The following is a 72,089-nucleotide window of genomic DNA, read 5'->3' on the forward strand; positions in this document are numbered from 1 at the left end:
CTATAGTATGACTTTTTTTCAACTTTTTTCGACATACTATAGTATGACTTTTTTTCAACTTTTTTCGACATACTATAGTATGACTTTTTTTCAACTTTTTTCGACATACTATAATATGACTTTTTTCGACATACTATACTATGACTTTTTTTCAACTTTTTTTTCGACATACTATACTATGACTTTTTTCGACATACTATAATATGACTTTTTTCGACATACTATACTATGACTTTTTTCAACTTTTTTCGACATACTATAGTATGACTTTTTTCAACTTTTTTTTCGACATACTATACTTTGACTTCTTTCAACATACTATAATCTGACTTTTTTTCAACATACTATGCTATGACTTTTTTTCAACATACTATACTATGACTTTTTTCGACATACTATAATATGACTTTTTTCGACATACTATACTATGACTTTTTTCGACATACTATAGTATGACTTTTTTCAACATACTATACTATGACTTTTTTTCGACATACTATACTATGACTTTTTTTCACATTTTACGACATACTATACTATGACTTTTTTTATACTATGACTAAAAAGACTTTTTTACATACTATAATATGATTTTTTCGACATACTATACTATGACTTTTTTTTCAACTTTTTTCGACATACTATAGTATGACTTTTTTTCAACTTTTTTCGACATACTATAATATGACTTTTTTTCAACATACTATATATGACTTTTTTCAACATACTATACTATGACTTTTTTTCAACATACTATAATATGACTTTTTTCAACATACTATACTACATGACTTCTTTTTCCCTTTTTTCGACATACTATACTATGAACTTTTTTCGACATACTATAATATGACTTTTTTCGACATACTATACTATGACTTTTTTTCAACATACATACTATACTATGACTTTTTTCAACATACTATACTATGACTTTTTTCAACATACTATATTATGACTTTTTTCAACATACTATACTATGACTTTTTTCCGACATACTATAATATGACTTTTTTCGACATACTATAGTATGACTTTTTTTTTTTTCGACATACTATAGTATGACTTTTTTCAACATACTATAATATGACTTTTTTCGACATACTATAGTATGACTTTTTTCAACTTTTTTCGACATACTATAATATGACTTTTTTCAACATACTATACTATGACTTTTTTCAACATACTATACTATGACTTTTTTCAACATACTATACTATGACTTTTTTCGACATACTATAATATGACTTTTTTCGACATACTATACTATGATTTTTTTCGACATACTATAATATGACTTTTTTCAACATACTATACTATGACTTTTTTCGACATACTATAGTATGACTTTTTTTCAACTTTTTTCGACATACTATAATATGACTTTTTTCAACATACTATACTATGACTTTTTTCGACATACTATAGTATGACTTTTTTTTTCAACTTTTTTTCGACATACTATAATATGACTTTTTTCAACATACTATACTATGACTTTTTTCGACATACTATAATATGACTTTTTTCAACATACTATACTATGACTTTTTTCAACATACTATATTATGACTTTTTTCAACATACTATACTATGACTTTTTTCGACATACTATAATATGACTTTTTTCGACATACTATACTATGATTTTTTCGACATACTATAGTATGACTTTTTTTCAACTTTTTCGACATACTATAGTATGACTTTTTTCAACATACTATACTATGACTTTTTTTCAACATTTTTCGACATACTATAGTATGACTTTTTTTAACATTTTCGAAATACTATAATATACTTTTTTCAACATACTATACTATGACTTTTTTCGACATACTATAGTATGACTTTTTTTCAACTTTTTTCGACATACTATAATATGACTTTTTTCAACATACTATACTATGACTTTTTTCAACATACTATACTATCATACTATAATATGACTTTTTTCAACATACTATACTATGACTTTTTTCGACATACTATAATATGACTTTTTTCAACATACTATACTATGACTTTTTTCAACTTTTTTCGACATACTATAATATGACTTTTTTCAACATACTATACTATGACTTTTTTCAACATACTATATTATGACTTTTTTCAACATACTATACTATGACTTTTTTCGACATACTATAGTATGACTTTTTTTCAACTTTTTTCGACATACTATAATATGACTTTTTTCAACATACTATACTATGACTTTTTTCGACATACTATAGTATGACTTTTTTCAACTTTTTTCGACATACTATAATATGACTTTTTTCAACATACTATACTATGACTTTTTTCGACATACTATACTATGACTTTTTTCGACATACTATAATATGACTTTTTTCGACATACTATACTATGACTTTTTTCGACATACTATAATATGACTTTTTTCGACATACTATAGTATGACTTTTTTTCAACTTTTTTCGACATACTATAGTATGACTTTTTTTCAACTTTTTTCGACATACTATAGTATGACTTTTTTTCAACTTTTTTCGACATACTATAATATGACTTTTTTCGACATACTATACTATGATTTTTTTCGACATACTATAATATGACTTTTTTCGACATACTATAGTATGACTTTTTTTCAACTTTTTTCGACATACTATAGTATGACTTTTTTTCAACTTTTTTCGACATACTATAATATGACTTTTTTTTCAACTTTTGACTTTCGACATACTATAATATGACTTTTTTCGACATACTATAATATGACTTTTTTCAACATACTATACTATGACTTTTTTCAACATACTATACTATGACTTTTTTCGACATACTATAATATGACTTTTTCGACATACTATACTATGACTTTTTTTCAACTTTTTTCGACATACTATAGTTTGACTTTTTTCGACATACTATAGTATGACTTTTTTTATAGTATGACGAAAAGTCATTTTTTCAACATACTATACTATGACTTTTTTTCACATTTTACGACATACTATACTATGACTTTTTTTATAGTATGACGAAAAAAGTCATAAATACAATACTATGATTCTTTATGATTTTCTCGACATACTATACTATGACTTTTTTTCAACTTTTTTCGACATACTATACTATGACTTTTTTTCCCTTTTTACGACATACTATAATATGACTTTTTTTCCCTTTTTACGACATACTATAATATGACTTTTTTCAACATACTATACTGTGACTTTTTTTATAATATGACCCTTTTTCGACATACTATACTATATGACTTTTTTCGACATACTATAGTATGACTTTTTTCAACATACTTTTTTCGTATACTTTTTTATGACTTTTTTCGACATACTATACTATGACTTTTTTTTCAACATACTATACTATGACTTTTTTCAACATACTATATTATGACTTTTTTCAACATACTATACTATGACTTTTTTCGACATACTATAATATGACTTTTTATGACTTTTTTCGACATACTATAGTATGACTTTTTTTCAACTTTTTTCGACATACTATAGTATGACTTTTTTTCAACTTTTTTCGACATACTATAATATGACTTTTTTCGACATACTATAGTATGACTTTTTTTCAACTTTTTACATACTATAATATGACTTTTTTCAACATACTATACTATGACTTTTTTCAACATACTATATTATGACTTTTTTCAACATACTATGCTATGACTTTTTTTCGACATACTATAATATGACTTTTTTCGACATACTATACTATGATTTTTTTCGACATACTATAATATGACTTTTTTCGACATACTATACTATGACTTTTTTCGACATACTATAGTATGACTTTTTTTCAACTTTTTTCGACATACTATAATATGACTTTTTTCAACATACTATACTATGACTTTTTTCGACATACTATAGTATGACTTTTTTCAACTTTTTTCGACATACTATAATATGACTTTTTTCAACATACTATACTATGACTTTTTTCGACATACTATAATATGACTTTTTTCAACATACTATAATATGACTTTTTTCAACATACTATAATATGACTTTTTTCAACATACTATACTATGACTTTTTTTTTCAACATACTATAATATGACTTTTTTCGACATACTATACTATGACTTTTTTCGACATACTATAATATGACTTTTTTTACATACTATACTATGACTTTTTTCGACATACTATAGTATGACTTTTTTTCAACTTTTTTCGACATACTATAATATGACTTTTTTCAACATACTATACTATGACTTTTTTCGACATACTATAGTATGACTTTTTTTCAACTTTTTTCGACATACTATAATATGACTTTTTTCGACATACTATACTATGACTTTTTTCGACATACTATAATATGACTTTTTTCGACATACTATACTATGACTTTTTTCAACATACTATACTATGACTTTTTTCAACACATACTATAATATGACTTTTTTCAACATACTATACTATGACTTTTTTCAACATACTATAGTATGACTTTTTTTTCGACATACTATACTATGACTTTTTTTCGACATACTATACTATGACTTTTTTTTCAACATACTATACTATGACTTTTTTCGACATACTATAATATGAATTTTTTCGACATACTATAGTATGACTTTTTTTCAACTTTTTTCGACATACTATAGTATGACTTTTTTCAACATACTATACTATAATATGACTTTTTTCAACATACTATAATATGACTTTTTTCGACATACTATAGTATGACTTTTTTTCAACTTTTTTCGACATACTATAATATGACTTTTTTCAACATACTATACTATGACTTTTTTCGACATACTATACTATGACTTTTTTTTAACTTTTTTCGACATACTATAATATGACTTTTTTCAACATACTATAGTATGACTTTTTTCGACATACTATAGTATGACTTTTTTTTCGACATACTATAATATGACTTTTTTCGACATACTATACTATGACTTTTTTACAACTTTTTTTTCGACATACTATAATATGACTTTTTTCAACATACTTTTGACTTTTTTCGACATACTATAATATGACTTTTTTTCGACATACTATAGTATGACTTTTTTCGACATACTATAGTATGACTTTTTTTCAACTTTTTTCGACATACTATAATATGACTTTTTTCAACTTTTTTCGACATACTATAATATGACTTTTTTTCGACATACTATAATATGACTTTTTTCAACATACTATACTATGACTTTTTTCAACATACTATAGTATGACTTTTTTTCAACTTTTTCGACATACTATAATATGACTTTTTTCACATACTATACTATGACTTTTTTTCAACATACTATACTATGACTTTTTTAACATACTATAATATGACTTTTTTCGACATACTATACTATGACTTTTTTCGACATACTATAATATGACTTTTTTCGACATACTATAGTATGACTTTTTTTCAACTTTTTTCGACATACTATAGTATGACTTTTTTTCAACTTTTTTCGACATACTATAGTATGACTTTTTTTCAACTTTTTTCGACATACTATAATATGACTTTTTTCAACATACTATACTATGACTTTTTTCGACATACTATAATATGACTTTTTTCACATACTATAGTATGACTTTTTTTTTTTTCGACATACTATAGTATGACTTTTTTCAACTTTTTTCAACATACTATACTATGACTTTTTTTACACTTTTTTCAACATACTATAATATGACTTTTTTCAACATACTATACTATGACTTTTTTCAACATACTATACTATGACTTTTTTCGACATACTATACTATGACTTTTTTCGACATACTATAATATGACTTTTTTCGACATACTATAGTATGACTTTTTTTCAACTTTTTTCGACATACTATAGTATGACTTTTTTCAACATACTATACTATGACTTTTTTCGACATACTATACTATGATTTTTTTCGACATACTATAATATGACTTTTTTCATAGTATGACTATAAAATGATTTTAAATACAATACTATGATTCTTTATGATTTTTTCGACATACTATACTATGACTTTTTTTCAACTTTTTTTTTTTCGACATACTATAGTATGACTTTTTTTCCCTTTTTTCGACATACTATAATATGACTTTTTTTCAACATACTATAATATGACTTTTTTCAACATACTATACTGTGACTTCTTTTTCCCTTTTTTCGACATACTATAATATGACTTTTTTCGACATACTATAGTATGACTTTTTTTCAACTTTTTTCGACATACTATAATATGACTTTTTTCGACATACTATACTATGACTTTTTTCAACATACTATATTATGACTTTTTTCAACATACTATACTATGACTTTTTTCGACATACTATAATATGACTTTTTTCTATACATACTTTTTTCGACATACTATAATATGACTTTTTTCGACATACTATAGTATGACTTTTTTTCAACTTTTTTTCGACATACTATAGTATGACTTTTTTTTTTTCGACAACTTTTTTCAACATACTATAATATGACTTTTTTCGACATACTATACTATGACTTTTTTCAACATACTATACTATGACTTTTTTCGACATACTATAGTATGACTTTTTTTTAACATACTATACTATGACTTTTTTTCAACATACATATACTATGACTTTTTTTACTATACTAACTTTTTTCGACATACTATACTATGACTTTTTTCAACATACTATAATATGACTTTTTTCAACATACTATACTATGACTTTTTTCGACATACTATACTATGACTTTTTTCAACATACTATACTATGACTTTTTTCGACATACTATACTATGACTTTTTTTTTTTTTTTCGACATACTATACTATGACTTTTTTTCAACTTTTTTTTCGACATACTATACTATGACTTTTTTCGACATACTATACTATGACTTTTTTTATAGTATGACGAAAAAAGTCATAAATACAATACTATGATTCTTTATGATTTTCTCGACATACTATACTATGACTTTTTTTCAACTTTTTTCGACATACTATACTATGACTTTTTTTCAACTTTTTTCGACATACTATACTGTGACTTTTTTTCCCCTTTTTACGACATACTATAATATGACTTTTTTCGACAAACTATAGTATGACCTTTTTGACGTACTATACTGTGACGGTTTTGGACATTTCTTGACATACTATGACTTTTTTAAATTTCATTTTTACCCATAAACCCGTTATTTATGAGTTCATTCCAGCTGTCTGTATTTGCATGGCATGGAGGTGCATTTGCAGTCTGTCTTCCTCCAGCATCGAACAGACTGTCCACTCTATGCCTCCACCTAGTGGAAGGATCGTGGTACTGCACTCATCCAATAGGTTATGGATTTCTTTGAATGGGAACATGTCTGATGTCTGAACAGGTCTGATATAGTAAAGACAGTTTTTTTTTCTTCAAAACAAAGCAAAACAGTTGGTGCTGGTACAATTCTAGACAGCAACTAAGCAGTCTGTCTCTGCACATCCATCATCACTGTTTGGTTTGGATCAGCCTCCTCACAGCACAGAATACAGCTCTTATTTCTATTTTTGCACATGTGCATTGAGCTAGATGCAAATAGCTGGAGTCAAATTCATGTATGTGTATGCGTACTTGGCCATACTTGATTGTGCCTTAACATGCCTCTACTAAAAACCCTCAATTTAGCTCTGCTTCACTCCAATCCAAAGGGATATCAACTCTTAATCTAAACAATTTTGTTAAGCAGAAATACAATCGTTCATTGATGCTGTTTCCAATATATATTCCCCCATCAGGAACATATATATGGTTGGCAAAAATCTCACAAGTTTTACTTTTACTATGATACCAAGATTATTCAAATAGACCTCTTAGTTGCACAGATGCACTTTATTCATTTTGTCATATTTAAGCAGGGGCCTGAGCCAGAGGTCTAGAGTTAAAGTAAATCTCACTTATCCATTCTTTAACACTCGTTTTAAGAGATGTACTGGGGATTTATTCTGAAATACATATTTTTCCCTCTACAAAGCTGCATTGTGTAATACTCAATGCCAACCTGCTCCAGTGTCCCGTTATCCCTTCATCTGAATCTAACAAAAAGGCTCTAACTTCATAATTTAGAATTACAAGATACTGCTACAGCTATAACATGTATTTGCTAAAGTGGGCTATTCAGAAAGTGAGAGTTTTTACCATATTTAACAATGGTTTGGCTACCGTGTTACCTAGCTATAATGTAATGGCTTTAATACATTTGGAAATTGTGCAGTTATGCAGAAAAGCAGCTTTCTTGCATTAAAATTACCCTCATTCAAGACCTGGATTTTCTGCTAGATGTTTGCTTGCCTTCCCTGCAGTAAGTAAGGGTCCACATTTGAATGCATAACTCCATTCCAATAAATACTGCATAGTAAATGAAAAACATAGCCCTGCAGTTAGGCTAAATACATTTTTTATTTTTAAAAACCATACACATTACTCGACAAGTTTCAAATGTAAATCCAATCACGATATCCATTTAAAATGCTCAAGATAAACAGACATGAAGTACTTTTTATTTCCAAATGTTAAAAGATAAAAAAATAATAATCCATAAAACAGATGGAAAAACATTCATTCCCATTACAGGAAGAAGCTACAGAACAAACTCCTCATATGGATTCCGCTTGTCTTTTTTTCAATTTCTCACTTTGTTTGCAATCCTAGCTGCTATTTTGTCATCTGTTAAACAAAGTGTTTCCTCAGAGGAACGTTGTGTTTTAACATCTCCACTTCTTTCCCCTGTCCACGGCCCTTCAGGTGAAGACGGCCAGAAGGCTGCAGGAAGAATGTGCAGCCTGCTGCCCAAGTCATCCTGTGTGGTTGACAAGCACCATCCCAAACATTGAATTAAGCGTGGTAATATACAAACTAAAGGAGGCCTGTTCTCTTTCACACCGTTTACACCCTGAGATGAATATTCCAGAACAACACACATTTTAGTGGCCAAAACCCTTCCCCATATAACGTGATTGGTGTCAAATCATCCAAAATTTGTTTAGTACGACGAAAGGTATCATCAGTATTGTCATAAAAATACAAAGGTACACTTTTTATTAGGATTTGTATCAAAATTATTTTTCCCCAAGGAACGCTATGAAATAAAGTACCCTGTGCAGATAGATACCAGTGTATGCCTAGTCTTTATTCTTGAAAAATGCACATGTCCAATTCTTTAGCGTTTCCAGTACATCAGGTGTCAAAAATATTTTACAAACAAATCAAATGCAGCAACATTTATCCATGGTGAAAGGAGTCTTATGGACAGGGTGGAGAAAAAAAAGAACTATTTTCCCCCCACTGTTTTTAATTTTTTTTAAATGTCAACAAACTAGAACTCGGAGAAGTAAAATGAAGTATTCCCTTAGGCATGATCTTAAAAGATTGAGTGAAATCTGAAAATAATTCACTCGCTTTTTTTTCCCGAAGACAATGTTTCACTAACTAAATACACAAAGTCTGAAGTTAAAAGGTTCTTTTTTTTATAGATTCCTTTTTAAATTAAATACTTTTTCTATGCCTGAGTAAACAAATGTCAATATTGTACAATGGTAGGGGGCTAACGTTTTGCTGAGAGAGAAAAAAAAAAAAAAAAAAAAAAAAAAAACAGAACTGAAATGCACCAATTTAAATAAAAAATAAAAAAATGACCAGGGTCCATATTTATCAAGCATCCAGAGAGAGAAACTTTTTCACAACTGGCCCAGAATGATCAGAATGAGGCTTATTTGGTCCTACGTTTAGCTGTAGGAGTAACAGTGTTTTATATGTGAGGAGTTACCTGCAGGTGGAAAACGATGGGACAAAGCACAGCCTAAATTGTTATTGTAGCCAAGGCACATTCACATTAAGTCTATATGAACTTATTACTGACAAATAAATAGGCGCATTGGCTGACTATAGCGTTACTTTGAGCTCAGATGGTCGTAATAAAAAAAAAAAAAAAAAAAGGTGACAAACTTAAAAGTCATTTTAGCTTTGGCAAAAACAAATCTTAAGCATTAACATGCATAAATTAGTGATACACCCACGAGTGTTCCCTGCATCAAATAATCTCGATCAGCCTCTTTTGAATGTGTCTAATAACTACTACAAGAAGACATTTTCATTTTACGGTACAGTGTTGTAAAACCACAAAAATCTACTTCTAATTCCTGCTGAAAGCGACTGTAGGAGGCTTCGTAAGGACCTCATGTCCGACTCCGAGGTAAGACTTTGTTTCAGCTTGATTCTAGGTGTCAGTCTGTGATGCTTGCTAAATACGGCCCAGATATATTATTCTTAACTCCCTTTAACGAGTGAACCTTTCAACATGTGGAAATCCTTGAACACAACATAATGAATGAAAAGAGAATCCAGAACTCCAGAAGGTTTTTTTGTGCACATGAAAACTATCGAAGAAATGGAAGAAGTAAATATTTATAGCAATGTTAGTGGACAGAGGCCCTACTTGTCTTTCCCGTCCCGTCTCCTGTGAAAACGCCTCGCCTGGTGGACCTCTTTTCTATACAAGCCTTAGTGTTTATCGGTTTGGCTAGAAGGTTCTACATTTATCTACAAATATATAACAAATAAAACTTGCAGGCAAAAATAGTTAAGTTTCAATAGAAACACCCTTTTCTCCTGAAAATACAGCAGTATCTGAAATAATCCTCTCATTCATTTTTTATTCTGTCCCAGTTTTCTGCATCATACATCAGGAAGCTCTTTTGCCTACAAACAGAAAAAAAGTATCTACAAACTTTGTAAACAGACCTGCTTTTTCCAAAAACATAAATAACTCAAAATATTAACAGCCAATGGAGCAGAAATAAGTTTTGAATGAGCAAGGGCCAAAGAGATAAATATACAACACCATTCAGATAAAAGAGAAGCTAAAGGTTCTTTCATAATTCTTACAGACGATCTTCAAGCCAGGAGGAGCACCTCCCCTTCTCAATTAAAATAATAATAATAATAATAATAGAATAACAAAAACAGGTCACTTTCAATCTGAGTTTATAATCACCCCTTGTTTACCAAGAAAAAAACAAAAAGTTACCAAGGAGGGAGGGGTGGAGACAGAGTCCTTGTGTTGCAGCGGGGTATTAATAAGAACCAAAAGTAAAAGAAGACCAAAGCATCCACACCAAGCCGTACATTCCTCTGAATGTTTGCTGTTCTTTAAGTCCAGCCCAAGCCAAGCTCACAAGACTCCGCTCCCCTTCTAGCCCTTCATCTCTCTTCTCCAAGTGTTCCTTCGTTTTCTTTGAGTTGAGCTCCTTGGTGGCGGGTAGAAAAGAGGTGATGATGGTGGTGGTGGTGGTGGTGGTGCAGGGTCCAGATCAAAGGGAGGTCTCCAGGCTGTGTAGGGGGCTCCCCGGGGCCGAGGGGGTTCCTGATTTGGGGCCCTCTGGGAGGAGGTGGTTACTGCTCTCCACAGCATTATTGTTCTGGTTTGGGGAGGGAGAGACGGGCGTGGTTGAAGCGACGGGCGTGGTGGGAGCGATGGTGGTGGTGGTGGGAGCGGCGGTGATGGTGGGCGAGGGCGGCGTGGGCGTGGAGTTGCGGGGGCTGGCGGAGTTGCGCTTGGTGGGGGCGTCGTCCTCCGCGTCGGTGTCATCTATGAGGGGAATATGGGGCTCAGAGTCCTCTATCCGAAATTCAGGGTGGGTCATGAAGTTGTGGATTGATGACCGCGACTCGGGCTTCTCCAGCCCCTCATAGAGGGAGATGGAGCTGCGGAATGCATTCACCACCCGGATCTGGGGAGGGAGGGAGGGAGAAGAGGACAGGGAGCAGAGTTTCAGTCACATTCAGTAGTGATACATGTGCGTTTTGAATTTGTAACACCTGGATAACAACAGCGATAACAACTGAGGGCGCAGGTTTTATTGGGTCAATAATAGGTGAGTTTAAGGGGCAAAAAATCAGTGACAGGGAGAACTCTCGTGCAGGTGTGCAGTTATGTCGAGTTGTAAAGCCACAAAATGTAACTACGATGTCTTACACGTTGTCTGGAACATGTTTACCTCAAAACCACCTGGAAGTTTATAGTAGCATAGCTGAAAAGTGTCAGTTAAATTCAATTCAGTTTAACTTCTGCCAGCGTGTCACTTCCTGTTTCTCTAATTCACCCTGTTCTGCCAGTACATTTACGAAATATATAGAAATCCAAATGTTGTCATGTCACCATATTTATCTGAACTACAAGTAAAAGCATGATCTAGTGGAGCCATAAAAAGACGGGTAGCCGTAGTGTGTGACAGACGGTCAGTTTAGGTCGCAGTGTTTCAGAGAAATGGAAAGCTCGAGTTGCATCCGGTGGAGACAAACCTTATACTTGAAACTATTCTCAACATTTATGTAGTAAATCAGTCAATGTCTCGGGAAGGGTACAAACCAGTGTCAAACCCAATGCAATGTATGTTTTGTTTTTTTGTGAGTACAGTAGTAGTATGTCACAAAACACACGGTAGAGGCCTGTGTCTGATTAATCAAAATGCAAAAAGGAAACCGTGACAAGAGGGATGATGTTCTTTAGACAAGAACACATCCAGAGAGACAAGAAAAAAAGGACAGAGGCTGGACACAAGAGTTTACTTTTGTTGGACATGCTCAGGAAAAAGTGAGGAGAGAGATAGACATGACAGGAAGAGACAGAAAGAAAGAACGAAAGAAAGAGAGAGAGAGAGAGGAGGGAAAGAGAAGAGCGAGAGAGAGACAGAAGGATGAAAGAAAGACAGAAAGAAAGAAAGAAAGAAAGAAAGAAAGGGATGGTCAGTTACGGCTAATGTTTGTGGAGTAAAAACAAAAAAGCTGCAGCAGCCAAGCATGTCTACAAGCTGGTATACATGTCAAAAACAGCACAAAGAGAAAAAACTCACAAACGAGACCAGAGACTTTGAACCCATGCAGAGCGTGGCGCTACCTTGTGTTCAATGGTAGTAAACCTTTGAGTATAGCCCATGACACATTTCACAGAATCTAAAGAAGAATATGTGGGGAGTCAGTGGTATTCAGTTTTTGTTTTTTAGTTTTTTTACAGGCAAAACATTGCCAGGTGGAAACATTCTGCCAACAAACAAGTATTCACAGAGACGATTTTTAAGAGAAACCTGAAAGGAAAAGTTGAGAGTTTAGAAGAGAAGGCCCACCCCCCCGTCAGGTCAAAGAGATCCCAAGGAGTCCCACCTGAAACAGAGACCTAAACGTTACTGCAGCATTGCATCATTTTCTTTTTTTTAAATGCCAGGGGAAAACAACATTGGATCTGCTGTAAATGTGTCTGGGAAAGTCCCACATGTTTACATTCAAGAGCACAGTCATTTATTCCATTAAGCTCTTTTTTCGTGACATCTGTTAGACATTTAAAATCCCCTGCTGGTCAGATGGTCTGCCTGGGAAGATCTGAAAGAGAAAAAGAGTCAACAGCCGCACAGTTCTTGTAAGGGCACAAGAGGCCTTTGGAAATATCAACGTCAAATGATCCGTGTCCGCCCTCGACGTAGAGATCTACTACTCTGAATGGATGACTGGCATGAAGGCTGTCAGACCTTTTAAAGACGATGCACAGCTTTGCATCGTTTTTAAAAAAAACAAAACACACCAACAACTGCAGCTGCTTAACTAGAGGGTTCTGCTAGAGCCTATCCATTGCCACCCCTTCTTTTCACACGCCCTCTTTTCCCCCAAACAAACTCTCAGAAACAGCCACAGAAAAAGTCATTATCCCACCGACTGATGAGACAGCCACTGACACTCTCACAGAGGTCCATGTCGTGGTTTGTTCTTTTTTTTTGTTTTAGGCCGTGATCATGGGCATATACTCAAAACATTTACCCGACTAGAGAGCTGCGACAGAGACCCATGGGTGCTACAGCGGCACAGAGCAGACTAAGGCAGCTGCAGACAGACCTGGTGACGGTCAAGCCAGAAAATCATTTTTGTCAAATAGTATTTAGACATCATCCCCACCCCCCACCCCCCAAAAGTAACAGTAAAAACCTTTTCATTTCTGAGACCGAAGCAGAAGCAGAACAGAAAACATGATGACACAGAGAAAACACCTCGACACTAGAAGCAAACTGGTTACAGGGTACATACATATATATATATATATATATACACACACACAGCAGTATTATCAAAGCAATATGGAAGATGTATTTTTGGTGTGTTTTTTTTTTTTTTTTTTTTTAACAGTAAAAAAGGGAGGGGAAACATTAGAAGAGGCATGAGAGAGTAAAAGTGTCAACGTTAGGTGAAAAGAAGAGTGGAGGAGGAAGATGTTAAAAGAACAGAAGAGATAAAAGTCTCATGCACTAGAGGAGAACACGCACTCACACCCCACAGTGGCAGAAGCGGAGTTGGCGGCAGTGGCAGTAGTGGTAGTAGTAGAAAAGGCTACATGTGTAGGGCTAGAAACATTGGTTACATCGTGCTGTTGTTGGCTGGAGTTGGAGGCCTGCCGCCTTAGAGCCCCCTGAAAGGAAGTTCCACTCTGGAATGCACTCACTACATCCATCTGTAAAGAATCAGACAGCATGACAGGAGAAAAAGCCCAGAGGAAATAAAACACAACACAGCCAGAGGAGAGAGAGAAAAAAAATAAAGAAAAGGCACCAGTAACCATAGAAAAAATGTCACTTGGAATATTGAATTTACACATTATAGTTAAAAGAGAGAGGAAAAAGGGATGTTGGGTTTAAAGGCACTGATCCGAGGGAGCTCTGACCTCACTTTCACTCTTTTCTCTGCAGAAACCTTCCATACTTCCAACTTTACTCATGCCACTAGTGTTTGAACATTCAGCTGTTCTATTGTGCTCCCCGTCCAATCCAATTCACTTGCTTCTCATCAGTACCTTCAAACTAGTCGTGTTTTAGCAGATACATTCAGACATAGGCATAGGAACCTGCTTTAGTTCAGAAGCAGAACAGAAAGAGCAGAGTAAAGGCTTTTTTTTTTTTTTTTTTTTTTTTTTTTTTTTAAAGGGCACAATCCGTTCTTTAATAATGCAGAGAGAAACAACAACACATAGATTTTAAGCTGGAAGAGCAATAGAGAGTTAAAGGGGTTTATGGCTTTTGATTCCCTTGGTGTTTGGGTGCCGTGCTCGGTGGCACGCAGGATTGTCAGCAGATTTTTACCTGAGTCTGGATGCGATTGAGGCCTCGGAACCAGAGGATCTGGCCTCGGCGGAGCTCCCGTTCAGCGTGGTCGATCTCGTCATTGTCGTCCAGCTCATCCAGCTCCTCGTCGGGGATCTCCTCTTTCTGGGTGCCGTGGCCTGCCGTTTTCAAGAATTTTAAGCGGCTGGTGGGTATCGAAGAGATTACCTGGAAAACATCAGGGTATACATGAGCAGCACTGTCACACTCCTCAGCACGGCAAAGTGGCATTTCAATATAACCCACATTTCTGGGTACGGACAAATGAGTTAACCCCTCCAGAGCTAGATGTGAGACAGCTAGTTTGACGTCTCCGAGCTCCTCGCACATGAAGGTACGGACTTGATTGCTAACCAGTTTCAGAACTGAGTTACTAGAAGCTGATGCAACACAGCCTCGGTTTCATCCCTACAACTTTTTTTTGCACTCAGTGCAGCCTGTTTATTTGTGTACACCGTTCTTGATAAATTGACATGAGTAGATAATGACATATTATGTTCACTGCTCTGTAGGCAGTTGGAGCCAACTAGAAATACTGTATAGCAAACATTTATTATGAGTAATCTCAACCCTCAATGTCTCCCTGTCAGAAATTACAAACAGACACATTTGAATAATAAACTCCACATTTGACAATTCTAAAGTTAAAAGTTTTAATAAAAATGTATATATTGATTTTGCTCACAGGGAATGAAGCAATGGTTCCCTGAATGTAACAGATCTTTCACATTGTGACAAACACTTTCAGATGGCTGAATCTATGCTCTATGCAGTATAACTACCATATGAGCCATTTGAAATTTGATTTTTAGAAATTAACCCACAGCAATTGGAAAACACCCTGTTGGTTTACACCTCTTTGTCATCATTTGACACCCACTACGTCAACTCCACCACAGGGGGGCAGTGTCATACCATATTTTTTGTCTCTGGCCAACTGAAGGTGAAGCTCAGCTGTATAGTCACTTCATACCTGTCCCCATAGTAGAGAGCCAAAGCCTAAGAAAGTGCACCATAGCCACTGGTCTATGGTCAGAGCCACGCAGCTGAACGGCTTCCCACCAAACTGCACTATGACGATCTAGAGGAGCAGGAAGAGAGGCGGAATTAATTAGAGAACACACTTTTAGATCTAACATTTGCAAGCAGCACGTCTATTGGGACTGAGGATCCCCCCCCCCAACATGAGTCACCAAGCTGAACATGTTAGCCAATAAAACTCTGCATTCTACTTTACCTGGATGATAAAGGTACCAAAGACAATACTACAGAAGATAAGGTTGTTGAAGATGCCTTCAAAGACATTCCTTTCTCCGTGGATCTTGCGGGCATTGATCTCGTTGAAAAGCTGCATCAGTACAAAGGTATTGAAGACAATGGTGTAGTGTTCAGAAGGCGGGGCGTGGAGGGGTGTATTCCTGCCGCTGTCTATGTCAAATATTTTCTCTCCTGCAGTCGGAATGAGAATATGTTGATATTAACAGATTGATTTATCCAGGAAAGACACTGGCTCCGTGTACACGAAGAGCTAATGCTTCTTACCGGCAAAGAGCAGAGTGAAGATGATGATCAGCTGGAACACTCCCTGACCCAGAATGTTCTTCATCATGGTGCGGGAGATGAGAGGCTTGTTGCGGCCATATGGCTTCCTAAGCAGCAGGGCTTCTGTAGGGGGCTCTGTGGCCAGGGCCAGTGAAGCAAAGGTGTCCATGATGAGGTTGACCCACAACATCTGTACCGCTTTCAGTGGAGAGTCCTGGAGACAGAGACAGACAGGCACCGAATTAGGTTGAGAAGAGGGGGGGGGGGGGAGTGTGAGGAATAAGAAATATAACACTGTCACACAAATCTCAAGCACAATGGAAACTCAGAACATCTATTAAGAGATATTCCAACTGACAAGAAACGAATTGCGTGTGGAAAACAAATTATGCGTTTTGTCTGCAGAACAACTGTCAGCCATTCTGGTTTTACAAGAGGGGGATTTTTATGCAAATCAAGATAGTAAGGTCTAAGAAATATTTTGAACATTTAAGAGGAATCTGCAATATTTCGGTAGAGAAACAAAAGAAGCCGCTTAAATAGCTGCGTTAGTCTGTTGATTGAGCAGATCCTTTTAATCGACTCTGTTGGTGCTAACCTGTGTGATGCAAGCTCCTGTAAACGCGACGATGACAGCCACCACATTGACGGTGAGCTGAAACTGAAGGAACTTGGAGATGCTGTCGTAGACGTTGCGTCCCCACATGACGGCCTTGACGATGCTGGAGAAATTGTCGTCGGTCAGAATGATGTCAGATGCCTCCTTGGCTACGTCAGTGCCAGCAATACCCTGGAGACAAGAAAAAAAAAGATCATGAATTTGCCTGCATGTCATCACAACGTGTTTAATCCCTCATCCTTTTCACTAGACCTCTACTCTAATTAAAAGATAGTTAAAACAGAGAAAACTCACCATGGCAAAGCCAACATCAGCTTTCTTCAAGGCAGGACCATCGTTAGTACCATCTCCTGTCACTGCTACTACTTGTCTTTGTTCTATCACTGTGCTGTCAATGATACCTGGAGAAATATGACAGGAATGGTCAAAATGTAACCTTGAAGCCAAAAATGATAAACGAGGGACAACAAAACATTTCTTTCACACCAGAATAACCGACTTACCTTTCACTAAGGTGTGTTTGTCTGTGGGGGAAGAGCGAGCCAGTACTCGTAGTTTGGGCCAGATCTTATCAATGCGTTCTTGTTCAATCTAGAAACATGAGACAAAACCTGAATATAATCCCAACAGAACATTTTTTCAACACTTCTCTGATGAACAGTATTTTGCTGAGGCCTCACCTCTCCCTTTTCATTGCGTATCCTTCGGTTGAACTCTTTGCCCTCCATGCAGAGGAAGTCGTCTCCAGGCAGAAGGATGCCGCACTTGGTGGCGATGGCCCTCGCCGTGTTGATGTTGTCCCCAGTCACCATCCGCACTGTGATACCAGCACGCTGACATTTCCTGATGGCGTCTGGGACCTGAAGGAAAGCGAAAAAACACAATGAATGAATGAAAAAAAAAAAAAGTGTGTTTTGCATATCACTGGAGATATCAAAAGTGAAGTTCAGGTTCTGTGAATCTGTCATTAGTAACATCAAAATCTGCAGATTTGTGCAGCTTTTATCTCTGAACATATCTCTTGTTCAGGTCTAGATTGTATAAAAGGACTGTATGCTGGAGTCTCACTGCACTTATCAGCCTCTTCAAAAACCACAGGCAAACAAGTCGGCAGTATTCTACCTGCCCTTCACAAAATGGCAGACAGCCAGAGTAAATGAGCGACTGAAGAAGAAAGTTGTTCATCTAGCAAGCTAATGACCAAGTTCTAATTCAAACAGCCACTTAGTTGTCTCATTGCGGAACCACTGCCTCATTCGCTTCAATAACACAACACTCGTATTGGTTCAGCCTTTTGATGCTTGCGCCAAAGTGGAGCCACTCCTCGTGATTAGAAATGGCTGATGCTGCGTCTCCTGTCATTCAGTTCTCTTTGCTTTACTCAGAAGGCCTTGGTTCCAAACAGTCCAGTGGAACAAGCCAACCCATTAGGCTGCCAGTATGCTTCTTCAACAGTGCTCGTCAGATGGTCAAAAAGCTCCGGAAACACTTTTCCCCCGACACCTCTCTGGTGTTGGGATATGGGGGAGCAGTGTACAAATGTTCCTTTAATAACTTTCCAAAATAATCATTCACACCTCCTTAATTGGCCATGTGTGACACAAGTTCTTCCATCACAGATGATGTCGCAGGTTCCCCTATATTTATATTTAAATGATGTTTCGTCTCCTCCTCTCTACGACGGCTGGCTTTTCTTGTGGCCTTCGACTGTGGCTCTTCGGATCAGGTATAAATGCTTTTGCCTTCAGACAGACTACTACTTTTCAAGCATAACCTGATCCTTTGGGAGTGGATGCTAGCACAATACTTGGGAGTTTATAAGGACAACAGCACCAGTCCCCGAAAATCACGTGGCACTTTTTGCAGCTAAAAAAAGCAGTCGATTACTCCATCTCCAAGCAACTTGCTTCAACTATAGGATTTATCTTCAGTGCTGGACTGATTAGTTCTATTAATGTCAATTGCATGTGTGAAATTCATTAGCGATAATCACGCGCTTTCAGAGTACCCACAAGCAGGTCGTGTTTCCATTGTGAGCCGTTCCCCTGATTACATGCAACTCAATTTTGTGTGTGAAATTAAAGTTCCTAGGTACCCGGTTAAATTAAAACAAATCGTGATGTCAGAGACCTTACGTGTGTAGCCACTTACCTCGGGTCTTACGGGGTCTTCAATGCCCACCACGCTGAGGCAGGTCAGTCCACTGAGGATATCATTTTCATTGTCCCAGTCAGGCTCCCCCTCAGAGACGGGGAAGTCTCTGAATGCAAGGCAGATGGTCCTCAGGCCCTCTGAGGCCATGGGCTCGATCACTTTCTTAACCATGTCATCTCTGTCCCGAGGGCGGAACACCTTGGCCTCACCATTGGCCGTCTGTATTTTATAGCACCTGGTGGGTGAAACAGGGATATTTATATCTTATATTAATATAAAAGTGTAGAGAAGCAGGTAAAAAAAGAATATCCAGAGGAAGAAAGGAATTAAGAGAGAGTTGAGAAATATAGATGAAGGAGCAGATGGGTGCGGAATCATAAATTCATAAAATTATTTAGATGAGATAACGGGTTAAGGGCAGCGGAGAAGACAAAGCGTTTGAATGGTGAGCCGCGGTAATAAGAAGTCACACTAAGCCCTCTGTGGGTTAAAAAGAAGCCAACTTGTTTAAGAGGCTTACAGAGTTGTTACCGGCTCTTTTTCTTAGTGCCTGTTTTTAAGGCGCAAAGTAAGGGGCTTGGGTGGGATGCACTTGAACTTCTTAGCTGCTTAAGCCATTACACATATCATTTACTGCAAAGTCTTTGCTGGAACAAATAAAAATAAAAAAATATATATGTTTATTGAAAGGAATAACGTATGCGGACCGAACTGATCAGACTTACGGATCAGAGCATGTTTCTTCCGAAGCTCCAGGGGAAACACAAACCATTCATTCCAATACATAAAACAAAGACACAAAACATATTCTTACTTTTTTAGCAGAATTTCTGAGGCCCCTTTGCTGAACATACGGTAGCTGCCATCAGCCATCTTCAGCACAGTGCTCATAGACTTGCGGACCGAGTTGAAGGTGTAGACTTTGTACAGTTTCTCTTCGGGGATCTCGTTGCGTATGGCCTGGTAGTCGCGCTTCAGGTCATTGGAAAAGCCAAGCAAGGAACATTCGGTCTTGTTACCCACTTGCCGTGGCAGTCCTCCTTCTTTCTCTGGAGGCTGAAGGGAAAAAAAAAAAGGTGGGAAGACAGTGAGTATGCTCCTAAAGCCAAATACACGACAAGGCAACATTCATGATGAAAACATAAATTAGAGGCACATAGCTCTCCTCAGGCCTACCATGATCTTAGTAGTGTAGGCGCAATTGACTGCGATGCCCAGAATCAGCATGTCTAAAATGGAAGAGGGGATGTTCTCTGGTTCAGGGACCTTCTTGTAGTGCTTTTCGGCGATGAAGGCCTGCACCACGGTCATGCGGTTCATGGTGAGCGTGCCCGTCTTGTCAGAGCAGATGGCGGTAGCATTGCCCATAGTCTCACAGGCATCCAAGTGACGCACCAGGTTGTTGTCTTTCATCATTTTCTGTGGGAATATAAAATAATAAATCAAATGATTCAACACACCTAAATTCAGTATGACTTAGCAGCAATTTAACAGTATACTTTCTGTACATTTGGGGCAAAATAAATGTGTGTAGAGGCTACAAGATTGAAATGAATAGTTCCTTGATTGGATAAAGCCCTCTGTTGGCTAACAACTTCAGCACAAGGGATCATAGCTTGGCTTTAGGGTATCAGTTAGCAAAGTCTCCTTGTCTTAGCAGCCTGGCCGGCTAGTTGTAATAGGCTGAAGTGTAAGCTGGTCAGCATTGGCCACAAGTCACTCGGCTAGGAGACTTTACCTTAACGGAGTATGCCAGGGAGATTGTTACAGCAAGTGGCAGGCCTTCAGGAACAGCCACCACCAGGACAGTGACGCCAATGATGAAGAATTTTACAAAGAACTGAATGTAAATGGGTGTGCAGTCCTTGACCCAGGGCAGATTCTGGATCCAGAAGGTGTCTACCACAAATAGCACCACCAGGATGATGACAGTGATGGCTGACATAACCAGTCCTGAGGGGGATGAGAGAACGAGAGGGAAAAGAAAGAGGAAGAAAAAAAAGAAAAGAAAGAGGAACAATCAATCATATTTATATCGTTGACTAGGGTTGGGCAATTGGACATATGTATTGGACAGAGAACATCAATCATTATGAAATGTTGGAGATTTAGACAATAAAAGAAGGGGATCCAAGCCTTACGAGCACACAATGTTCTTGTCCAACTCACCCGCTTTGCCAATCTGCACGGCTAGTTTGGTCAGTTTGCCCTGGAGAACAGACTTCTCTTTCTTTGGCGGGCCGGCTTTCTTCTTCTCCTCTGCGTCTCCTCCCTCATCGCTGTTCAGTGGCTGCATTTCCATAGCAGCACCGTCCTGTGCTTTAGCTGCAACAACAAGAAAAAGTTGTTAAATGAAAACGACCTGACGCGTTGCACCATGTGCTGTGAAATGAAAGTGGTGTCAAGTGATGCACGCAATTTTAATGTATAAAGTTATATTTTTATTTTCATATTCAAACAGAAGCAGGATTTATAAAAAAAGCAGCAAACCGGTCTAGTAGTTGTAAGAAATGAGCATAAACCCAAAAGGAACACACAAGAGCCGCAGCCTTCAGTCAGCCATCGCATGAACATATTCAGATTTGTCGATTTGCTTACATTTGCAAGAGCTGAAATACAAACTTTGTAACAGCAAAGTTTGTATTTCAGCTCTTGCAAATTTAAGCAAATACCAGGCAATGAATCAACTGTATGCAGTCAAATAACAAATAGTTTTTTACTTCATTTAAATAAAAACTAATTATTCTAACTTTCTATACTTCCTTTTACGTTTGTGTTAAAAAGAACACGTTGTTGGTTGATTATCTGATTCAGCGGAGTCACAGCCAGCTGCTTCAGATCAGCATGACAAAAATACTGTATAATACAAGAAAGCATTTTATTTCAAGGAAAGTCTTTTAGGAGTAAAATAGATGTCACAGGACTCAAGATTTTAGCATTCTTTTTTTTTTTTTTTTGCTTCCCTTTTATCCATGGGAGTTTGGAAATGTCACTGTAATTATGTTTGCAGTGATCTGACTGCACAGTAATTAGCTGAAAGATTTTGGAAGTGTAATAACCATACTCCCACCAGGAGATTTAAGTGAGAACAGGTTGACTAGCTGGTAGCATTGGGATCCGTCTGATGAATCACCTCCTCCCTCGACGGCAATCACAGCAGTTGTTGCAAGTTAAATTCCAATAAATCTCTTTCATCTCTTCCTAAACATCCCTCAGGAGCCCCCTCCCTCGAGTGCAGAACGGACAGGAATCCCAAACCCACATCTAACCAGGTAACCTAGGAAACGCAAAATCTCTAATGGCAAAGGAGGGAGAGGCAGAGAGGCAGCTGACAGGCCGTCGGGGGGCTGGTCTCTGCCGTGTCACTCACCACGATAAAATCATTAGCTCTGTCGCTGCTGGACAGCTGACATCATTTTCCTTTCATCATTATGCTGAAATTATTACTTTTAATTCTCATTCCTGGACTTTAGTGTTTCATGAGCATATGCAGCAAATGTCCCAATTTGTCAATGCTGAAAGCCCCATTTACCAGGCTGTGGACAGCTGCATGGTATTGTGCGTGAATGTATAAAGCAGGAAGAGGTAGGGCATTAACACTGGGCTACTGCAGCTGCTGTGGACTGTGGCTTGTTCTGCTCTTACATGGCCTGTGTAATCTCAGTCTAAAGGATTACTGTTGATTCCTGGCAGGCAGAGGGAATCTGTGCACCAGGGACTCGCGCCAGGGTTGTGGTCACAGACCCGAGCACAACTGATCACAGAGTTCCAGCAGGACTACAAGCCTGGCTAGCTGTGCGAGTTACCACTAAAAAGCCTCATTGTCATCAGTCAGAAATCTTACAGTTTGACTCTGAACAGTTCAGATTGGGTCATCAATAGAAATCACATTGTGGGGGCCCGAGGGAGAGAGAGATGGGTGGGAAAGCAGATGTTCTGGCTCCAGAATTTGTTGCATTGCTTTAATCTCCTCATCACTAATCGCTATAACTGGATTCAGTGGCACCTGCTGCTCAAAGCGCAATGTGCCAGGCAAGGACAAGAAAAAGGGAGATAGAGACAGAAGGGAGGGCCAGACAGTACAATGGGTGACAAGAACAGCCAGTACCAATAAACTGACGTGCAAAAAAATATGCAACTCCTCATTACTTGCATAAAAGCACTGCAGCCAATTCAATCTAAATCAAGGATTTGACCTAAATCCAGTGCTGTTAAACGGGAAGACATATTGATAAAGATGAAGGCTAATACATAGAGGTAAGTGCTAAGCTGTAGGACAAGTATACATGTGTGTGTGTGTGGTCATGCACATGTAGGGGCTAGCGACTTACCCTTCTTACGATTTTCCACGGATGCATCCTGCTTGACTGTGAAAAGAAAAAGAAAAAAAAGAATCACACCGTGGAGTCAGTTGAAGTACTTAAAAAAAGAATTGGTGGGCGATATACAGGAACTGTTCTATTAAACTCTACTTAAAATAGTATGTTTGTGTATTACGTGGGTAATTATGTCAGTTCTCTTTGATAATTCTTGCAAAGCAACAAAACCAATGCTGTGCTTTTATGACAGATCATCCAACCATTTTAAGTGCCAACTTGGGATCTGACATTTTATAGACTTAAGGATTAATCAAGAAAATATGTGTCATATTAAATCGACAATGAAAAGGATGAAAAGTTAGCCCTGGACCGTGACTCTGCTGCTGCGTTTCTAAAGAGGGCCCCTAACTTGTACAAGTAGTCAAACCTGTGTTGTTAGTGCGCATGCAACTCTGTCAAGTACTACATTTTTCTGCACAGGCTTAGGCCTTTCTGCTTTTAATATAAATAAAAGTCTCAATGGAACATGATGGAATCTTTATGCGAAATGCAAAACTGGTGGTAGAAAATGGAAGAGTCCATGCAAACATGTGAACAACAGAACAAAGAGGGCAAATAAGTACAGGATACTTACTTTTTCTCTGTTTCTTCTTCTCCTCCTTTTCCTTCTTCTTTTCCTCTTCATCTTCTTCATCATCCTCAGCGGTCCCAAGCAGAGTGAAGATAATTCCAGTTTGAGAGTTGACACCCACAGCAGTGACCAACATTTTCCCTGAGCCTTCCATTACATGGGTGCCTTTGGACAGAGGAGGAAAATAAAAAGTAAGTGGCTAAGTGAGGGAGGGGTAGAGTTCGTACAGTATCGGACTGACACTTTGCTTTAAAGAAGATGAAGATTTGTTGCTTTGACTTTTTCATTTTAGTTCGGACTAAATGTTGAGCAATATTCCCTTGCTTACTGAAAAAGTGGTTCAGCCAGGCTTTCAAGTTGTACGTTGAGCTACACCCAGGGAGAAATAGGTTTTCTCAAATGGAGGCAATAAATACAAAATGAATAGTGCACTCGCATATAAAAAGAGTCACTGATGCAAATATCCTCTAAACCTTTAATCAACAGCCTTTAATCAAAAGCCAATTGTCAGCCTGGGTGAATTAATGGGATTCTCGGAGGCTACAACAGGGTTTCCCCAGAGATCTCTCGGTCTCCATCCTTCCCAGAACTCAGGAAGATCCTAATCGATTTATACAGAAAAAGCAAACGACAGAAGAGGAAACAAGCTGAAGTCAGAAGAGAGAATAAAAAACAGAGGGAGAGACTGAAAAGTACAAAGCATTTAAAAGTTCTTTCATGCCTCGGTTAATTAGAGGATGCTTTCCTTTCATTCGTGAGAGTGACTGCAGAAGGGAATCAGCCTGTGCTAAGGGAAATCAAAAAGCAGTGGTGGAGCAATGTGTGCACACACACCAAGAGTACACTCCTCCCTTCTTGGAGGTGTGCCAGTAGAGAGCCAGATGAACCAAACAAGAAGTGTTCCTGCAGAATCCCTACACACTTCTCCTGAGGAGTGAAAACAAAGCAATCCGACTGCACAAACTCAGTGCAGAAGGGGATTTGAGCACACGGACTCTCCGCTCAGCACAACTGAATCTATTACGGCTTTACATCTGGGGAGTTTTGGATGGTTGCTAATTGAACACTGAGCAGCAGAATAGGGACACCATTTCACTTTAAATTCTAATCCAGTTCGTCACTTAAAGCACTGCAAATTAACACCACAGCATTAAATATACATAGAGACTTATCTCTAAAAGCATAAGCAAATTATCATCAGAGCAGGAGTTGTGTATTACGCTGAATACTGACAAATTAACCTTTGCAGCTGCAAAGGTTAATTTGTAGTTAATTATTTTCACATTTAAACTATTGTTTTTTTCACTTTGTAGTGTTTTCACCTGTTCTCAGCTGATTTCAGTAGAATCTTTGTTTTGCATAAAGATTATTGGTGTACATTAAATAATAAACGCTGTTTTGAAGCTTAGAAATGCATGTGTCAAGACAGCACTGTCAAACGACCTCACTACAGAATACCTCATTGTGTTATAGCTATATTTAGCTCTTAGAAGCCGAGGACAGCAGATTACATATTAAAGAAACAATTGCATCTTGATATGACGACAATGCCAAAGGTTATCTGTCATTTAATTATAATAAAGACTGGAGTCACATCAAACCAGACTTTGAAGATGATGTGTATTGAATTATTTAAATGAATTCAGCTCGGTCAGTTTTGCAGATAGTTCGTTCATTACAGATCTTTTCTTAGTAGCACGTTAAGATGCCTGGCAAAATAACAGTCGAAGATACGTTTTCCATCAAACCCCCTTTAAAAAAAAAAAAATCTTGAAGACAAGAAGACAAGGAGAGAACTTGTGGAAAATATTCAAGTTACCCGATAACAGCATTGGATCTTTTTCTTGTGTTTTCTTGACATGGTCGGACTCCCCTGTAAGTGAGCTCTCATCAATCTTCAGATCGTTGCCTTGGATGAGTACTCCGTCGGCAGGCAAAAGGTCACCTGAAACGCACACGGAAGAGACACATCTTCAATTTGGAAGAATAGTGTACAAAAAGGGAGTTGTTATTTTTGAATGAACCTTGGCTTACATGATGTTCATCCCAAGCATCACAGATCACTATCTCCTCTTACCATATTTTACTTGTGCAACGTCGCCGACCACGATCTCAGCCACAGGAATCTGGATGACTTGTCCTCCACGGACAACAGTAAATTTCTGCTCCTGCTCAATGCGGCTCTGTAGGCCCCTAAACTGCTTCTCTTTACTCCAGTCGTTAAACGCTGTCACCAGCACCACGCAGATAACTGACAGAAGAATGGCGGCGCCCTCGATCCAGCCTGCTTCTGACTCATTTTCATCCTCCGCACCGCCAGCTGCCCTTCCACAGTCTGCAGAGGGACAGGGGCCAATCTTAATACAAGTTCACCGACAACTCTCACATAAATCACCCCTCTCATCACATCGTCCCATCAACCATGGCACAATGACATGCACCAATTGAGAGGAATAAATGCAGTGTAAAACATGAAGAAAAGACCACATTTCATAAGATTTTAACATTAAATAAATAAAGAAGATAAATGAGTCAGTCAAGCAACTGACACACATTTGTTTTTACATAGAACATGGTATCCAGGTCCTTACTATTCAAATAGATTCCAAACATAAATAGGGTAATACCAACACACAGTAACATGGATTAATAAAAAAAAGAACAGGTAATAGGACTGTAATGAAGTGTTACTTACGGTCTCTTTCGGCATCTGGAGGTCTATAAAAAGAAAGGCCTAGTGAAACTATGGCTGCCACTTCTAGGATAATCAGCGTGACATCCTGTAGCGCCTCCCACACTAACTGTAAGAAAGTTTTGGGCTTTTTGGGCGGTATTAAATTTTCCCCAAACACTGTTTTCCGCTTCTCAATGTCTCCAGGCTGTCCACTTAGACCTGGGCGGAAAAAAAAAACAAAGGACAAAAGCATTTGATTGGTAAGGTTTTCATTTTAAATCTATCTTGGATTTTAATGTTAGACAAACATACAAGGCTTAAATAATCACATCCAAAAGAAAGCCTTAATTATGTGATAGTTATCGGAGCACAGATGGACGCGTTACTTTTTGGAGCTCATCTCAAAAAAGTAAAAGTCAGTGAGATGTACTCTCGTCACTTGGCCTTCAAAAACATTATCCCCCAAAAACGAATCAGCATTTCCGACAGGACACCGTGGAGGCGACAATGCTGGACAACAATGACACACATTCTTTGGGCATTTTCACCTCTTTCGGGGCACGCAGAAAAAGGGTGAGAGCAGAGGTCATATCTAATCCCATAAACTGCCTTTTTTAAAAATACAATGACCAACTGACCAGGGAGGTTGAATCAGCTTTAGACTCACAGGTGCTTATGTATACTACCGTCCTGTCCTGTTATAGAGTCATCTCTCTGACACATCACACGTGTGGTTGGCTCGAAACCCATTCATGCAAGTGCACGGAGCGCATTCTGCAGCCAACCATTCAAATGCCTCCACATTTCGAGGCACAGTCATATATTCAAAAGGGCCTTCGCACATTTGATGATGCATGACAGTTTTTTCAGTTCTATTCATGCCGACTGACTGCGTGTGGGTGGCTGTGTAGACTGGATGGAGCTGTGTGCGTAGTGTGGGAGAGAGAAGGTGGAGCAGAATTGCGGGGCAGGGAAGAGTGACTGTGTGAAACTGCTGCTGACGGGCAAATGGGGGGGGTGTCGCAAAGGGACTGAGACTAATAAAGAGCGGAGCTACTGTTGGCTGAAGGGAAGCTGCACTCGGAATAGCAGTGTCTTAATAGGGAAGAGGATCAGTGGGGGGTCAACATATGGAAAGACAGAGAGAAGGACGGACAGACACGAATACACACAGACTAGAAGTACAATGCAAACCGCGACACAACATTTGGATAATGAGTCTGTGCTGTGAAAAGCAGCCCAAGGAGAAAGGAGCGTTGTTCGACTGCGAGGAAAGACAATTCTCCATCAGAAATGCTGTCAAACTAGACCAGTGATGGGAGGACACTAAAGTAGAGAGTCCATCAACAGAAGGTCTTGTCATTTTTCAAGCAAAAACCCTCTGGTTCCAGATTCTCAAATGTGAAGGCTGGCTGCTGACTGGCTGTGACTAAAATATATAAATATATATATACAGTTTGTCCACTGTAAGTAGAATAAAACAAGCAACGTGAATACATTTCCTTGGAACGCTGTTGTTAAAAACAAAACAATCAAACCAGAACATAGATTAATTGAAAATGGAAAATAAGTGTTAGACGCAGCCCTAGACTGCAGATAGATTTTTGGTTATTTTTAGGCAACTTAAACAGATTTTGGCAGCGCAGAGCGGGAAATAAACTGTTTTCGTGAAGAACTGCTTGTTGAAAATTAAATCATAAGTAGAGAAAAGATAATAACTAATTAAAAATCTACAAACTGCCTCACTGCCCTGATTATTCTTTCCTCCTTTCACCACAATAGTGTGCAATATAACAGCACTAGAAAAACGTCTATTGGCTAGATATTATTCTTAACCATAATCTATGTTTATTTTCTGATATCCCACCCAAGCAACTATTAGCTTCATCTTCTTGTCATGTTCATTTTCATTTCTTTCTGACACCAAGTGAAATTTCCAGCTCCCCATCAACTGCTTATAAACTGTAGTAAAAGTGTATTTTGGGATTGTCTAGTGGATTGATAAATCAGTGTTAAAGTAAGGTTTACATACCAAATCTGAGACTGATACTCAAATCCATTTTCAGAGTCAGTATTCAAATTACTCTTGACCAATCCTGTCATTGAAGATGACAATTAATCGCTTCAACAGTTATAGATTAAATCAATCAGCATGTAAATTGTCAGAGAATAGATGCAAAATACATGATCGTACACATGCCGTGTACTACCGTGTATTTAGATCCAATTCATCTTAATTCAAGGTTGCTCCGTTTCATCTTGTTTCCCCTTTTGCTCACTTTAAACACGTTTCGGTGTACTTCATTAAAGAAGAAAATAATCCCTAATTAATTGACATTAAAACCTGACACTAACACATACTTTTCTAAAAGGGGGGGTGAGAAGAATGACGATGACTCACCAGCACAGCGCATTAGAAAAGGCTATGGGGTTTATCCTGCAGGGCTGCCTGTTGCTGCTCCCTGGCTGTCTCTCACCGTCTGCTTTGATTCTCTACGCCTCTAATGAAAACATGCTGACAGCTAATAACCCATTCAATTTTACACCACGTTTTCCCTTTGCATTAGAGCAATAAATACAAGTGACAGAGGACGATCAACACGTCGGATACACAAACAGAAAATAGGTTGGCCTTGGCCCCTCACATCATTTTAGCACCCAGTGTGTGTCTCAAGTCGAGCAGCTAATCATTAACCATTTAATTTGGATGCTTGTCCCCAGCTGACCCCTCCAAGTACTGTCATTTCAGACTTTAGCGAGGGGTCGAGGAGGTAAGCCTTCACTCAGGGCCTGTCACGATTAAATGAAACGGGGTCACAATTTTGTCTTTTTACTGCCTTTTACATAACTGTGTGCAGGCAAAAGATGTGCCAACGCACTGTCCAGTACAATGAGACACTCCTCAGTGGACAAACTAGTTCAAAGCAATCTTACTTCCAAGAGAACAAGTTTCATGCACATAATACCCTGCTTTGTGTAAACAAGAAGTATCAAAGAGGGGAATCATGCACTCCGTCATCTTACTTGTGGTTATCTTGAACGGGAAATCAGAATTTAACCAGACCTTTAGATGGGAGCTCCCGATAAGAAGTGTGAAGAAAATGACTGCAAAAATGACATTGTGTAGAAGTGAGTTCTACTTTACTTTCTCCTACATACAGGATTGGTTCATGTGCACCTTGTCATTACTTAGAGTAAAATGAGACAAAGATGTTCACAGGGCTGTAAGGTAAAACCCAAATCTGTGTATGTTAATATGATATTATGCTCATCAGAGTCTAACATGGATAATTGGATTATTGGATTCCTGTAATATCTGCTCAAATTAGAGTATTACTTTTTTCATGTAAATAGCAGATTATAAGGTTTTACACAGAGGCACTTCTGGGTAGCAACTGATTCACAGGGAAAGCAGCTTTTCAAAAACTGTAATTTACCAGGTTGAACAATGAAAGTGAGTGGAGACAAAGTCCACTCAAATGCTTAAAGTGTTTCTGGTCACTTCCTGGGGGTACATCTTTCACTTCCCTGCTTTTTTAGAAAATAATTGGTTTCTATAAATACTAAAATAATCTTTGAAGTTCTTTTTTTTTTTTTCCACTAAACATCCATTAGCCATCATCCTTGTACTTTCTTGACTTGATCAGGGAACTTTTCGTGTTGTTGCACATAAGCAGATTCTGGGCTAATGAGCCGGGCTTTTGCTCGACAAATGGAACAAATGCCGCAGCCTCATTACTATATCATGATTATTCCACCTCCAAAATTAGTGTTAAATGGGTATTATCATGCAATTTATCCAGACATGTTTTCTTTGGTGAAACACCCTAGTCTGGAATTCTGGGAAGACCACTCCGCCAGTCAAGGTCAAACACTAAATACCTCAACGGTTTACATTACAGAATTGTTTCTACTTCGCAACTGAACGTTCTTAAATCGCCAAAACAATCACTGTTAAATCAATTGATCTCACAAATCACAGCCTTATAGCCAAAGATAGTCGTAGATCAGTGTACCACCCCAGTTCCCACTTAACAGCTCTACTAACAGGAGTAGGGTCGGGCCATGTGCTACTATGGACTCACTGGCTAAAGCCCATCTCAGCAGAACATTCTGAATTCAGACATAAATACGAGCTATGCCGGTCCCTTGAATTACAAAGTGTAAACCATCATTTAACAGTCTGAAGCTTCCCATTGAAAGCGGGGGGCGTTATGTCTGGAAGGATATATACAGAGAGCCTGTCTGCTTTTGTGAATTGCAGTCCAATTGTGCCTCTCAGCCCACAGTCGATTGAATCAATAGGCTGGAACTCCAAATATTTGACCATACTGAAATAGAAAATCACGTGTCATAACATTGATACGAAGTGGCTTTGCCTATTTGATAAGTCTCATTGTGCGGAGGAAACAGAGGCTCCCATTGGAAGAGAAGAAATGCTGGCTTGCTGAAAATATTGATACTATGCTGTGATTGCATTTAGTTTCCAATACAACAGATACAAATTATTGACTCTTTGCACCTCTTGTAATGACTCTGCTTCTACAGGTTTCTTTCTTAGACATTTCTGGGCGTCTACGGCCCCTTTAAGCTTTTAAGCATCCACTGGTTCGGGTGCCCAAAAGAAGCCTAATTACAGACATCTGGGTGCACTTTGAAGTACAATACTATGACCCTGAGCTGTGACATTAAATGCTGAGAAAATGTGGTAAAAGGAGGGGGATTTTGTTACAATACTTAAGTGATTAACTATTGCTCTTACAAACAGCTGGGGGACTCACGAGAGACAAATAAAAAAAATAAGAACAAGAATGGTCGCAACTGATTCAGCAGAGGCTCAGATGTCCTGACTCATCAAGAAAGACCTTGAGTAATAAGTAGAAGCCATACAGCAGCATTGGGACTTGCCATCGACGAGTCCACCAGCTCGGCCTACCTACTGGTTTTTTTTTCACACTACACTTCTCTCTACACTTTTCCATAACGCAACTCAACAGAGCCCTTTCATTGGACCCTCCCTGCCTGGTAAACACCCATGTCTTTCAATCTTCATGCCCCAAGTACGTAATGCAGGCTTCCAGTTCAAATGTGTCATCCCCAAGCCCAAGCCAAGGTAACCCTGGTGACAATGCGCTGGTGTTATTATCGCATGCATGTTTGACGAAGCTCGTGCAAGAGCCACAGAGAACATTATACAACCGTTTTGTCACAAAATGAGTAGTACTCCCCGTGACGAGTAAACTCATTTCGATGCGTCATATTGTGGTGGGGTTCCCCTTTAAATGTTTTTAAGATTTATATAACCGACTACACAGCTAGGAAAGAAAACAGAGACAAACAGAGAGGGGGGGGGGGGGGGGGGAACTGAAACATAGCTGCTACTCATTTCATCAACATTACTTACTGAAGCAGCAAAAGCACCAGAAAATAAAATAACAAGTCTGCACGCACAGAGGAAGTGAACTCGTACAAATAACACCAGGCCACCTGCGGGAGCTTCAGGTATTGGTGAGCTCTCTCTTTCCACGACACAAGGGGATCCTCACCACTATGGAAACGGGATTTGTTTGAGCAGTACAGCACACTAGCAAGACTAGGAGGAGGAGACATGTTAAAACACATAGCTGATTACAATCAATTCCAGCCCATCGTACATTGCTGCCAGTCATCCCCTCTCTCCTTCCTTGTCTTGTCATTCTCCAGCTGTTCTAATAAAAAGGTAATAAAAGCCCTACGGATAATCTTGAAAACTGTTTAAATGTTTTCTACCGTTGATTAATGGCCTTCAGGCTTTTATTTCATTATTCTACAGCAGTGTGACTTGGTTAATGGTTTACATTTGTCAAACCGACATAGGTTAATACTTGAACAAGATTTTGCTTGTTTATTATCACAATTTAGCAAGCACAGAGCACAGTGTGCATAATTGACTATTTTCAAACTCACAGGTATGTTAATTATCAAAATCAATCTTTATCACAGCCCAGTGAATTAAAATCTAACCGGACCGGGAGATCTTAGATCTTTAGATACCCAGCTGTATTTGGTAGCATGGAAAATGGCAGTGATGATAAATTACATTTAGCCTAATCCAAAAAGACCATGTTGAGAACTATTCAAAGTAGAGTGGTACCACCATGCACAGCACCAACAGAAAAGTTCAGTCAAACTTCTTTGGATGAAATAATGAGCTTGGAAATGTGCAGGATTAGCAAAGGATTTGGTTTAAGATGTCCCTGAAATGACCAACCAATTAATTAGAAATCCCTTTTCAATTGTCAAGCTCCTGTAGTCTTAAACGATGGCTTCATTTCCCAAACTAATGACGAAAGAGCCTAATGATGAAACTGGAAGTGGCAAAACTCAGTGGCTGCGTACCAAGTGGAACGGCACCTTCTGCAATCCAAAACTAAATTGTGGACCTATTGAAGCTTATCAGTACAGCGCAGTTGTAAATAACTACAGTTGAAAAACAATTTTCAAAAAAAAAAAGCTGCGCTCGCAAGCCATTTTATCAAAAGATGTGTTTTCATTAGGAATCTAGAAATAATCTAATATTCTCTCAGACCATGTTTGATGATCTGAAGATGGTAAACACAGACAGCGGATATGAAGAATACAGATAAAGAGTGTGTAGCTATAGCAGAGGTTGAAGGCAGTGTGATATTCCAAACATGTTTGCAGTATTATCTTATCTACTCGAACACCTGCAGAGCATCCAATAATGTGCTAGAACCTCTTTATGCTATACATCAAAATGCTGAAAAAGCTGACGAGCCTCAACAATCCCCATTTTTTATTTCTTGTAGGTTGAATGAGCGGAAAAGGACAAGTACGCCGGCACGGAAATTAAACAACCAATGTCACTCATGCTACAAATATGACAGGACTCTGCATTCGACAACATGACACAACTACATGCATGTTTGGACAGCTCGCACTCTACCTCTCAAATGCCAAATTTCTATTTTGAAATTCAGTTCAGACCTTGGGTTACAGGCCTGTATAACAGACAATGAAGGCAGCACAAGAGACTGCTTGGTGGGCCTTGTACACCATATTGTCCATTAATTAAAGTTCCGGAATTAAATTCGAATTCTTGATTGAGAGATTGTTTGAGCGGTCACACAGTACGGCATTTTATGCTTTCATTTTTATATGATTCAGCCCAGGAATTTGAATTTGCCTGCTTTGAGACACTACATACAGAGGACTGTTGCTGCTACAGTGAATATGCGGTGCCGTTTTAATCTGGGATCAAACTGAAAATCCCCTCCCATAAGAGTTCAGTCAAGGTCATTCTGGCGATTAGGCGGACCGTCTATAGAGGAACAACTGATCAGAGAAAAAAAGAATGGTAGAGAAGGGAAAAAAAAAAAAAAAAAAAAAAAAAAGCTGTCAACCACCACCGCCTAAACCGGTTCTTCTGCGGCACAGAAAAACCTCCCTCCTATCTTAATCTTGAAGAGTTTGGTGGCCTGAGAATAACGCAGAGGAGTAATTCAAAAGATGAACTCACTCCTCTCCTAACATGTTCAAGTCGTTACTAACCAGCCTCGCGGCTTCCCGTTTTTGTCCGCCACATGTGGGACACTGACCTGCCTGCAGCCTGGTGCTGTGCCCAGGCAGACAGCTGGTCTGTCTGAAGCACAGAGACACACAGACACGCACACACAGACAGACAGACACAGAGGTGAAAAGGGAGAGAGAGAGAGCGAGAGAGAGAGAGAGGGAGAGGGAGAGAGAGGGAGAGAGAGGGAGGGTGTGAGGGACATATCCACAGGCCTTGAAATAGAGCAGGACTGGCCCAGGTCAGAGCCAGCCTGCCCCGGCCACCTGTTTGGCATATGAGTTTTCCAAGGAAGTGATGTCAAGGTATCCACAATGTGGATGATATGGCCAATGACACGCCTTCCGAACTATGCGTGCACCACATTAGCATTCCAACAGCTCTCGCTACTAGCGCCGTCGTGAAAACATCCTGTATTTCATTCAATCAAACAACAAGTCGTTTTATTGCGTATAGGGGGAAAACAATACTTTACCATCTATAGGGGATGTTTTTAACCGGTTGCAGAGTCCATGAACGTGCTCATAAGAATCCCCAATTTTGCCTATCGCCTCTGCGCCTCTCAGCTCCATAAGGGAGCGCAGTTCTTTGAGCGTGCAGCCAAACTCGCCGTCATGGTTGGCCTCCACCATGGAGTTCTTCACCCCGCTGTACGAGTTGTTCGCCATTGTCTCGCCCGACTCCCCTCTCTATTGCAAAGCGTTGCTGTTTCGGCTCAACAGTGGGGGGGGGATGAAAAAAGAAAAGTGTTGTCCTGGAAAAGCTTAAATCCTCAAGAGAGCGAATGCAGTGGTAGTTCCCATAAACAGCTGACGGGCCCTTCAGAGGCAGCTGGAGTCATACGGCAGGTAGCAGGGCAGGGATATTACAAAACAAGCCATTTCCCCTTGGAGAGCTGAGTTCCTAGTCGTTCATGGTGACTAAAGGATCACCCACAGAGGCGGAGATCACCATGAATGCAGATCTGAAAGAGAAGAGCAAACAAGAAAACAAAAAAAAAAGAGCCATTAGTCACGTAACCAAGTGTTATTTATTTCATGTACAGCAGGGTTCCCCATGCATTTACATATAGCACACTGACAACTCATGACTGACATAACTGTCCAGACAAACTTCATTTCTTGACTTATGACAAACTCAAGCTGGATTATGCATCATATATTAACTTTCAAATCATTTTAGCTGGCCTGCAACGTAAGGATTTGTGATTATTTTTTCCATATCTATGCACATTTTGGTCTGTATAGATGGAAGACACATTTATCTTTCATTGAAATACCACCATCTGTGTAGTTTCTCTTTGTTGTAATAGACCTATGGGCATATTCTTCTGTGGACTTCTGTTGTAACACGTTTAACAATAGATGTACAATGACGTTATTTCACTTCCTGTTATCATACAGCTGCAGTACACAATACAGACCCTTTTGTTGAATTTTTTTTTAGTCCTACATAAGAGCAAATATGGATACCCTTGGACAAAACCACTTGGCCGCTGAGACAAGTAGCAAAGTAATTTGCAAAACTGTCAACAGCCATTGCCAAGAGATTTTGATTAGCTGTACTTGAGTTGTAATAAAATAATAATAATTTTGTCATCTGGACAAAACTCTTATCAGGTAATGTGCACTCTGCTCTCAGTATGTGAGCATAGTGGAGCATTAGCATTCAGTAATATATCTGCTCCCAAGGTTTTTATCCTGCACTGAAAATGTAAAGAAGCAAGCCCAATAAACCATTAGACAAAATTAAACCTGCAAAACAAAAGCGAGCATATTCTCATTTAAATTATCTAAAAAAAAAAGATATGTTAGTTTTTTTTCTTGTATGTTTGCAACTACTACATAATTCAGTTAATGATACACTCTGCTTGTCTCTAATGGCCCAGAAGTGTAGACATTTGTAGACTGACAACACAGGTATTTGGGGCTGTAATTATTACTCAGGTAAGTAGGGAAAACTAAACACCAGCTCTAACTGTAATTATTAGGGCTTGTTTCCATATAGCGTCTCTTTCTAGCAGAAAATCACCCAGAGGCCACCAAGGACTACTTTATCCCAGGGTTTTATTAAAATAGCGGTCTGAACACCCTTTGTGTTTTATTATGTATTTGGGCAACTATCTATTTGTCTGACATTGGGGTTTTTTTCATCATGAGCACCAATTGGTAGTTGCTCAGCAGCATTCTCTGTCAAATCGGCCAATCTGCTTGGGCGTATAAATGGGCAAATAGAACTCAACAGACCAATAGGGCCAAAACAAGCTTCTCCTCCATTTCCTACAGTGACGTCACCAGTGCCTTTCTGAAAAGCTGCAAGATTTTGAAGTAGAAGCGCTTCGGAGTGGCCGCACAAAAAAAAGGCAGAGTGCTGGGTGCAGCACTTTTTCTCTAGGTGGCCAAATAGGCTTAAATACTGCATTCTGATTGGTCAATTAAGGCATCCTACGGTCTGTTATTTCTGCATGGCAGACCGCTGCTATGAATAACAGACCATTGCCATGGACGCAGTTCTGAACGTCATACACGGTGAGAGGACTCCTTTTATCAGTGGAAGCAAAAATGTAATTTTTACTCCTGTGAGAAAAAAAAAAGAGTTTTGTGATCTAGCCTTAAATGCTGAAAGGAAAATAAGAATTTCTTTACACACACTATATGTCCAATCTGCATGCTAAGTAACAGTCATTTTCTTTTGTAGGTTAGATCAATTTTAATCAACGCTTTACAGTCAAATCTTTTAATCTTATCAATAAATACCTAGAAGATTGTATCACAGTACACCTCCATGTCCAACAACATTCAGTAGGTATGTCATTGTAAAAAAAGTCTGAATCCCCAAACCATGAAAGGCCACCAGCTTCCCTGCAGTGTAACTGGTGGGGTAACGTAGTGAGCAGGGACCAAGTGACTGATTACCTCAGGAAAAGCCTTCTGTTTAATCTAATTAAGACTATCTGTGGCATCAGGGGGCTCCATGGTCCTCTACATGGGAGAGTCCATTGTAATGAGAGGCTGCTGTCCATTCAGCTTTAATCAGCCGACACAATGAGGCTGATTTATTCATGTCGACCAAGTTGATAGGAATTTGCCGTGGTGCAGCTCAGGCAGAAACACGGAACTGCGAGAACAAGAAAGCAGATGGGGATATTTTTCCGTTTTACTCCCTTTCTGCATTATTGGCTACAACAAACACCAAAACGATGTTTGAGATAAAAAAATAAATAAAAGAAAGTCCTTATAGACAGAACTTCAAAAACATGCAACTCCAAACTAACATCCAAAACTCAAAATATGTCAGAACTTTAAAACTAGGACGCAGATGCAGAAGGAGAGAAAATGCAGCTTTTATTATTGCTCACTGCACAAATGAATGCTCGCAGCTTATTCCATTGAGTTTCTTGGAAACTATTCTGTAACATGTTGAGATCCTATTTGGAGCCATCTGCCATGGAAAACAGGACAGAATTTATTATTTATTACACGGCATAATTGCAGGGCCGGGTGTATTACTGAGGTGGGAGAGATCACAAGAATCTCTATTTTGGAGAGAAAATACTCCTTTGCCTCTTGTACTGACCGCAGGTTTAGGGGGAGGTCTCCAATGTATGTTGAGATCTTGCCTTATATATGTACTTCATCTTGTACAGCATGTGCAAGTGACAGTTATTAGACAAGGCAGACATATTGGCGTACCTGTTCTTCCATTAGGATATGTTGAAAATATTAAATATCAAATCCTAAAGTAAACCAGTTATGTAACATTTTTGTGCTGCCCCATGACTAACCACTCAAGTCTCCCACCTCTTGGATCAGGGAGTCATCCATACAATACGTTCCGACATCACAGCTGAACACGGTTTTAATTCAAACATTAATGGTCGTCAACATACTTCGGTGGAAGAGAGTATTGTGGCCGTTTCTGTCCCACATAAAATTCCATAGAAACTGAATATCAACAGCATGTTTATGCTATTGATATATTAATTGTAATATTCAAATGAAAGTTATTCTAAAGAGCCTTTCACACAACACGACCATGGTACCACTGCGCTCTAAAACCCAATATTTCCAATGGATTGTGCGTTTAATCCCATTTCCCATATGCCTTATCTCCTTAAAATGAAATTAAGACAAAAAAAAACCCAAATAAAAGCTTGTCCATTTGTAATGGATCCAGCAGCCTATCGCCAATTCACAGCATACAAATCCTAAAACCCCTTTCACATTTCAGACCAGTTCTTAGTTACCGAGCCTTTGAGTTACTTGTGCTCAACTGAAGCCCTTTATCACAAATTCCAACACAAGGACAAGTGTTTTTCAGGAGTCATGTGCTCTTTTTGTCATCTTGCACCTTGCAATGACATGTGGCCTTGTGAAATGTTTAACCGGTCTCTACAGGACTTGTCTTCAAATAGTAGGAATATTTCACTCCTCTTTGGTACCACATGGGCAGAGCACATGTGCAGCCTATGGCAATGAATGCGATCCTCTGCCATCGCCATTTCCCGGTCCTCGCGTCTTTCTCTATGAGCCCTCTCCCACATTCACACCCCCTAACCCCACGAGCAGTAACAACGCCAAGATGAAGGAAGTGCCAACGTTTGCTGCGCTGCGACAGTTTCGGGTTGCCGAGCAGGTCACATGTCACAACAGTGGAAAATCATTGTGATTGGATCTCCAAGCCAACAGCTGGCATGATATGGTTGAATGACAGAGGCTAAGGTTAACCCTTTCCACACAACTGCAGCAAAAAAAAAAAAAAAAAAAAAAAAAAAAAAAAAACCCAGAGCTGAGCATGAATACGAGGCGGTTTCACCAAAGGACCATCGTCTTGCAAGTCACAAGTCTCCTCTCTACCGAAAGCTATTTACGGCTGCCATCACAAACACGCACACCATTTCCTCCAGCCAGAATGTGGTGGCGAATGGAAACGAGTGAATCGGACAACAGTGGCGGGCATCTGAGAAATAATGTCATATCTTTGTTTCCGCGCTAAGGAAACCCTCTGGCAGTTTGTTCACCCCTACGTGCCAACAACTCGATTGCAAGTCAAGGATAGCAAATTCTAGGGATCCCTCTGCAATGGAGCCGCCTAATGCGAGGGGTGGTATTTTTAGCTTCCCCACAGACTACCCCCTCCCCCCACTGCTAGCCTTTGCTGAACTGGGTCAGGCCATGTAAATGTGGAGGGTACAAAGCAGAGACACCCAGCCCTCCTTGTGCTGCACGGCTCGCAGCCGAGAGCGCCGCTTCACCTCTCGGACTGGAACCTGTACACGGCACCTCCAACGCTGTCAGGCTGCCAAGTCAGAGGTGTGACCATCAACATACTGATCCTCTTCAGCTCGTCTTACTCCATTGTATGGAGGGACGCGTAATCTAAAATGATAAGCCATAATCTTTTGACTCTAATCTAAAAAAGGTGCAGCAAACAACAAGGGGTGAGACACAAACGTGTGGTCACTGTTACTTTTTACACAACAGCTTTATCTGATTTAATGAAGCAGACATTTTTTTAAAAGTCATTTTTCTATAAATAAGTAATATTGCACATCCAAATTAATGTTTTCTGACAGGCTACACTGACATTTTTTTATGCTACTAAATAAATCATTTTACTTTTGCTGTTGAACCTTTTCGCAAAGAAAAATGGGGTTTTTTTTCCCCCCCGAGATACACTATACAAGGTTATGAAGGGGATATCAGTGCTATCTTGTCCCAGTTTTTCCTCACATGGCACTATACAAAAAGGAAAGATGTATCACAAAACCCATGCAAGTGAAGCAAAAGCAGGCCTTTTAAACTGGTGCAGGATTTTCTCTCATTACATCATAACACAGTCGTAAATTCTAGCTTTTGTTGCCCAAAATGCCCCAAAATGTTAATTATGTGGGCATTTAAACAAATCTAGAATGACCAGCAGGTTGCTGCAGAGTGCAAATAATTACATAGGCAGAACATATCAATGACAAGGGTCAACTCAGCTAAACAGATCTAATTCAATTCCTGCATGCTCAAGCGAGGTGACTGGGTTGTTCCTATTAAGTGTGTTCTTGTTAAACATGAACTTTAAACCAACAAAATATAGCTGATGCGAAAGAGAGGCATTTAACGTAAAACCTTTAACACTGTGTAAACGGTAACACAAAGTTTATAGTATGTAGTGTTTCTTTACATCGGTACAACTCCCAATCTTTGTGACGATGTCTACGTAAATGGTTTGAGGTCACATGACGCAATCGAACTGAACAACTTACAAACATTGCCGAGTCCTGAGAGACTATCCTGTTGTTAAAATATTAAAAATACATAATTTTTTCACCCTTAAAATAGACTTAACTATTTTATTCCAGGACAAAATATTCTATAAAAGGTATTAAGTACATGCAATTAATTAGATTTGTCCCAGCCTTTCAATACCGTAGAGTCATCTTTAAACCGTGACTGTGGTAATATTATAATTTTATTTTTCCTTTTAGAGAAAAAGAAAGGCAGGAGGGATGGTTTTATTTAGCCGTGACAGAGTCCTTCATGTCCGAGGGACGGAAAATATTCCGAAATGAAGCATCTTTCATCAAGGCACTTTGAAGATGAGAGGCTCTATGTGTTCTTTGTTATGTGATGCTACATAGCAGCTCGGTGGCCTGAGGTCATGCCGCCCTGCCCTTCGCTGCCACTGTCTGACCTTGCTGTCCCAACCATTACAATTTCAGGACGCGCTAGAGTCGAGCATTAAAGTCATTCCAACAAGACCTGTGGTAAAGAATTCAACCGTCCTTTGCTTTCACCGACACTGAAACTGCGTTCAGTGCGAAGAGGAGAAAGCCCGGGACAAAATTGTGTGGGTGGATATGTCTGTAGATGTAAATGTGTTCTTAAGATTAGAATAACTAAACTAAATTTAGGGACATTCAAGTATTGTCACCAAGATCTTAACAGCATGTTGATTATTACAAAATAACTCATAACATTGAAGATATTTTTAGAATGTTTTAGAGACCTGCATGAGTAGTTATTGTTCACTCATTGACTAAACCAGTATGACAAGGTAGCCATTGGCCTTTCTCCACTGGCAGGGTTTCAGAAAACCACTACAATGACAGTTTGAATGTGTGGAGAAGATTACATTGAAACTACTTGGGTGTTGAGCCGTATTGGTTATGTTTTATATACTCAATGATACTATTAAGTTTAATAATAGCCTAAATCATAATTTTCAATTCCATGGAGGTATGTAGACCCTCATAACACAACAGCATCTTCTACTTTAAAAAAAATACATTTTGATATGTGGCATGTCAAGCCATGAAACCCAATAGCTTTTCAGAAATTCAAAAACCAAGATAAATGTCTGCAAGACTGAGGTGTAGCAGAGTTAGACCTTCTAGCGGTCTCGATGACTAATTCATGATATTTAGCGGTGTGTGTGTGTGTGTGTGCATTAGAATTATTTTAGTGACTCAGAGTTTATCCAATTAGTTTTACCCTTTTTATTGCAACTAAGCATATTCTTTTTTAGCCACACGTGTATTAAATTTCTACTTCTCTGTATATTTGAATGACTAAGTAGTAATGATTAAGTCAAAACTCCATGTAACCTAAACCCTGTTTGGAATAACCTTGGACTCACAATCCACACAGAGAAAGCCAGATAAGCTAAACTTCATCATAAGTAAACAGTACCATAAATATGTTGTACTTGTAGACTTTATTTAGCTTTCCTTGTCAATGTCACCTTAGATCATTGACCTATCATCTCTAAAATAAAAGTTTTATTCTAAAAAGTTTAAAAAAATTGTCAGTAATTATTGCCATTAACACTATCACTTAAGTCTTGGATGCTATGCTTGTAATTTACTTAAGTGCAGAACATGACAATGGCCATATCAAGCTGCTGTAAGGGGAACTCATGCGTGATGAGTTAGGGAGAGACTTGACAGGCGAGAACTGCCTGGAAGAAAGTGTACTCAGTCACTGCGTAATGCAGTATACTATCACTATGTGACTACTAAATACTCCCGTCAAGAGAAGCAGACAGTATTTATTTTAACAGCGAGCTATGATGTGAATTAATGGAAATCACACACTCTCCAGTGTGGCTAATTAACCTTGTGCGCCCCCTAATAGAGAATGAAAGTTGTAAGTCTAGAAATGTAAGTAGGAAAAAACACAATCAAACTGAACCACACAGCCAAGGAGGTCAAAGGATCTCGTCTCTGAGATACAACCATTTTCCAAAATAAGTGCAACAAAAACTGACTCATAAGTGAGCAGTGGAGCAATAGTCTGCCATTATGAAAAAGCACGGTATGGCAACCAATAAGAAAGGATATTTTTGGCATTCTTGAGTGACAGCAACAGTCCGAGTTCAAAGGGCTCGGATACAGCAACAGATAGAGGTTTTAATTGACTCACTGAACGAACCCAGAACCCCCTGTATCTAGGCATGAAATATCACACGTTGTTTAAACCAGGAAAACTGTAAACTCGAAAGAATTCACACATATTACTTATTCAAACCTGTAAGCAAATGCCTTCAACTAAGAAATACTGCATCAGGGTACTTCCGACTAGAATGCTTGGCCATGGAATAGCTTAGCAGAGCATATTATGTAATACGTCTATAATAACTATACTATTCTGCAGTGACTGGCACACAAGTCTATCCCCTTAAACTCGAGCTTAAATCCATATTCTAATAGTATTTTTGATAAAACAACACTATTTGCAATCACAAGTCATTACACAGACACAGGAACACACTGCTGGCTCTGCAGCAAAGCGGGTGCTATTTAATTGGATAAGGAGTGATCCCTTCAACCAAGACACCAAAGGGTGCTTAGTGGCTGCAGTGCACATCCACCTGGAAACATGCAAGTGCTAAGCTGTATTATAGTGTTAAAAAAAGAACATGTGATTGTGATTTTTTTTTTGCAGGTTTGACACCAGTAAATGATATTCACACAATGCATATTCATGGCTGCAGAAAAACGACGCCACTGCATATATGATATGCATTAAATCAAACATTTGGTGCATGCACAGTAAATTAAATGTCTTTTTTTAAATTGCTAACATTATTTCACATTTAGTCCCCCCACAAAAAAACCATGATTGTCAATGCCTCAGTCCTATGCAAGGGTTAGCCAAATGCACAAAGGGGTGCTTTCTAAAAGCTCTGACAAGTCGGGACACTTATCCCAGGATGATGCATGAAGCAATGACAATCAAGCTCAATTAAAGACAATATGGTAGCATCCTTGGATGGTTGAAGTACCTGTGTTTTTTGAGGGGGTGGGGGGAGAAAACGAGACGCCCAATGTCAGTACCTCTCCAAAGATATAACAGTGGCTAGCAGTGTTAGCTCGGGTTAAAGCTAACCAGCCAGGGCAGCTCCCTTGCTTGATCTCTGCACACATATATGGAGATAAAACCGGTAAGGGTGAGTCTATGCAAGATTTAAAACACTCAGAAGCAGCCCAGTAGTGATTACATATAAATGACACCCTTAAATATATATATATATATACTCACTCCGTTCTGTGAAGAGCACCCCAGGTCCCTTTCTCTCTGTAACTCCCCCTCAGTCTCACCAAAGACTAGACTCTCTCCCCTGATCTGAGGTAGAGCCCCGCCCACTTGCGCCGTCATAGCCCAAGACGAACATAACGAGTCAAGATAGTTACCCTCCCGCGCCGGCGAGCCGGAAACCATGTGACGAGTAACGGGGTTTAAAAAAAAAAAAAAAAAAGTAGTTTATTAAATAACATGTCATTTCTCGTGATGCTGTTATCACAAATGTGTTTATTAGATGGAAATAGCGGGTTATGCTTTTCTGATTTTTTGAAACGAAGCGGGAAGTAGGTGTAAGGGAGGAGGGGGGGAGTCATCTCGCGTCGCCTGGTTCCTTTCTGTCACAACACCGCCGGGGACATGTGATGCACGTCAAAAAGGAGGATGGGGTATGGGACCGCTGGTGTGGATTCCTATTGGCTAAGCCAGCATATCAGTCGCCTATGGAAACGGTTACGTCATGACCCCCCCCCCCCTCTCCATCCCTCCCCTCCCTCCTCCTCCTTCCTTCTTTTACTCCCGTGTCGATTTATAATAACAGGATTATTCAACAGTTCAACACCATCATATGATGCAGCCTGTTTAAAAAAAAAAAAAAAAAAAAGTACAAAACGAAACCTCACTGCCGCACAAGGCTCTTCCCCCGGCGCCTAATCAAACCTGACGTCATTGTTTCCATGACGTAGTGGGGTTTTTTTCTTCTTCTTCCTCCTCTTCTTCCTCTTCCTCTTCTTCTTCAGCCAGATTCAATGCCTGTATTCTTTGAGATTCTTTAGTCACACACTTGGCAATCAGCCTTCCTATTTCAGGGACCAGCCGACAGTGAAATGCAATGAATTGCACTGCATTACAATCTGTCCTTTATACTTGTACAGCAGTATGAGGTGCAAAAGCAAAAAGCATCAGAACAGGTCAATTAATTACAAATACAAAGGTTCAATATGAGCACAATACCAGTTACAATAATGTGAATAATACATTACATTTACATTACATTACAGTCATTTAGTAGATGCTTTTATCCAAAGCGACTTACAATAAGTGTATTCAACATAGAGAACTACTATTCACCAGAAGTCATAAGTGCATCTCCTTTTATAATAGACGTCTCTTTGCACGAACCAAGTCAGGTAAAGACACTGCCTTTTGACAAGGTACTTTATCTTCAGTTTTATAACTAAGTGATGGACCCCACGTTGAAAAAGACACGAGTGGTGGTAGATGATAAACAGAAAACAACTGAGGTTGAGGTCAAACCTCAGTGTAATATACTTGCTGTCTCGACATAATGGGATTTATCATTAACACAACAGTCTCAAGTGCACGGGAGCTTTTTTTCTCTGGTCAGATCTGTAAACGGCAAAAGTTCAACAAGTTTATGCCTGTGTGCAATTTAAATTTAGTTGGGAAATTTGTTTCAGAACCTGTTTCAGAAGCAGGAAAAATTTAAATTGTGTAAGTTGACTTTTGCAACTATTTGGTTCAGTCAAAAGCAAAAAGAGGAACAATCAGTCTAGATAGATAGATAGATAGATAGATAGATAGATAGATAGATAGATAGATAGATAGATAGATAGATAGATAGATAGATAGATAGATAGATAGATAGATAGATAGATAGATAGATAGATAACAATTAGATATTTAATCCTGGATTCTGAAATATGGTAGCATTTTGTTGTGGTTAAACATTTAAAGTAACAAGGGTGTCATTATGACCAATATTTGCAAAAGCAGCCGTCAGTGAGATGCAGTCAGTCGGGTGCGGCTGTCACATATGCTTCCCCACACCCTTCACACATCTTTTCGCTGTCAGTCAATCTTTTGCTGTCAAACTTCAAACTAGAGCTTTTGCACAGCAGCGCTTCAATGCCGCTGCTTTTTTCTCGATCATACATCAGTAACAGGCCTCAGCTGAACTGCGACTGGCAAACATGCTCTGCTGCACGGCCTTTCAAACCCCTGAAGTGCCGAAGTAGAGGCACGACCTATTTTTACATCCACCATTTCTCCAGTTCACTGTGAGTGGTTTTGGTGGCTTCTTGATTGGCAGCCCGCAGTGCTTTGTGTTTGGCAAACCCTTAGCAGACGTCCCTCTAACATGACACTGATATCACCTATTTCTCTCTGTCTATCTTTGGCTATCCATCAGAATGTTTATTTTTCCTTCTTATTTGTTCAGATCCTGCTGAAGCCAGGGGATGCACTTAGCAATGGGCCTAAAGATCACTAATTAACAAGTTTATCTCGCTTGTATAATTTGTACAAAAAAAAGAGTTGCCGATTGTGTGGCAAATGCTCCAAGGCAAGAAATAGTCCTGCACATGACCCCACATGCAAGGGCCAATTGTCATTTTTACAATTTGGTTCATGCAAGATTTAATGCGTTAAATAGTGATCATCAGAGGTACTAGCATGTTTCCAGTCTTTGTGCTAAGCTAAGCTAAGCTAAGCTAAGCAGCTGCTCGGTGAAGCCTTACATTTAATTGATAGATATGAGAGTGACATCGATCTCTTCCTCATAAAGCGAATAAGAACATTCACCAAAATGTCAAACTATTCCATTAAAATACATGATATTTGAACGGTAAGTATGTAAAACATAAATAAATCACATGAAATGGAGAACAGAGAATCAATTAGGAATATAAATGTATGAAGTAAAACAGCATTCTTCATGCAGAACTTATAGATTTCCCCTGACAACATTTTCCTTCTAGTCAGCGGCTGATGTGTATTCTGTATCTAAATATGACAGACAACAGACAGTATTCTGCCTCGTGTCATCAGAGAATGTTTGTTCAGTTTAAACCACTTAATCTCTGTTTCGATCCAGTTAAACACTTTGGGACCGCAGAAGTGATCAAAATGGTGAAGCCCCACCACACAAATGACCTTTTAGCTGTTTGTATCCACACAACATTCTGTGGGTTGTCTGGTCTTTTCACTTAGACAGTGAATTATCCACTTCCTGGGGGGGTAAAGACACAAAAAAACCAGAACATGTATCTGCAACAGAGGGCGGAGCTGAAATCTCAGGAAATGAAGCATTGTGTAAAAACTTATTTCAAGATTTTTTTTATATCTTAGGTTGGAGAGACTAATCATTTTCCCCGACAGCTGTTGCCTGATTCTTCCTGTTGACTCAGTTTCTCAGTGGAAATTTGCCATATGCTCTGGAGCATCTCGTGAACTACTGTAAATGTCAAGTGTCATTAGCCTGTTTGCATGCTAATGTGTTGTTCTTGAGGATGTATTAATGCTGAGGAACGCCAAAACTTTCCCACGAAAACAAAAAGATAGCTGTGGTTGTGTGTGTGTGTGTGTGTGTGTGTGTGTGTGTGTGTGTGTGTGTGTGTGTGTGTGTGTGTGTGTGTGTGTGTGTGTGTGTGTGTGTGTGTGTGTTTGTGTGTGTGCTGTGTATGTGCGCGTTCATCCCAACATAGATCTTTAATTACTGGGGGAGAGCTCTTCACACTAAGAGACAAGATTACTTGACAAATAATTGCAGGTTCAGTCAAAGAGTGTCTAGCAACTGGCATCGCGTGAATGCGTCTGCTGTTCTAACTGAGAGAGGAACTTAGTTGCAGACTTGGCGTCTTATCACAGTTTTAGATAGCAGGCTGCTGTGAACTGATTAAGACATTTGCACAAGTAATGATGCACAATGGAAAAGCTAAAGTAAAGGAAATGGAAACAATAAATCATGAGCCACAGAGAGATTTCCTCAACAACTTGAAATAAACATATGATTGCAGTAGAAAATTCCTATAGTGCACTTGGAGATCATGTGCCTCTTGAGCCAGGACAAGTGGAAAATGAAGATGTCTCAGTAATCGACTTACACAACCAGGTCCTCTATCAGGGAGGACAGGCTGTGTGAATATTGCTTCCTTTGGTCATCCGACCTTTCTACACCACTTTGCTTCTTGAACGGACGTTGGATTTTCCACTGGCTCAGCACATTGGCAAAGAGTTGGACGTGGAGATGGGGGGGGGCTTCCTTTTTTTGAAGAGGAAGAGGAAAAATTGTGTTGCATACTTTTGAGAAAGACTGCTGATCGGGGGTCAGTGATTAAGTGTGAGAATTTTCCAATTGCAAATTAATAAAAAGTCTTGTTGTTAACCAATTCTGTGCTTGTATTTCTTAGTTTTGGAGAATGTGTCATCTTCCTGGCCTTATTGTAAGACCTATTATTCCAGCAGGACAGTAGCTATATCAATCAGACAATCAGACACATTGTAATAACAAACCTTTCTTATCTAACACGTCATTAGCCTGCCACGATTACTGTAATCACATTTGTCCTGAATCCACAAGAGTCCACTGGTCTATGTCTGCTGGAGGAATCATCAATTATATGATTACCATTCAGACACTCTGCTGACTGGCGAAGCAACTGGAGGCACAGACGCATGAATTACACCTATGATGCAGGTAAACATCTAAGAGAAGTTCTGAAGTGAGACCTTGTGAAGCAGGCACACACACACAAAGACCCCCTTGTCTGGAGGAAAGCTGAGAGAGAGGAGGTGGTGGAAGGTGCGGTGGTGGTAAGGAGGGGTTCTATCGTGACTGAGCTGCTCGCCCTAGGCTTGTGCATGTTTGTGTTTCCAGCTACCCCTGGAATTTACTGCAGGCATTGGCGAGGGCAGCCACAGAGAGGTGAATGGCCTGGAGGAGAAAAGGCCAGAGTTGTTGGGAAAAGAGCAGCAGAGAGAAACAAAAAAAAAAAAAAAAAAAAAGGGAAACAGAAGTTGTAGAAAAGGAAGAGAAAGATGGAGCGAAAACACAGACAGGACAGACGAGGAGTTATTGTCAAAGAGTCAGCAAATAAGTGTGGCCTGGAAATAGAGATGGTTAAACAAAAGCTATGTGTGTGCATAGTGTGTAATTGTGTGTGTGTGTGTGTGTGTGTGGGGAAAAAGACAGTGGTCTTACTCAGCCCTGAGCCAGCAGCATTGAGATTATCTGGCCAAGTTTCCACTCACAAACAATAATTCACCTCAAGTGCCCATTGAGGTTAGAATTTGTCAGGACAGTGACCCACCCAGCCCAATATAAGGGTGTGTGAGTGGAGGAGTGTATGGTTATTGTATGCCTTCACCATATAAACTTGTTTCTGTGAGGACATAGTGGAGCCGTAGAAGGGTGTTAACAGGCTTGAGGGGGAAGTGCCACTGCCTTCTAGGACATGTTTTCCATGGCCTGTTTTCCGTGGATATCTTCTGTATTTACATTTTGCTCAGCTAACAGTGGAGCTGGAAAGTGTATTTCATTCAGGCCAGTGAACATCTACATGTCATAAAATGTAGGGCATATAAATAGTCCTGATTCAATTATGGCCAAGGCACAGAAACCACCTGAGATTTCACATTTAGACTCGTGGAAAACGCTGTCATTAGAGTCCAACGGAAATGAATGTGGAAAACAAAATATAGCAGACGAAGATATCGCAGAGTCAAACACTAGCTTTGTGTTTGTTTCAGGCCTCGAAAACAAGCCGGCTGGACGCAATGAGCGCTTGATCAAAAAAAAAAAGTAACAGTTTAAGGTGTTTTTACGTGATTTGTTGATAGAAGGGACAATTTATAAAAGAGAAAAACTGGTGTGCTCAAGTGCAGCTAGACAGAGGGGACTGGTTAGCTCTCTGCCAGAGGTGACTTTGGGCAGGCAGTAATTAAGAATCGTTCTCACTGTTTAGTTGTTCAGTTAAGCGTGGAGCCCATCAGCCCAACAAATGTGCTGCTCTCTTCCCCCAAAGTGCGAGCAGTGCCACCGGGGACCAGGCTAAACAATTAATAGCAACTTAATTACAGTGCCAAATCTGATTTACGCTTTACCCACAGAATATGCAGAGAGCAAGAGAAGGAGCACATTAAAACAAGCCGGCACAGAGCTTCTGCAATGTCCAAAGCAGAGTGGCATGGACTGGGCACAGATGGGGCATAGAGGCGGAGATCCAATGGGAACTCGGTGCCCTTTACACCCCATTTCTTCCCTTTCGCATGGGGGCTTTTCCCCTGGGAGGGAAAGAAGGCACGGCGAGGAAGGGAGGAAGGGAGGGTTACGGACGAAGGCCTATGATTCTCGGTGCATTAAAACCCAAGAGCACATGTGAGCACACTCTCATGATGCACACAGACACAAAACACACACCTTGCCCTGCAGTAGGTTATGGCCTTCACCTTCCGACCATGGGGAAGAAAACAGCATATGTGTGTCTGGTTGAGCAAGTTGAATGGTTTCAAAGAGAAGTAGAATGTGATGTGAATGGAATAAGACACAAATCAGGGGTTGGCATAAGTTTAGAAACAGATCCCAAAACAAGCATTTTTAAGCTTTTAGACAAAACATGTCATTGAACAGATGTACTCAAAGACAGAGGCGGGGATATTTAATATGCAGGCATCACCAGGCGCAGTCCATAAAAAAAAAAAAAAAAAAAAAAAAAAAAAAAACAGTCATCCTTATAGGATTAAAGGATTTCTAGAATTTCAACTGTATTTTTTTTTTTTTTTTTGGGCAAAACCAATATTATATGTTGTTCCAGATGAGATGCAAATGTGGGTAAAATCATAGCCCTGCTTAGTTACAAGTCATGTCCCCATCATCATTACCACTGGCACACCCGCGAGTTAGAGAGAGAGAGAGAGAGAGAGAGAGAGAGAGGCAGATCCAGTATGATCCTACCATAGCAGATGGATATGTCAGATATGCCTGCTTGGGCTTATGGAGATGCTTAGTGGTAAATGTAATGACCTGTATATGAATGTGTGTGTGTGTGTGTGTGTGTGTGTGTGTGTGTGTGTGTGTGTGTGTGTGTGTGTGTGTGTGTGTGTGTGTGTGTGTGTGTGTGTGTGTGTGTGTGTGTGTGTGTGTGTGTGTGTGTGTGTGTGTGCCATCCCCTCAATCCACTGTTCCAATTACCTTGGGCCCGTCTGGGGAAAACTTTGCTTTGCGACATTGCTGTGACAGAAATGTAGCACAGAGCCAGAGGCAGTTAGGACTTAGATTTCTCCGTCTCCTGATTGAGAGACCACAGAGATGGAACTTTTGTCAGACAGAGAGAGCGAAACATCTGTTTACTTTGCGGGTTAAAAAACGACAAATTACCAACTACTATGGATGTCAAGATGTAAGAGAACAGTTTAAAGCAATTTCTCCACACTAACGACAATGTTCCCGGTTACAGCCAACTGTGTCCATCTCTTGGAGCATCATCAGCTGCATGACTAATAATTTAATGGCTTCAGCTTTGCGGTTTGGGCGAGGATTACTCTTCTTCAAAAGAGGCCCACTCAATGGGAGCAGAAAAATCTCAGTTGTCTTATAGAGCGAACACACTGGCGCTGACCTGGTTCACTGCAATCCAGAGAGTCAGTTCGGTCTACTTCGGTTTAAAAAGAACACAAAGTGCCCTCGAATGAAATTACAGAACACACTGACAAGGTTCAACAAGGTTGTGGTTCAACTTCTCTGAGTCATAACACACGTGATGCCGAGCAGTCATTTGAAAAAAGCACTTGGTCCTTAACCATTTTCCATATGCTGTCCGTTAATTACAAACTTTCTAGGATTTATTTAGGCGCAGATGACCTTTTTCGATGGACTGCCTGGTGAAGGTTTTTCCTTTCAGCCATCCTTTACAGAAATGTTTACTTGCTAGACTGCACCATTCTGTTTGTTTAATTGTACTCAGAAATATTGCCTCCACCTCCTCCTCCTGCTGCTGTCTCGTCCTTCAGCCTTTCCTCTTCCTCTAAAGTCACAACCTTCAGCTGCTGTCTTACAGTTAATGGAAACTTTCCTCTCTGTTAGTGTGTCATGTGAAGGGCAAGGCAGGAGTTTTCCAATGCTGTGTCTGTAGAAATGTGTGCTGCATCAGGAGCCTGGAGAAAGGAGAGCATGTTTCTCAAAGCCCTTTTGGTGGGCTTCCTGTTTTGACCTATTGGAGGGCCAGGGTTTGAGTGTGTGTGTGTGTGTGTGTGTGTGTGTGTGTGTGTGTGTGTGTGTGTGTGTGTGTGTGTGTGTGTGTGTGTGTGTGTGTGTGTGTGTGTGTGTGTGTGTGTGTGTGTGTGTGTGTAGGAGGAATGATTGTGTGTATTCTGTTTGGGGAGGAGGCATCCAGGTTTGTTCTCTGAAGGCTTTTCTTCCCCCATCTTCCACCTGTGATGTAAAGAATACGCCTCATTTCACTAATGAGCGACACAATGACACAAGTAATAACTAAAAATTTGTATCTGTGGATTGGTTCTCATTCAGTTGAAGTTGCTCTCTCCATCATCAAACCTCTCCTTGGTATCTGTTAGATGTCGGCTGGTGCAGTCTATCCATTAGCCTCTTCTATGCAAAATTCCATTCAGATCTCCAGTATGTGAGAAACCATAGAAACAGGCTGGCCTTTGTTTCTCGTGCTCGGGAAAGTGTCCTGTGAGCTGAACTGAGTAATACTGCTGTGGCAGATGACTGGTCCACTCACACATTCAGTGTCAAAGAAAAAAAAAAAAAAAAAGGGTGAAAATAACATTGATAAAAGGTGTGACATTCTCAAGGGCTGAAGATGATTTCCCATCAACTCCTCTTTCTGATAAACTCTCAGTGAAAGACTCTTTGTACCAGTCAAAATCATGAATTGTGATGTTTTGGGAGAAATGTAAGCCTGGCCTGGCCTTGTCCAAAGTCAACAAAATCTGCCAAGTAGCACCTCAAATGCAATATCTCATTTGTTTAATTTGTAAAACAATCAAAAGACTATATCTTGAACAATCCAGGATGTTTGGAGATCCAGCCAAATAACCCCCAATAAAACAATGAATTATCCATTTCTCTACTTTGGTTTTTGTGTGATTAAACAAACAAGATACGAAGTGTTCATTTGTTAGCTTTAAAGATGATGGCAGGCAGATGTTGTCCCTTTTGGAAGGACCAGGTTCAGCTTTCCAGGTTTCGAGTCCTTCATTAACTTGCTACATATTAACCATACGGACATGAGAGTGGTAGCCATCTCCTTATATGACTTACAAAGCATATTTCCCAAAATATTGAACTATTACTTTAGGTGTCTACATGTCCCAAGTTTTGGGGGAAATATACTTTAAACTCACTTGAGTGACCATACAACAAGAAGCAGAGTTGGAGTAGTCTGCCCATAGCCTAGTTAATAAGGGCTACCCTACTTTCTGCGCCAATAGCCCAGTTACCAAAAACACTCCGGAGAGTCAGTCTCTCCATGAGAACAGAGTCCAAATAAGTAATGGCAACTCTGAGCTAACGCTGGAACTACCCTCGCCTTTAAATAAAGAGGGAAGAGTGGGCAGAGTTGACACACAGAGCCAGAACGGGGATGGGATATATTACATGAATATTTCAGGCATCTATCTGACAAGCTTGTCCTCAGTGACTTACAGGATCTTTCTCAAGGACACCTTGGCAGGACACATGGCTGCTAATGAGCACTGACTGTGGACAGTTGTAGAAGAGATAAAATCTGTCAGTGAGAAGTTATGGGATATTACTGCATAATAAGACTTTTGTGGAAGTCTGGCCTCATAAATGTCTCCACAAAATAAAAGTCGTACCAAAGCCTGGCTAAATTCAATATCGTAAAAATAGAATACTTAAACAAGGTTTTGTGAATGTGAGACTCAAAGGACTTAACTATATTTAACACTTTTATTTCTTTTGATGGTATGACTGCAATATCAGACTTTTGCCTTTTTTTGTGAGAAATATTCTGCTGAATGTGATAGAGGACTTTAGCTCTCCTTTATTACCGAACGTCTAGCTCTTTTCAAGGTCTGGTTTGCAAACATTAGCCAAGACCGTTGATGTGCTCCAGGCTGGAATGAAACATGGGTTCCTCCCAGTTTATTTCCCAATGTCAAACAAGTGCCTCTTAACTGTCAAGTCCAGGGGAGCAGTGACTAAAAACATTCCCCAGAGCAGTAGCATCGAGGAATCTCCTTGCTATAAAAGGGAATTAAAGGACGGAGAGGAGTCTCTGGTGTGAGGCTGCAAGTCATCATTAATGTTATCATCCGGAACTTAATGTTCGATGTGCTGCAAGCTGGCACAGAGCCCGATTTAGTAGATGCTAATTGCTATCATTATGGATAGACTGTTTGGTCAAGGTACAAACTGTGGTGTGCTGATGTGAAATGGAAACAATCAACTGATAGGAACACTAAGCGAGGAACATAAATGTAAGGGGGTTGTTTTAGGAGTGGGTTTTTAATCATCACATACATTCCCTCCTTTTGTATGTCTTATCACCCTCCTGTTGAATAACTGCTCTGCGTCATTTCAATCCTCCACTTCCTTCCTCTTGTTTTTCTGTCTCACCATCCCTGCTCCCCGTTTATGTAGGTCACAGCCCGGAGCCATGATAAAGGAGCTCCAGGGTGGTGGAGGTTTTTCTGGCAGGGGCGGCGATGGCGGTCGGTGTTAGTGGTGGAAGGAGAGAGCATCGGGAGCGTCGGTTCCGGAGCCATGTGGCATTGTACCTGCTCGTCTATAATGGATGAGGGCCAGCAATAATAAATGAGGCTGGTGAGTAACCTGAGGATGTGGCGGACATGGAGACTTGCTTCGGCCTTAGCCTCCTTTTCCCCATCCTCCTCCTTCTCCTGTTGTCGAAACCAACGGACCTTTCTCTGAAAACACGGAACATGATGCTCACATGGACACGGACACATTGAAAACAAATTTGGTGGCACTCACATGAATCCATATTAGCACTCCAACAAACAAGCTGGCCAGGGAAACATCTATGACGGAACACTACGATTAAGAAAGGGGAGGCGCAATATGATCTGATGTTTATGTGTTTATTATTTGTGCACTGAAATAAAAGTTGGGCAACATTAAAACCAATATCTTTATTTTAATGTATCAAATGAAAATGTGAAAGGAGTTGCTTGTTGTGATGAATTTACAGAAGGATTATCACCCGAGTCAGCAGCTTCATAGTGAGTTTCAGTTCCTTGTTTAGCTGTCCGGGTCTGCTACTGATTTTGTTTTTCTTTCTTTCTGGCGCGACAAGCAGCTGTTTTCAGCCAAAAAAGCTCCCAAAAAAAAAAAAAAAAAAAAGAACACTATACACTACTGCTACACAGGACCAAGCAGCCGACACGCTAGTTTATCGACCAGACGATGAACTCAGTGGAACATTTAGCAGCTAAAGAGTCAACTATTTCCCTCAGGAGTTGGTAGAGACCAAAAACAGAACTAAAAGAGAGGGAATACATTCCAGATGGCAAGAAACACGAATCCACATGAAAGCTAATGTTGCTCAGTAACTGCTGGGACTGTTTGCTGAAAAGAAAAGTGACAATATGTCGTGTATTTAAGACAACCCCCCCCCCCCCCCCAAAAAAAATCTGTGGCCAAAATCAATTTTTGCAAATCTCATTACTTGCTTCTGATACTCAGTCCATGAGGAAATTAATGAGGTGGTAAAAAAATACTTCACCTTAAAATTTCTAAGAGAAAGTCTGCATAGTTTGTATGAAGTGGTTATTTACAGCAACATCAAAAATATATCCAGTATTTTTGGAGCTTTACCCATACTGCCTCACACTATTCTTTTTTTAAAATCTGTCTCTTGTGGGTCCCAAGACTTGGAAGTGCAGTAGTAAATCTTTAAAAGGCAGTCTTCAATTTAACCAATTTACTGTTCATAACTTATATTTGGCTGGGATGATTCAGCCTGTGATCCACCAGCTAAGTATTAACTGTCCGTGATGAGATCTTTGAGTCAGCTGGCCCCTACAAAGGGAGCTCTGTACCCAAACAGCTGCCACGGCCGCCACCAGCCCCACAATTCACTGCAGCCATTCGAAATTCAATACCACAGGGCCCATCCCACCTTACAGTAGCCATCATTGACCGGCACTTTGACAGGGGACACTGCTGTCTGCTGAGTAGCGGGTGACAGATGGGAAACAGGGATGGCTCTGTCCGTGTGTGTGTGTGTGTGTGTGTAGGAGGGACAGTGGGTGGGGGGAACTAGTGAACTAGTGAGGCTCACCCTCAGTCACACTGACAATGGCATGCTTAGTCACACACCTGATGGACTGTGAGAAAGAGAGCGTGCCTGTGTGTTTCAGAGGGCGATTGACTCATGGCTGCACCGAGGGTGGGCTCCCAAAAAGACAGATTGTACTGCCCTCTGCACTCTTTATTGTTCTTCATCCCCTTCCTAGACTCCTGCAACGATGCACTCCATTTATTTAATTAGAGCCCACGCACTTCTAAGTGGCTGCCGATTGATTTTTTGCCGGTGCACAAAACTGGAGGTAATGTCATCGGTGAGGGGGGCGAGAGCAGATGAACCTTTGGGTGTGAAAGTAAAAAAGGATTTCCAACGTACTTTGTGCGATTACATAGCAAAGCTTCGGGCTGTGGGCGTGTGGGCACAAGTCTGACAGAAAATCGATCATGCACTGGCAACATAATACCATGTGAGCATATGAATCGTGAGTCAGTCTGAGAGAGAAATAGGTGTCGGTACAGAGGGAGTGTGACTATCGGGGATAATGAGAAAGGGATGGGGAGACATTCACGGCTCAGCAGATAAAAAAGCAAACTAACAATGGGATCATTCACAAAAAAGCCTGTGATGTTCAGCAGAGAAAGCTGTGGAGGAGGATTGTGACATCTTAGGCTTGTAACTGACAAACGAGAAGATTCACCATATTAATGTTTTGTTCCAACATGAAAAGCAAATGAATGATGTGCCTCATGTGGTTTATTGTATATGAGCATTTAGCAGATGTGTGTACAAATACTTTCCTCTGTGAATGTTACCTGTGTGGACCTGTATTTATTTGCATGTTACCTCGGCCTCAATGTACTTCAGGTTTATTAAACTCAAGTCAAATGCATTGTGCTCCACTGTTTGCCCTATCTTGACAATAGGTTGCTGATAGGTTCATCAGCAAATATACAATTGTTGTCAGCCATGCAGGCACCTGAACTGTCCACATATATTATAAGGTGCACCTGAATACAGCTACTCTTTATTATAATTAATGGGTCTTTATTATAACAAAAATGCAGTGTGGTTTGGTAGAATTGGCAACTTGAGTATTATTTTCTAGCACAGACAGAGAAATGTCTGATTCCCAACTCGGAAAGCTCTACTTTTACATATGATTGCAATCAAAACAGAAATTAGAACCAGTCACATAGCAGTCCTCAGTTTGCAGACTGCACCTTATAAGCCTGTGTTTCTACAGTATGACTATTATTAAGTGTTCCTTGCTTTCTGCCATGTAGGAGGACTTAAAGGCCATATGTAATTCTCTGTGCATATAGGACGCTCTTAAAATTCAAGAAAAGGTCAACAAACAGTATAAATATGAAACTGGCACTGGCAGCAACACTATACTTAGAATCTAACAGTATGCGAAGCCTTCTCCCTGTTTGCGTGTGCCGTATACATCAACCAGATAAACTTCCCTGCAAAAACCCTGTTCAATTTCTGCTGCGGCACTGATAATGCAAGGCCGTGAAATCACACTTCCATTTTACACCCTCGGATTGCAAAGCCAGTGTCATGTCAGAGAAATGATTTCTGTAAATCCATTCTCCAAGTCTTGACACATTGTGTGGCTGCGCCCCAAAGGACCTCTTGTGATGCCAGTCATTAGTACACTTTAACCGAGTCGCACATTCACAACATAATACTGTTGCATAGTAGAGGAATGAAGAAACCAAAATGCATAATACACCATCTATTGACTTTTGATAGCGTATTTGAGTTAATGTGGCACCTACGTTTTACTCATTTCTGGCCTTGACTCAACAGTTTCCATAAGTGAATTACTCTTTTTTTAATTTAAAAGCAGAGCACTCTGCACATCTACCTCCTAACTCATTAAAACTGAAATCACCATGTGGTATTTTAAATGATTGCATTTATTTACACTAAGAGCTGCAACTAACCATTATTTTCATTATCTATTACTCTGCTCGTTATTTTCTTGATTGATCAATTCATTGTTTTGTATATAAGATGCATCCAAAATGATGTCCTAAATTTGCTTGTTCTGTCCAACAGCATTTCAAAATGTAAAGCAGCAAATCCTTATATTTGAGGGCCTGAAATCAGCAGAGCCTCTGATTTGCTCAATACTACTACTACTACTACTATTGTTTCCTTTTTCAAACCCTCTACAGCAGAGTCTGGATCTGTAATTTGTGTGCAGGATGGGAATCATCAACGTGTTTGCAAATATCCATTAGCTGTCCTCAATGAACATATCGAAGACAAACTATTCCATAGGTGGTAAAGTTCTTGTTTGGCCCTGAACAGATGAAATATTTTGGTCGGAAAGACATTTGACACCTTCAGTCTGATTAAAACAGGAAGATGAAAAAATCTCCCATCAATCTGATTGGACTTGACACTGGCAAGGTCCCTCTGATTGGATGTTTAACTACTGACAGTGACTGATGAGTCATCGCAGGCGGAATAACCCACCGGCGGCGGCAGGCTCACGCCTTGGGTCGATTTCCTTTCTCAGATAAAACACCAGCTGACTTGTGGGTAGACAGACGTGAGTGGGGCATCAGGGGTGAGAATATTTTAGTTTGAATCAAAATCTTTATTTAAACGTATTCATGGAAAATGACAGCTGTTCTCATGTTGGGAATGAGCATACTTATGCAGCACCTGCAGATATATTCACTCAGTTGAACATGCGCAGTGAAATACACAGACACCATGCTGCTTACCTCTACAGGTCATTTCATTTCAGTTGTAAGAGACAGCTTTGCTTCCCTGAGCTTAACTGCTCCCTGCACAGCCATCTCAATACAGCAGCCACCTCCCCCAACACACATGGATTTGATACATAGCAATGGAGTACAATATAAATACCGTAGTATATGAGTATGAGTTAAAAGCATCTATTACAACCAAAAATCTTGCACTGCTGGACGCTGATAAGCATCGCTGGAGCGAATCTGTGATATTTGAAGTGCTTGTCTGTGAGTGCTGACATTCTGGAATGATTATGATTAGCAGAACGACAATCCATTCATTATTCTGTGTGAAATATTTGATCAGCTCTCAGCAATCTTTCACATTCATCGACACAGACTGAAAGTTTCGACAAATGAGTGAAACAGATTGCCTGTGAATTCTTGCTCGCAAGTTTTTCTGTCTTCAAAAAAGACCAAAAGCCACGACAGCATTTCGGTAGTCGAACACACAATTACACAACCTAATGCGTGAAGCACTGCAGCTTCTGATCACATGATCTGGTCACATTAGACACAACATCATGAGAAATGTTTTTTTATTGTTACAAATCCCTCCGGTTAATTTTCAATATCTAATGTCCCGATGTGCTGTGGCTGCATCTGGTAATCCACAGTGATTTGATTGGTGAATATCTCAATATAGTGACCTATTTTCTAGTAAGTTAACACCGCTGGCATGCCAACATGGCTTAAGTGATCACACAAACTCGTAACTAGATGAGTCTCTAGTGTTGCAATAATGTAATATATGCTGCAGAGCAAATGTGTGCATGATCGCTACTCCTGAGTATGTGTGTGTGTGTGTGTGTGTGTGTGTGTGTGTGTGTGTGTGCCATAAGCTTCCTCCTTGAAGCCATAAGCTTCAAGGAGGAGAGTAGCTATTGTATGCAGCGTCGCCATGGCAACACAACAGGAAGCAGTGCGCCTGTAGAGAGGATGTGACCCCTGTGATAGAATCAAAGGTAGCGTTGCTTACTCACAACCTCACAGCTCTCACAGTCTAGCTGTCACACACACACACACACACACACACACACACACACACACACACACGTAATCTCTATATTGATGTTTATACGGCTAAATGCAGGGTTTTTTTTTTTTGACAGACGCAAGACAACCCTGGAAAGCAACAGGAGCGCTGCTGTGTCCTCACTGGGACATGAGCGTAACAGGATAGGGAAGGGGGGGGGGGGGGAGATGTTGTGCCTACCCTTGAGCACAAAACACTTTATAAATAACTAAGAGACACATGCCCAGGGCTCATTAACATTATCATTCCAACACACAAGTATGTACACACATGCTGGTACACACACACACACGCACACAGAGGACATTCAAGATATTAATAACTGTCAACATGTGTAATAAGAAGGAGCAGCTACAGAAAGAGAAACTCTGTGTATATTTTTATAGATGTGAGTTGCCACAAGTTTCACACCAACAATCCACCCTCCACAGATATACGGAACATTATAGTAAGCCATAATGTTAATTATAAACACCGGATCAGAGCATGAAAATTGGTTGATCCTCAATATTAAGCCACTTGGATCGGGCCAAAAAAAACTGATCAGGACTTTGCTACTTTTAACTTGTTCTCATATAAGAGTACCATTCATTAAAACCAGACAACCAGAAGAGTCTACAGCCATGGTAGCGGCGCTGTGAGGCTGTACTTGTAGCTCAAAGAACAGTTCATCATGTTAACGTGTCCACAATGACCATGTTAACATGTCAACGCAGACAATGCCTTCCATGCTTAAAGTGCTAGAGTGGCTAATTAAAACATCTATTGGCTAATATATAAAAATCACCATTCCTTAAAAGAAAATCTACACAAGGTATAGATGCCATTTTCTGAACAATAACCATTCATCGAGCTGTGGTTTAAAAAGGAACAAACACCTTGTACAATAATAAGGACACTAGTAAGGGGGGAAGGAGAGAAAGAGGAAGAAAGAGAAAACGAGTGGTGAGTGAGAAAGAGAGAAGTGTCACGGTTAGTGTAACTCAGCCACTGTGACTGGAGAAATGTTGATTAGCAGGAAAATGATTGAAGGAACGTGGGGGGGGGGGGCTGAAGGGCTGGAATGGGGATCTGTTTGTGGCACTATAATGTAAAATAAAAGCCCCTTTTGTGAAGCAAATAACCACAGGTTTGGGTTTTATATTTCTGAATCGAGTGAATCGAATTTTGAATCGACCACAACGAGCACACGTGTGTGGCACCGCAGTGTTGAAAGGAGAACTGGCGAGGTGAGGTGAAGCTGGGGGATGGGCGGAGGGTGAAGGAGAGGCCAATCATCTGCTTTTTTTTCTCTTTCTTTATAAATGCAATGAATAATGCCTGTCTAAGTGTGTGTGTGTGTGTATTTTACTCATCAACTGAACACATCTTTGAGACATTTCCTTACATCAGGAAACGGAGATACCACAGATGGTTAATGCAGACCTCTGTAATCAAGAGTGCAATAAATGCAAAAATGACAACTCCCTCTCAATCTCTGATGGCTTTTTTTTCATAATGAACTGATAAACTTTGGTGTATAAAAATTTGAAAAGATAGCGAGACCCCAAGCTGACATTTTGCTTGATTCTTCCAACCAATAATCCAAAACTAGTAAATTCCCTTCACCATCAAGGAAGATTAAGAAAACCAGCACATGTTCACATTTCAGAAGCTATATCCAGTTAATTTGTGGCATTTTTCTATAAGATGACTTGAACAATAACTTAAGTATCAACATTGTTGCAGATTGAATTTAAATCAATCGCCGACTGATTAACCTGTGACTTGTTTCACCTCGATCTCAAAACAACCTTTCTATTATCTTTGAAGACATTTAAATGTGTTTAATGTTTATGTGTGAAAGTTTAAGTAAATCATTTTCAGGGTAATTAAAGGAAAAAGAACTTTAAATATTCCTTTACAGCTTTGTGAGATCATCTACATCCTGTGATTTACAGCCTACTGCTGATACTGCAGCAAGAGTTCAGACTGCAGTCCACCGCCACACATTCTTTTTGGGAAAATTCACATTTTCTGACTTAAACCTTTTTTTCCGTCCGTAGAGAATGCCGATTATCAGCCGGCATGACTATGTGTGTGTGTGTGTGTGTGTGTGTGTGTGTGTGTGTGTGTGTGTGTGTGTGTGTGTGTGTGTGTGTGTGTAGGTCTGTAGGGGTCTGTAGGGTCCTGAACTGACCCTGGTCCAGTGATAACATCATTACGCTGCAGAGCTACTACCTCCACCGCCCAGCCTGCCGTTTCCAAGGCAATGAACAGGGCCACTCACTTTCCACCTAAAATGCATTACAAGATGTGTGTGTGTGTGTGTGTGTGTGTGTGTGTGTGTGTGTGTGTGTGTGTGTGTGTGTGTGTGTGTGTGTGTGCTGTGTTTTTTGTCTTGACCATTGCACATTTACATACATTACATGTGAGTGGTAGTATCTGTCTGTGGTTTGTGTGCCTTTGCATGTATGAGCACATGTCAGCAGCGAGTGGGTTGTTCAGGTTAAACAAACCCTTATGGTGAAAAAGTCAGTGTTAATAGATATTTCTGTGTGTGCATGACCGTCTAATGGAGGGCTAAAAAAATTGTATCAACAGAAGCCGATAGATTCACACTGCCTCAGGGCAGGAGAGAGAAAAAATACACACACACACACACACACACACACACACACACACACACACACACACACACACACACACACACACACACACACACACACACACACACACACACACACACACACACACACACACACACACACACACACACACACACACACACAACAAATATAATCGTATTGTTGCATCTGAAATAGCCTACACAGTACAGATAATATGCAAAACATTTCGGTGACGGCCCTCCTTCCTCCCTGTCTACGTGCCTGTCAGCTGCTGATGCAGGAATTCAGTGGACCCTTTTTTACAAGCCGCTGTGCTGACACTGGGCATTTTTCACATTTTTAACCAGGTCTCAAATTAGTGAGAACCCATAAGTACTTTTGTGTGCGTGCGTGTGTTTGTTTCAGAGAGAGAGTGTGTGTGTAGGGTTGTTGTTTCCTGTGTGGTTTCCAGGTAATGAGACCCAGGCCAATTCGGCTCGAATAATGACTGCTGATATATTGTGTGCCTATTATACACTTGGTGGAATCTTTATGATTGATTAAATTGGATAAAAAAAGCAGTGTGCTTCTATTTGTGTGTGGATATGTGTGGATATGTGTGTGTGTGTGTGTGTGTGTGTGTGTGTGTGTGTGTGTGTGTGTGTGTGTGTGTGTGTGTGTGTGTGTGTGTGCAGGACTCTTTTAAAGCTGTTGTGGTGGGTATTGATCACTAATTAACGGAGGCTAAATTGCTAGAAATGGCGTGTGGAGCTCTGCGAGGCGCTTATGTGTAGTTGGGGACAAAAAAGTAAATGCAATACAAATGAAATGCTTGCAAATATAAGCTATTACACATCTAATAAACAAGAAATTCAATCCACTTAAATAGGAGTTAATACTTTAGTGGCTGTTTAATCACAGAAATGAGATTATGCAAATATAAAAAAGAATTCAAAATAGACAGAAGAGTAACAAGGTTGTTGGTGTGTGAGAGGATAGATAATAAAGCCTGAGAACTTCTGTGTATATACAGTGTGTGTTCATGTGTATTAGTGCTGCAATTATCAGTCAACAGAAAATGAACTCGTGAAATAATCATTAGGAGCTTTTGCATTGTCCAAATTGTCAAACTTGAAACACATTCCTTTTAAATAATAACAAAACTCACTGTCAAATGCACCTCTACCAAACAATAAAACTGTGCCGAAAGGTGGGAGGACGAGGGAAGAGATAGAAATAACAAAAGACGAGACGTGTTTGTTTATTTGTCTCTCAGTTACGACAACGGCTGCACATGATACAGGTTGGTTTTCATTGAGCAGTGGAAACATGATGTAAGGGGCGAACCCCAAGCAGTGTGTGCGTGAGTGTGTCTGTGTGTGTGTCGAAGGACACATGGACAGGCAATAAGACACATTAGGACATTTCAGTGTGGGCGGATCTAAGCCAAACAAGGACAGATAACAATAAATTGTTCCATTCATGACAATGAATCAAATATCAGATGGACACACGTGTGATCTACAAGGACGGAGTGAAAATGTTTATCTTTGAGTTCAAACTAAAATTAATTTGGCATCATACACCGACAACTCTGCTAATGGAGTTTACAATAGTTGAAGAACAAACAAGCACGAACAGGACTTGCAAGGTCCTCAGTATAAAAAGTAAACAGAGCAGCTGCGGAGCATCATGCCACACATCGGCATGACCAACAGGTGCAGGCCTACTGTATGTTGGTTATGTAGGCTCAAGGGGAGCAATGGGACAGGTGCCTGAGCAACAGTTGGCTCCTAAGAGTACATATGCCAGGACTACATTAAAAATATCCCAAATTGTACCATATTTCTTACCAAAAAGGGAAGACTTTGATTTGTCACAGTCAATTGAAGAAAAACACTCTAAATTGTGTTCTTGAAAACTGAAGTACAGAAGTTCAGAGGTACATTTCTTCATCTTGAATACTGGTAAACAAACTTCAATATCAAACCTCTTGGTGCAGAAGGTAAGGACAAACACAAATTATTGGTTTGTCGCTAGAGATAAAGCTCTCTCTTCCGTTTCCAGGTTGGTTTTTTTCCCTTGACTTGCATTAAGATTTGTATGTAGGTATTTTTCTAGACTGAAGACATTGTGAGTGAGTTTCGATTAAATGTATGTCTGTGTCATCACATGGGAAGTACATGTTCATCTGTATATCAGCTCCTCTCCCTGAACGCTGTAAATGAGAAAGTGATGACTGGTCAGCAAACGGGTAGACAGCAGGTAGGGAAAAAAATGAGCTGGGCAACCAGCCAGGCATGCTGGGATTGATGAGTCCTTGGGCAAATAGATGTCCTCACAGAGCAACTGTGTCAAAGAATATACTGCTTAGTGAGGAAAAATGTGAGAAAGAAAGTGAGAAAAGGGAGTCAGGAAGTGAGAAAAAATACACATGGGAGTGTGCGATGACAATGTGTTTCACATTGCAAAGTATAAGTTTACTTTTGTCGAATGCCAGGAGGAATGAGGCCTTTGGGTCATCTTTGTTCATGCCATTTTGTATAAAATATATGTTTTATACTTAAAAGAATAGTTCAACATTCTGGTATATATAAGCTTTAAACATGCACACAATAAATATGAAGCTACAGCAACAGCTGATTAGCTAGTGTTACCTTTTGTCCTTTAGCTAGAAATAGTCCTGCACATATTGCCTCAGTGGGGGGTCGTGTTTAGATGGTACACCACAATTTTTGTAAACTTGTTGATTGCTTGGATAGAAAATACTGAGAATTCTTAATTTGCCAGGGCCTAAAGTGCCAGAAGCTTATTAAAACTCAAAAGAGAAATACAATTAATACTGATACTAAGAAGGAAATCTTCACATTTGAAAAGCTGGAACCAGCAAATGTTCTGTGATTTTTTTTTGCCTAAAATAGTAACAATTAATTGATTATCAAAGTGATCTATAAACTTCTGTACTGTAGTACTTGACCACCAACTCAGATCCTGCTTTTGGTTCTGACCTCTTTACACACTTTACATGCTCTATAGTCTTTTGTTCAGTAGGTAAAGAAATGCTCTCCTGTGCTGATAATAATAAACTCCTGTATCAGATTTTGGGTATGTCGGTTTTTTCTGTTTGCTGTGTGGGGAACAAGGTTAATATACCGAGGGAAAAAGTGGCTAAGGAACAACTGCAGAAGTTTTCAGATTTCAGATTCAATTTGGGTGGCAGATCTGTAAAGATACAGCCCATGGCAGCGTCCTGTGGGCCTCCCACACAGCCAGAAGCCAACTAGCTGTGTAGGAGTGAGACAGACAGATTGAAATTCGCCTCAAAGCGCAGCTCTGCCCTCGCTGACATGCAGAGGGGAGACTTCATCAGATTACTTTATGAGGTGAACGGCACAGGCTGCGTTCACTTTGATTAGACTGTTACGTACTGTTATTTTTAGTGACTGGCTGATGTTTCTGTTCATGTGGTAGTGAGGAAAGTGAGAGACATTGAAAGAACACACAGAAAGAGAATAGGATACAACTAATGGTCAGAACAGGTAAAAGCAGTGATTTTTAAAGACTTTAGCAGGATACTTTGTCATTTCAGAAGGGAAATTTCTCAACCGAGACTGATTTTGCCGCCTGTTCTGTACTCTAACCTACAACAAAAAAAATACTCAGCTGCTTTTGGCTGCCAGTTTGACAGGCCAGTGATTCACCCTTACTCATGGGGAGGATGTGGCAACCATAATATGACAGGGAATAGTTTCACACGGAATAACAATTTTGCAATGGGAGATAATCTGTTGTTGAAACCTTACATTTCAAGACAAAAAAACTCTCTTTTTTTCATGACCGCAAGCGCTTGGAATACAATACCTCATGGGACTTTTCCCTCCCGAAACAATTAGAGAGTGTGAAATAGAAGTTCCAGTGACCCTGAAAACCTCATTAACTGCGTTTGTAATCACCAAAAGGTAGTTTACCTGATCTCACAGTGTCTTGATAAAAAGCAGACTTTCCAGGCCTCAGTCAGTTCTTCCTTCTCGCCAACTGGGAATAATCTAATTTCATCCTTCCAGTTTATTTATTTTCCCTCAAATACTGAACATAAACACCTTATATTGGGTTTAGGGAGTTCATAGAGGGCTTCTAATAAAAGTGTGGTTTAGATTAAAGCGCTGTGTGTGTGAATGTGAATGCGAGGGGGAGACGGTGCAGACGGGGATGGCACAGCGGATTCTATCACAGGGTCTACTTCCTCTCCACAGGCTCTCTGCTTCCTGTTGTGTTGCCATGGTGCTGCATACAAAAGAGGACAAGCTACTCTTCTCCAGGAAGCCATAAATAATTGATTGGCAAGTGGCTTAATCAGCCCTGAGGCTGCCTGGCAATTCCGCAGCTAATTCCACAGCTGGCTATAAATAACTCATTACGCTAATTATGGTATGTGAGCACACAGCTAGCCTGCGAGCGCAAAACACAGTCAAGCATGACGACTGCGGGTTCAAACACGGCGTCCGTATGGCAATGTTCAAGTAATAAACCTCCAGCAGCATGCAGCAAGCACTGCTGCTAATGCCCCTGCTAAGATGAAGGAGCGAGAGGAGCCTCGGAACTTTTTGAAACTAAATGTCCGCCTACCTCGCAGTCTATGACGAAGGAATCCTGGCAGATTATGTCTACTAAAGATAAACTGCTCAAATCCCCTTGTGCTTGACAAGGACAGTGAATGTGATTCTCCGTGACACGAACCTATCAGAACTCTCTAACCATGACAGGCATCTCCAGCTGCGACTTTGACACATCTCAATACAACTCTCATTTTGATGGAGCCTGTCTTCCAGGCAGCCAGCAGGGACAAGAGGATTCAGATGATGGTAAAGTAGAAGGAGAAGCACTTAAGAGACCTGGGAGAGGTCTTCCTCCTCTGGGCAAAGCAATAATGACCTTACTGTCTCTGTCTATGTCAATAGCACTTCGGTGTCCATCTATTTCAATCAAATCCAGACTTCCTTCTAATGACAGGAAGTGCTGATAATGCACAGGAAATAGTCACACACCGCACTGGGAAGGCTGCATTTCGAAAAAAAAAAAAAAAACTCCCAACTTCATATGTCTATTGCCCGCTGAAGACTTGAGGAGGGATGCAACACAAAACACGCTGACGTCAGCAACTACGTTTCACAAATGGTAAGCGATTGAATCAAAGGAAGCGCACGCGCACACGCACACGCACACGCACACACACACACACACACACACACACACACACACACACACACACACACACACACACACACACACACACACACACACACACACACACACACACACACACACACACACACACACACACACACACACACAACCTTTTAGGACAGTTAGTTCCTGGGGGAAAAGTGGTCCTTCTTGGGGAGAGATTGAGTATTTGAGGACCCTCTATTATAATCCACTACCACTTATGCGCTCTTCTTCCACAGCATCACGTTGGCCTACTCTCTGCTATTCATCCCTTTCTCTCTCTCTCTCTCTCTCTCTTCCTGTTCACATACAAACACACAAGGTTTCAAAAAGAGACAATCTAAAGGGGCCAAGGAACTCGGTGTACTCTGCTGTTTGATGGTCTCGTGGGACAGGTTGGGGCTTTGCATTTGGTCATGAAACACCAAAGGATTCACTGAGGACGTAGAGATTACGTCAGAGTGGAGACCCAGCTATTGACTGACCTGACCGTTTAATTGTTATTTAGTAAGTGCACTAGTGGGAAGGCTTTAGGCTAATGTCAGCTGGTCTTTCTGTTGATTGGCCGGTCAGCTCACCACTTTAGTCCAGACCGTAATACCTCAACAACTATTGGACTGAACCATGACATTTTGTACAGATATTCATTGTCCCCAGATGATGATTTTATATGAATATGGTGATCCGCTTATTTTTCTTCCAATACCACCATGAGGTTGAAGTTAGATATGGTTATTCAAGGTCCCCAGAGGATGCATTCTAATGACTCTGGGGATTGTGTGACTTTTCCTCTAGTGCCATTTTTTTTTTTACCTATTCAGTAAAATAGCTTGGCATTGACTTGATTAATGGGCATTACATGTTGTACACATAGCCAAAACAATGAACTTTCCCAATCAGCAGGTTGACATTTGTGGTTTAGAGCTAAATGTCTATTGAATGGATTCCCATGATATCGGCTACACACATTCACACACTCCACAGGATATATTATCTATCCTTTTGGGGCTTTGTAACACCATCATCTGGGCAAAAGACTAGGCCAAATACATTGGTGTAGGACCAAACACCAGCATAACTAGTGGCATTCCCATCAGCCTCATCTGTACTTCTTGGTCAGTGCTAATGAGCAAATGTCAACATGATAACATGTTAAATTAAGAGGGAATCATGGTTAACATTACCTGCTGGCAAGCATTAACCTACCTGCTTATGGTCAACATAGGCATGTTGACATTTTTCTTTTTTTTTTCCTACTGACTGTAATCGTTTTCTGTTTCTGTTGCATCACTTCACTTCAGTATGAATTTCATAATATTTGGTAAGAATTTTAGCTTATTTTGCAGTTGCACTAATGCACAAATGTGGCAGCCAAACAGCTACTAGTTAAATGTACTTTGTAGGGAAATACTGCTTTCCCAAAGTAGCCTTGCGAAATCAGTCTCTGTAACACAATATGAAAGCACAGCAGTGTGTCAGTCAGGTGTGAAGTGAAGACGACACAGCGCCCCTTATCTCCAACACCAACCTACTCATCTGGCCTCTCCCAGCAGTGTGCCCACTCATTGGGAGGAGGTGGCAGCGGAAAAAAGGCAGGATGCAATGCCAGAGAGGCAGTGACACGAGGCCGGCACCATGCCAACCACTCAGTGCCCACTTAGGTCCTCTGAAGTGTGTTGACTGTTTTAACGGGTGGTCAGTAATTAACATACATACAAAAAAAACTAATGTGGTGATAGATCAAGCTTGCATGAACATTTTATTAGGTGTTGGCCTAAGAAGTTCCATTTCACTTTCTGTAGTAGTAGTTTTAGTGAATGTTCAGCCTCAAATTAGCCCTGTATTAAAACAACATAAGGCGTTACATTTGGGGTAGTGCGTCTAAGATATTAGTGAGACATGGAATAAAACCCAGGAAGTCAAGTTTGACCAACTGAGCCATGAATTTGAAGGCTTTTTGAAGGCCAAAACACCTTAAAAACTTAAGAATTGTATATTTTGTTGCCTGTATGTGAGGTAATCTTGTGTCAAAGGTACAAGGAATATGCAATTGGCCGACTCAGCGCCATGCTGGATGACGTGCCTTGTGTTGTGGCAGGTTCAAGTTTTTCCCCAGATGACCCTTCGTCTACATCCCTGTTGAACTTGAACCTGACTGGCCAAATTCAAATGAAGGCCTGTACCAGTGGAAACCCTGGTTCATCTTGTTTGCTTTAGTTCTACATTATTCGTCAATATTTTTATAAGCTGAAGTGTTAGTGTTAGTGTACTAAATTTAGTTGCAATCTGTTGTAGAGATATTCAAAGACATATTTGACACAAATATTTGGCACAACATCGGATTGACAAACTGACCAAACCTTTGTCATCCTCAGAGCCATGCTGCTGGTGAGGCGAGAAACACAACAGCTGCTACCTGAAACATGTAAATGATCTGTCCCAACACAATGGCCCTGTATGCATAATTTTATGCCAAGGAAAAGAAAATGAGCAGGAGACTGTTGGTGGCCTCAATATTCTCTGAGACATCAATCAAAAAGCCTGGTTTCAAATGATTGAGCTCTTCTCCCACCTTTTTGTCAGCTCTTATAAATGACCCTCAGGTGTATTGGGATGGGATGAATAAATCAGGTTGACACATAATGCAACAGAGGATTTATACATGTGTTCTATTAATAGACCCGTGCTGAGTGTGTGGTGCGTACAAATAATTATGCAACCATGCTCGATGACCTTATTTCATGACGACCCCGAGGGTAAACATGCTCTCGCACAAGTTGTGAATAAACATTAATTTTCATAGCCTCAACTTGCGGAATGGTTTAACCAATGGGAATGCATTTGTGTACATGACTGCATCTTTACACTCACAGAAGCTTGGATGCCTTAGAATCTTCATAACCATAGAAGTCATTTCGCTAAGAGTTAAAATGAACATTTGATGTTTATCGGAAGGAGTGCGGAGGAGCTTGGGGTTAAGGGCGCTGTAGGGTGAAGGTCAAAAATAACCAGCTAAGAAGGGAAGATGACATGGGTAGAGTTATTTCCTTTTCCTGAAGTCATTGCCAAATATGGTTGTTGAGCTAGGAATAGGTATTTTTCCTCTTCTCTTTGCAGAGATTGTGCCATCACTTGTTTGGGTGGAGGTGCATTTGAAACATCGTGTATTTCCAGTTCAAGAGAGAGTTATTTTTTGCCCTGGGCAAATTGCTGCCAGAGAGTGGGGTCCAAATTGCCCATCCTGCACTGTGGCTCCCGACATGAGGCTGACCACGTCTCCATCTGGCATTACTGCTTCCTTCCCATGGTGCACGGCAGCACGGAAGAAGAGGAGGGCTCAGAGAAAAGTGGAGATGATGGGTGGAGGGAATATTTACTGGTGTTTAGTAGTGAAGAGGACATCAAAACAGGGGCAAGAAACTGCAACAGCTAACACACATGAGCTAACCCTACTGCCCTTTCTCCCGAGTGACAGTTGTGTTCCTTCAGGACTCATGACAGGCTATGTGTGCATTTGTGTGTGTGTGTGTGTGTGTGTGTGTGTGTGTGTGTGTGTGTGTGTGTGTGTGTGTGTGTGTGTGTGTGTGTGTGTGTGTGTGTGTGTGTGTGTGTGTGTGTGTGTGTGTGTGTGTGTGTGTGTGTGTGTGTGTGTGTGTGTGTGTGTGACGTAACATAAGCCCTCGCTTTGCCCAGATTCTGCACAGCTGGGCTTCTCAGTATTCCAGATTACAATACGTCACCGCTCCGCTCTCAGCCCTCCCTTCTGCCCAGCACATGCTCTAGTACACTCAAAGTACAACACATGCACAAACCAACTCTGGTGATGTCACTGAATTTGCTTCCTTCTCCAGCTGCCTCCCAATCTCTGTTTATCTATCATGCATATGTACATTGCAATGTACATATACATTTGTTTACCCTTGCTTCTGTCAGATATTCCTCCCCGACTGTCCCTCTTCTTTCTCTTTCCGTCAAACCCACACAGCTTACGTCAAGGTTTGCCAGAACACAGCAAACCACTGACCAGATGTCACTTTGCGTGTGTTATTTGCACCAAAGTACATCCTTGGAAGGAAAACATACTTACATTTCAATTAAAATCTGTTTTAGGAAAAAGAAAAGAATGAAAAAAAAGTCATATTTTTAAGGATGTGTGTAAAACCAAAGCTTTTCTTCATGTAGGTATCTTACGGCTGCAACACATTTGCTATCAGGAATTTTCCAA

At 40.0% G+C, this 72,089-nt stretch overlaps 1 protein-coding gene across 3 annotated transcripts; it reads right to left on the reverse strand.

Moving 5' to 3' along the window:
* Positions 1–9,131: 9,131 nt before the first annotated feature.
* On the reverse strand, positions 9,132–44,289 carry atp2b1a (ATPase plasma membrane Ca2+ transporting 1a). 3 transcript variants are annotated; one of them, XM_054624932.1, is made up of 22 exons: positions 44,206–44,289; positions 35,148–35,636; positions 27,124–27,321; positions 26,506–26,763; positions 26,248–26,373; positions 24,432–24,593; positions 23,810–23,845; positions 21,648–21,803; positions 21,217–21,431; positions 20,655–20,897; positions 20,293–20,534; positions 19,476–19,713; positions 18,005–18,184; positions 17,828–17,915; positions 17,619–17,725; positions 17,304–17,495; positions 16,706–16,919; positions 16,401–16,612; positions 16,137–16,244; positions 15,143–15,331; positions 14,428–14,517; positions 9,132–11,755 (listed from the first exon to the last, which is right to left on the reverse strand). In XM_054624932.1, exons 2-22 carry the CDS (start codon positions 35,338–35,340, stop codon positions 11,336–11,338), a joined length of 3,867 nt encoding a protein of 1,288 aa, XP_054480907.1. In that variant the 5' UTR covers positions 35,341–35,636; positions 44,206–44,289; the 3' UTR covers positions 9,132–11,335. The 3 variants fall into 3 exon arrangements, with proteins under 3 accessions (XP_054480907.1, XP_054480906.1, XP_054480908.1); XM_054624931.1 differs by lacking the exon at positions 14,428–14,517; XM_054624933.1 differs by lacking the exon at positions 44,206–44,289 and having other exon boundaries at positions 14,401–14,517; positions 35,148–35,357.
* Positions 44,290–72,089: the final 27,800 nt, after the last annotated feature.

The sequence above is a fragment of the Anoplopoma fimbria genome, chromosome 23, assembly GCF_027596085.1.
Source record: "Anoplopoma fimbria isolate UVic2021 breed Golden Eagle Sablefish chromosome 23, Afim_UVic_2022, whole genome shotgun sequence".
Taxonomy (NCBI): Eukaryota; Metazoa; Chordata; class Actinopteri; order Perciformes; family Anoplopomatidae; genus Anoplopoma; species Anoplopoma fimbria.

What these genes read in the sequence shown, in the direction of transcription:
- atp2b1a (XM_054624933.1), bottom strand. Translation starts at nt 35,340, where the DNA reads ATGGCGAACAACTCGTACAGCGGGGTGAAGAACTCCATGGTGGAGGCC. An exon ending in CAAACACACCTTAGTGAAAG is followed by an intron (nt 17,726 to 17,827) that starts GTAAGTCGGTTA and finishes ATATTTCTCCAG; the next exon opens with GTATCATTGACAGCACAGTG. An exon ending in CTTCACTCTGCTCTTTGCCG is followed by an intron (nt 16,613 to 16,705) that starts GTAAGAAGCATT and finishes TTCCGACTGCAG; the next exon opens with GAGAGAAAATATTTGACATA.